This window comes from Peromyscus leucopus, chromosome 15 (assembly GCF_004664715.2).
Source record: "Peromyscus leucopus breed LL Stock chromosome 15, UCI_PerLeu_2.1, whole genome shotgun sequence".
NCBI classification, from domain to species: Eukaryota; Metazoa; Chordata; class Mammalia; order Rodentia; family Cricetidae; genus Peromyscus; species Peromyscus leucopus.
The window spans coordinates 40403090-40475178 of NC_051076.1; positions in this window are offsets into that span (position 1 = coordinate 40403090).

Consider the following 72089-nt stretch of genomic DNA (forward strand, 5'->3'; position numbering starts at 1 on the left):
GCATTATATGAATCCTCTCATAAGATTAATGAATCACTATGAATCTTTAGTCACGGTTGCAAATGACTTGTCTATAAAGGTTCTATCAAAAACACACTTTAAGCTTATATATTTTAATAAATTTATCTTACTTCATTTTGCCTCTTTAAGACAGATAATTCAGTATTCAGATTTACCTTTTATTAGGCAGATTTTTTTTCATGAAAGAGTCATTATTAAAACAATTTCACAAGTTTAGAGCAATTAGGCTTGTTAATTTGGAACTAGATAAAATAGAAGCTTGGGAAAAGGATTTAAACACCTATTGAACATTTATATTAAAAGATGAATAAGGAATAGGAAAAATCAAAAAATAGCTTATATCTGGTGGCCAAAGGCTAAAGCCAATTATTCATCTATATTTAGTTATTCATGATACTTAGGAAAATAAGATGCTCTTTGAGGGAAAAAATAGATGTTTTTATTTCTTTTTCTTTTAATCTTACAGGAAAAAAATATGCCCCACAGTGAAAGGCTTTCCTATAATGTAATATTTTCCTATTTAGTTCTTCAAACCATAAATTAAAGAGATATCTAACATATTTTGGAAAGACTTCTAGATAAAATGACCTTCCTGTAAAACACAAAACATAAATTTCAAGAAAGCAAGATCCCTACTTATAGAGGTTAATCTTATAGTAGAAAGAACCACAGAGATGTCCTTCCTTCTGTTTTCAGTATTGGAGAATGAAAGCATGGCCTGGCACCCTCATCAAGTGTAGTGATAATGAGTTCTAACGTAAGCCCTCTTGCCCTTTTTTAGCTTTCACAGAGTCTTACTAAGTTGTTCACAGTAGTCTTGGATTTATTTTTTTAGCACCGAAGGATCTTGAACTTGTGATCCCTCTGCCTCAATCTCCTGAGTAACAGATTGCAAGCCAGCACTAACAGGCTAGGTTTGGACACATTTCCATGAAGGATCAGGGTGTTTTAATTATAAGCTGTCTGGTTACTTGAGTAATTACTGCAAGAACATATTCACAAAATATGAGGCAAGAAGCAGATTAATTTTGTCAAACCTCCTTAGAGACAGTGTTGTATCCTCAAAGAACACAATATAATCAAAACAAGAAGAAATAAGAGGTTGCTTCTATTAAGATAAGGAAACAAATTTTTGCCTAATATTTAATACAGGAATCTGAAAGCTTTGTATGGTAATAAGCTTGTCCTTTCTTGTCCATGCTTCTCCCCACCCCTTTCACAGAAGGGCTATATATATATAAAGTTTAACCATCTTATTGATTTTTTTACTTCATCAGTTTTGTGGCATCCTCGGCTTTCACATTAGTATGTAATTATTGCCATCCATGTCTATAACACTTGTATCCTCTTTATGTGATAGTCTGTGTTAATCATACATCAACTTCTCTCTCCTCCCATACTCATTCTCTACTGTATACTATTCTTTTTTTTAAATGACTTTTATAGGAAACTTCTAAGAGCTAGCATACATATGTGACTTCCTGTGGTTGGCTTATTTTACTTAGCACATGTTTTTAAGGTTCATTCATGTGGTCACAATGTTTCAGAATGTCTTTATCCAGGCTGAATTATATTCTGTAGAATTCTTTGACCTGTGTTTTTTGTCTCTTTCACTACCAGTGGTCCCTTGAGTTTCCTCTGCCACTTAGTTGTTATAATAAATCTACATTGAACATTGGAATAAAAACATCAGTTCTATGCCTCTGCATTCAGGGAAATATATATCCTCAAGATCTGAAAATGGAACAGTGATAACTGCACAATAATCTGAAAGTTATTATTTCCACTGAACTCTACCCCTAATGATGACTAAAATGATAAATTGTGAGTCTTGTATTTTTTTTATCCACATAATTGGTAACTGTTTTCTAATGTAGATGCATCATGTTATATGTTTCTCCTAACATTATACAAGGTCTCATGTCAGACAGTTTCACTCATACTTGCTAATTTATTTTTACTTGTAATAGATATCTTAAAAATGTGAACTCTGTATTGCACAGTGGTTGCTTTTCTCCTTGTTATTGTTTTTTTGAGGTCCATAACAGCTATCAAGAAAGATTAGAACAGAACCAAATTTCTAACATTTTGGTACTCTATCTCAGTTTAAATTTTGTATATGTCAACATTTATTCCTAGAGTTACAATTCCAATGTGTATGTGAATGAGTGTGTGTGTGCATGTGCATATGTGTGTGTATGTTTTGTTTTAGATTTTGTTTTATAGTAGACAATTTCTAATACTGAGGACTAAGCATAGTTAACATTATGCAGATTTTATTTGGATGTTGACTTTGAATGTTGTCATTACAAAGAAATTAAAAATGTCTGACAAACTACATATTCATTCTCTTAGTTGATATGACTGTTACATAACACCTAAGTGCATTGAAACAACACATAAATACATACAATTTTCACACACCTATTAAAATACATTATGTTAAGTTACATCATGGGTATTTTGGAAATTATTATTGATAATAAATAAATGATTAACATATTCTTTCTCAACAGGCACCCTTCAAAGTGCAATGTCAATATTTTCATTGTTAAATTATGAACCAGAAATATTTGTATTTGAATGGCTTTGGACATTAGAAAAGCACTTGGTATATTTTATGTAAAAAGAGCCCTTTATGAGTCCATCTGTTTTATGACCAAATTAGTGAAAAGATGAATGACTTAATTTGGTGTCTTTCTTGCCTCAGGCTTTTTGAACTACCTCAAGTTTTCTAAAACAGCTGAGAAATAGTATGACACTGGCCTGGATGATTTTTTGTTAGTTGCCCTGAGCACTCTAAGTGACATAAGGCTTAAAGGTACATAGTAGGAATTACCTCTATTGCATTTGCCTTTCCCCCATGTTAATTTAAAGGGCATATTAATATTAATTTTATATTTTACTTACTTTTGTAGGTATATATGTGCATAGCCATCCGGGAGATTGCAAGGTTGTGTGTGTGTGTGTGTGTGTGTGTGTGTGTGTGTGTGTGTGTGTATGTGTGTAAGCCACGGGCTTTGAGTATACTTCCATAAGTGCCTAATAATTTGTTTGTGGGGATTGGGTATCTCACTGGGGTTGGACCCAGCAGATTCAGGTATACTGTCTATTCAGGGAGACCCAAGTATCCTCCTCACCCTGGGATTCCAATCACAAATCCACATCACAAATTACACCCAGCTGTTTCTATGGGGCCTGAGGACTGAACTCGAGTCTGTGTTTGCAAGGCAAGCATTTTACACACTGAACTGTTCCAAGCCTTTGATTTTCATTTTATAATTATAATTTAAATTAATAAATTTGTTAACAAGTACCACATTCTTTTGCTTTCGGGTTTATTTATTTGTAACTTGAGTCTTTTCTTTGACATTTTTCAAAATATGTATGTTTTACATAAAATATATAAATGTTTAAGAGTTTGAAAATAAAAATGCATTTGCTCAAAGTATTTTACACCAATTTTTTTTTACATAATTCAACTGTATCATGTTTGTCCTTTAAATTACATAAGTTTGTATTTATGTTATAAAAACATTAGCTCTGCATGATGTGTGTGTGTGTGTGTGTGTGTGTGTGTGTGTGTGTGTGTGTGTAATATGCATTAAGTTTGGAGAGAAGTTAATTGATTCCTAGATAAAGCAGGCATATTGACTCCAGAAAGAAAGCTCCTGTCTACATATAAACTTGTTTTGATCATCTGACTCATCAGGTGTTACTGGTCAATTGCTTCCTTAACATCCATTTCCAGGTTTCTGCCCCAAACAAGGAAGAGTTCACAGGGTATGCAACCAGGTAAATGATACTCAATTATCACTTCATTTTGTAATGTCTAACTATGCTTGTTAAAAAAATTCTAAAACATATTTAATATTTTTGGACTTCTTAATCAGACAAATAAAATGAGAACACCACAAGCACTCTGCTGTCTCAGATAGATTGGTCAGTAGTGTTACACGGTGTTATTATCTCTTAGAATAACATTACTATTGCAAGAAACACATTTATAAAACCTGCATTCTTTTGGTCTAATACAAAGACAAATTTTGTTTAAGACCAATCATGAAGAAACTGTAATCCTCTAAAGTGAATGATTTTTGAAATCATAATGGAATAAAGTTACTATCAGATTTATACAGATAAATTATGAGAATTTGCCCACAATTCATATTGAAGATTCTTTGAAACCAAGATTAGGAAATGGCTTTCTTCCATTAACAACATTGGCTTGTTAATATTAGTGTTTTGCAGACATTTCCTTCATCTACTTTGCTTTTCATGGATTGGTTTGACAGTCCTTTAACTATATCAATACTCTAGTACTATTGGAATGATTTATATCTCTAACCACACACTTAGGGCGTTATTAATAGTTCATAGTCTTACATTTCTTTATAGTCAGCTGCCTCCTGGTTTTTGAAGAATTTATTTTAGACACTGATTTTATACATTCAGATGATTTTTTCTCACTCCCAAAATGAACTAATGTGCAACCAGTAATCCAACAAAGAATGAGTATCATGATTTGTAAGATAGAAGTACATCATCTTTTATAAAATTTTCTGTTCCTAAGCTGTAACATTTGATTTCTGCAAACTGTTCTACAGACATAATTTTTAAGCATAGGGACACAGATGGCCCTGGAAATTATGTTTTACAATGTGCTTCCTGATCTCAGTGGGAGCTTTCCATGTGCTTCTTCTAGGACATTCCTTTTCTTGCTTCTCCTTATCCTTGGGCATTTTTGATTCTCCCATATCAGCTGGAGGTTCTCTGTCCCTCCTCTGCTCATGGTGGTGCTCTATGAGGCTGAACAGTGTTTTGTCAGATCACACATTTAATTATCATCCTCAAAGGCCCAATAGAGATGATCGACTACTATGTTAGTCTTTTGAATTACTGTTCAATATTAGACACAGTGTTTGTTCTACTTCCTTAAAAGGCAGATAAGGCTGGAGATATGGTTACTTGGGTAGCAGTGGTTGCTTCATAAAAGTGAAGACTTAAGTTCAAATCCTACCTTCTACATAAAAGCCAGGCATGACTCCTATAACTCAAGCACCTGGAGAGATTAAAATAGAAGCATCACCAGAGTTTTATGGCTACAAATACAGAACTGAGTTCAGTGAAAAACCTTATCTAAAAGATAGAAGAATGATATAACATGTCATTTGATGTCCTTCACTGGTCTCTGTGCACATGCATGTACACCTTTTTAAACATGCATATACACCACACACACTCACGTACACAAGTACACCATACAAATATAAACACACTACATGACCATTAAAAATTCAGCAAGTATGAAAGTTAAATGAATAAGAAATAATACAGTGTATATTCTATTTAATTTTATTAAGAAATTTTTATTCATTTTACATACCAACCACAGATCCCCCTTTCTTCGTTCCTCCCAGCTCCCAAGCTTTCCCCCTCAACCACCCCTCCTGCAACAAGGTAAGGCATACCATGGAGAGTCAGGAGAGCCTTTTCTTATGAAGAATAATAGGACACAGTTCTCAAAATGTTTACACTCACAAAGTTATGAATCCTAATCCTGTGAAAATAATTAATTTAATATTCCATCCTAGCCATGACTCTGGAGCTCACTACATTAATCTTCATTGTAGTGGCAATAACTGGGAATTCAGAAATACCTAGGGGAAATAAATGAGTCTTTAAATGAAAACTATTTAAATTATCCTACAAGTCTATTATTAAATAGAGATAATTGTGTTTTACTTTTTACCTGCAATTTAACAGCAAGTTTCTCTCAAATCCTAAAATAGACACATTGAATAATTTAAATTTCATATGTACAATGTTAAATAAAATAAGGAGTTCTAATTCATGAAGGAATTTATGGAAATTAACATATAATATACCAACCAAATAAATATAAGTATTTATATTGAATTTAAACACTAAATATTAACAGTTAGTCAAAGCAGAAGTATTTTTATGGCTCTTAAATATTTTTATTAATGACATGGATAAATACACAATATGACTATGAAAGAAAGCTTTTTGCTGCCAGCATATCCATTCACATGAAGGCAGACTATCATGTACAATTGTTTGGAGGGAGAGACACAAGTCTGAGATAATGAAATAGAGAGAGAACCATACTTGAGGCCATAACTTGACAGAATCATCTGATTGAATATGTTAAAACATGATTGATCTACACATTTTTATATAGCACAGTAACTTTTGAAGTCCATTCTTAGGTGCTCATGAGTCACATATCAATTAAGAATTTTCATTTTAATCTTACTCCCTGAATCCATTTAGCCCACAGTGAAGATGGATATTTAAACAGTGCTGTTCACATTCTCCTTTGACTCATTTTTATCTACTTTGGATATTTTTAGAATTTATTTTTAAAGATCTGTACTGATGCACTTTATGTGTGTCTGAGGATGGTTTATGTGTATCTGAGTGCACATAACCTACCTGGAGATCACAGAGGTTTTTGCATCCACATAGAGCTGGAGTTGGAGGCAGTTGGGAACTACCAGATGTATATGCTGGGATACAAACTCATGTGGGTCATCTGCAAAAGTAGTACAAGATCTTAATCTTAAATGCTGAGACATCTCTGTTTCTGATTTATGTTTAAAACATAAATGAAAATAATAGAGATTATGAATAAAAATTCAATACACAACATTGATGTATACATTTGATGTTTTTCTCCAGTCATTAAGTTTATTTAAAATGTATTTGTGGTTTATCTTTTTGTGCTAGGTAACGTTTAATAATACATAGTGCCATATTAAATATGTAAGATTAATAATCCTTCTCCAATAAAACCTTGTTAATAGTAGATATGAGATGCAGACAATAATAATAAATATCATAGTCTATAACAAGATAATACAGGAAGCAGGGCAGATGATGATGAATGTAAGTGGTCATTAACTCAAATAAAAGCCTTCTTTTTTTTTTCTTTTGGTTTTTCGAGACAGGGTTTCTCTGTGTAGCTTTGTGCCTTTCCTTGATCTCGCTCTGAAGACCAGGCTGGTCTCGAACTCACAAAGTTCCACCTGCTTCTGCCTCCCGAGTGCTGGGATTAAAGGCGTGTGCCACCACCGCCTGGCAAAAAAAGCCTTCTTGATAGGCTGGCTAATCTTTGATTCAAAACCTGAAAGCAGGGAATGAATGCACCATATAGACATTGAAAGCAGGAAGCAAGCAAGTGCAAAGGTCTGGGAGGACTCATCCATAAAGCACTCAGGGAACGGAAAGAAGTTCAGATTTGCTGACAGTGTGATAGACGGAAATGACAGAGAGGAGGCTGCAAAGGAACTTCGTGCCACAGACCAGAAGTCAGGCAGAAAACTGACGCTTGGGCTCTGGAATGACACTTACTAGCCAGGACTTTGAGCAGGACACTTAACACTTGAATGTGGTTCCCCGTGTGACACAGACGGAAAGCATGGTTTGTCAGTGTGTGGCTGCTGAAATATATAGGACATGAGAAGCAATTTCGTCCCTTTAACTCACAGCATGCCTTTTTCAGATTGAATCAGATTTTTCTTATTAAGAAATTTTTTTCATTCATTTTTCATACACGAATCAAAGATCCCCCTCTTCCCTCCTCCCTCTCCCCAGCCTCTCCCCCAACCTACCCCCACTCCCCCCTGTAAGAAGGCAAGGCCTCCCTTGGGGAGGCATATCCAGTAGAGGCAAGTCCTGTCCCTTCCCCCTGCTTCAAGACTGCAGGAGGGTCCCATCCTAGGTAGTGGGCTCCAAAAAGCCCCCTCATGCACCAGGGATGGATTCTGATTCTACCACCAGGGGGCCCCCAAGCAGATCAAGCTACACAACTGTAGCCCCATTCAGAGGGCCTAATCCAGTTTCCATGCAGGCTCCACAGCCATTGGTCCAACTTTTGTAAGTTCCCACTAGTTTGGTTTGGTCGTCTCTGCAGGCCATCTTAATGATGATCTTAATGATTAATGATCATCATGATCTTAATGAACTTGCGCATAGAGTCTCTCTTCTTTCACTCCGACTAGACTCCTGGAGCTCTGCCTGGTGTTTGGCTGTGGATCTCTGCATCTGCTTCCATCAGTCATTGGATAAAAGCTCTATGATGATAGTTAGGGTATTCACCGACCTGATCACCAGGGCAAGACAGTTCAGTTCAGGCACCCTCTCCACTATTTATAGTAGTCCAGGCTGGGGTCATCCTTGAGGATTCCTGGAAACTTCCCTAGCAATTTGTTTCTCTCTAACTCCATATCTCCCTCCATCATGGTATCTCTCTCATTGCTTTCCCACTCCATCCCTGTTCCAGCTCAACCATCCAATTCCCTGACCGACGTTGCCCACCCCTCACTCCCTGTTCACTCATGGAGATCTCATCATTCCAGAGCAATCCATGCATCCCTCTTTGGGTCTTCCTTGTTAGCTAGCTTCTCTGGAGTTGTGGGTTGTGGTCTGGTTATCCTTTGCTTTCCTTCTATTATCCACTTATGAGTGGGTACATATCATGTTTGTCCTTCTGAGTCTCGGTTACCTCACTCAGGTTGATATTTTCTAGTTCCATCTATTGGCCTGCAAATTTCATGATGTCATTGTTTTTCTCTGCTGAGTAGTATATATATATATATATATACATATATATATATATATATATATCACTTTTTTATCCATTCTTCAGTTGAGGGGTGTCTAGGTTGTTTACATGTTCTAGTTATTGTGAATAATGCTGCTATGAACATAATTGAGCATGTGTCTCCGTGGTATGATTGAGCATTCCTTAGGAATATGCCCAAGAGTGGTATAGCTGGGTTTTGAGGAAGATTGATTCCCAATTTTCTGAGAAACTACCCCACATTGTAGCTGTTTCAGCTCAACTATCCAATTCCCTGACCGACGTTGCCCACCCCTCACCCTCTGTTCACTCATGGAGATCTCATCTTTCCAGAGCAATCCAGAGTGTCTGTACAATTTTGCACTCCCACCAACAGTGGAGGAGTGTTCCCCTGGCTCCACATCCTCTCCAACATAAGCTGTCCTCAGTGATTTTTATTTTAGCCATTCTGACAGGTGTAAAATGGTATCTCAGAATCATTTTGATTTGCATTTCCCTGATAACTAAGGATGCTAAGCAATTTCTTAAATGTCTTTTGGCCATCTGAAATTCTTCCTTTATAATTCTCTGTTTAGCTCTAAAGCCCATTTTTTAAATTGGATTGTTTGGTATTTTGCTCTCTAGTTTCTTGAGTTCTTTATGTATTTTGGAGATCAGCCCTCTGTCAGATGTGGGGTTGGTGAAAATCTTTTCCCATTCTGTAGACTGTTGTTTTGTTTTATTTACTGTGTACTTTGCCTTACAGAAGCTTCTCAGTTTCAGGAGGTACCATTTATTAATTTTTTGCTATCAGTGTCTGTGCTACTGGTGTTATATTTAGGAAGTGGTCTCCTGTGCCAATGTTTTCAAGACTACTTCCAACTTCTGTCAGATTCATTGTAACTGGTCTTATACTGATATCTTTGATCCACTTGAACTTGAGTTTTGTGCTTGGCAATAGATATGGATCTATTTGCAATCTCCTACATGTTGACATCCAGTTATGCTAGCACCATTTGTTGAAGATGCTTTCTTTTTTCCATTGTACAATTTTGACTTCTTTGTCAAAAATCAGGTGTTCATAGGTGAGTGGTTTAATGTCAGGGTGTTCAATTCAATTCCATTGGTCCACATGTCAGTTTTTATGCCAATACCAAGCTGTTTTTATTACTATAGCTCTATAGTAGAGCTTGATGTCAGGGATGGTGATGCCTCCAGAGGTGGCCTTGTTGTACAGGATTCTTTTAGCTATCGTGGGTTTTCTGTTTTTTCAAATGAAGTTGAGTATTATTCTTTCCAGGTCTGTGAAGAATTGTGTTGGAATTTTGATGGGGATTGCATGGAATCTATTGATTGCTTTTGGTAAGTTTGGCATTTTTACTATGTTAATGCTACCTATACATGAGCATGGGAGATCTTTCCATCTTCTAATATCTTCTTCAATTTCTTTCATCAGGGACTTAAATTTCATGTCATACAGGTCTTTCACCTGCTTAGTTAGAGTTATACCAAGGTATTTTATATTATTTGTGGGTCAGGGAGCCACTCTTGGTCTTATCAGGGCTCTTGGTCCAGCCAGAGCTGATGTGTTCTGTGTCTCAGGAAGCCTCTCTTGGTCCAATGAGAGCTGGCAGTTTCTATGTCTCTGGAAGTTACTGGGGTCACAGGCAGATGGGTATTGGGGTATGGCATGGGTCTTGTAGATTGCAGGGTCTGATGGGGGGTTTTGGTTGGGGGGCTGCCTGCAGGAGTTTTCCCTGCTGGTTGGCAACTGGGGCAGATTTAGGTAGGGGTTCCTGGGCACTGGCTATATCCCAGGGCCTGGGTCCTAGAGGCAGGACTCTCCCGGTGGGAGAAGAGTCACTCACCTCTTGGTCCAATGAGAGCTGGTGGATTATGTGTCTCAGGAATTTACTGGGGTCACAGACAGATGGGTATTAGGGTATGGTATGGGTATTGTAGATTGCAAGGTCTGCTGGGGTGGTTGGTGGGAGGGAGCTGCCTGCAGGAGTTTTCCCTGCTGGCTGGCAACAGGGGCAGAGCAGTCCTGGTGACTGGCTGTGTCCCAGAGCCTCTTTAATCAGATTTTAAAACTTCAAAGCACTCAGAAACTCTTCAATTCACTTCAATTTTTTTTTCTCTAAACATGATCTCCTCTCATAAGTGATATTTCCCTGTCTCTCAGTCAATGAGTTTGGAAAGATGTCAATGCTAGATGTTTCCATCTCTTTTTCCTGTCTAGTCAACACTTCTACTCACCTTCACATGACTTTTCCTCCCAAGATAATTCCTTTCTTCCACATAGCTAGATTTTACTTTACATAGACTCTTTCTAGCATTTAACATATATGGAAACTTTATTATTGAAACATGTGCTACAGAGCAGATGATGCACCAACAAATATCATATATTGAGGTTTTAACCACAGGTGGTAATTTGGTAAAGGTGCTTCAGCAAGTCAGTTTGGATAATGTTATGAAGTCAGAGTACTCCTGATAGGATTAGTGGCTTTATAAGAGGATATGAGAGGACAGATCATCTCATGACCTACAGTGGATAGCTCATCAATCCTCACACCCTTGTATGGTGTCCTTATCAGAGACTCCAAACTCTGGAACTCTGAGATATTGTTTGTGTTGAATCACCCCAGCCTGTGGTGCTTTATCATGGCATCCCAGATAACCTACACCTGCTTTTTCTTGTATCTCATATCAGGCTTTCAGAGCTATTCTGGATATTTACATTTGACTGTTGATGCTTTGCCTCATGTTTAGATTGTTTGTTTTTCCTTAACTAGATTAATGTCCATAATTTTTCTCTGATATCCAGAACCATCTTCTTATATGTATTTCTTAACTATATCATCAACTGGAATGTCTATTACTGAACTTATATTCAGAATGGTATAAGTAAATATTCTGTATATACATGTAATTACTCATGACACTTGTCTAACAACTCACCATCAAGTTCACAACTAAATCTTCCACATTTATTGTGCATGAATTTCTTTTTTTACCAATATATCATCTTTTTTATCTTTAGTGTCTACTGTGTAGTCCAGTTATAGCACATGGTTTATCCAGGATCAAATTATCTGCTTTTCTTCTCTGCCATTCTCCACATCATTCCACATAATCTGTTAATATTGCACACAAAAGATGCTCCCTTGGATCAGAAGCACTTGTGTATACCTTACAAGCTTCTTCATGATTGACCACACTTATATCTTCTGCCTATTATGCCCTTCCTTCCTTTCTGATTTCTGGTCATGCTGGTGGTATTAACTTCTTTGTAATTGTCTTGAACTATTTTACCAGAATATTTTAAGTACTTTTTTCCTTCCTCAGGATCTTTTTTCTTTGTACTTCACTTTAGTAACCCTGCTGTTAAAAAACAACTGATTCTTCATTTTCAAAATGACTTTCCCTAGTGGACTCAATGCATGAGAAATTCATTCTTTCTGGCTGCAGTCACTTCTTCATTCCCTCAAGGGAGTTGCCCTAAGGATATTTGACTTTTCACACATCAAGTTGTCTTATTTATTTTCACAAGTTGGTGATCTAAGTTTCCTTTTGGAAGAAAAGAAATCTAAATTTCAGAGGGAAAATATGGGATTGAGGTAGCTCAGTTGGAAAAGCACTTGATAGCAAAGATGAATCCGAGTTCCAATCGTGGCTCTTCATAAACCAGACATACTGGCATTCTTGGCTATGTAGATAGTTTGAGGCCAGAATAGCATATATAAAACCTTAGAAGCATAATAATAATAATAATAATAATAATAATAATAATAATAATAGTTATTTCAAAGAACCAGTGGTAATTTTTAAATAATGAGGAAATATTCACATATCTATACGCTCCCTAGAACGTCTTCTCCCCTAACCCCATCCACTATGGTCACCTTTTACTTTCCTCATTTCTGAGATTACTCCAGTACTCCAAATAATATAATCATATGCAAAGATTCAGAGCTATGGTCCACAAAATAAGAGAGAACATATCTGATTCTAGGTTGTCTCAGTCAGTTAATATTTTCTAGCTCCATATACTTGTCAGCAAATTTCATTTTATTTACAGGTGAATGTTATTTTGTTGTGTTATATGCCATTTTTCATCATCTATTCCACAGCCCATGGACATTTAGGTAGCTTCAGTTTTTTAGCTATTGCGTGTAGAGCAGTAATGAATATGGCTGAGCAAGACCATGGTGTAGGATGTCAAGTCCATTGGACATATGCCAAGGAGTGGTACAGCTGGGTCAGCTAGTATATCCACTTTTAGATCTTTTGGAATTCTCCAAAATTTCAGCAAATTGGCAGGATACAAAATTGACTTACCAAAATTTGCAGACTTTCCACATACAAACATGTTGGTAAAGAGCATATAAACACTCCCATTCAAAATATCCTGAAAAAAAATACCTAGAAATAATTTAACCAAAGATGAAAAAGACCTTTATAAATGATAACTTTCAATCTTTGAGACAAAGGATTGATAAAGATACTTAAAAATGGAAAGACCCCAGACTTATATGATATTAATCATTATAATAATTTGTTGAATTAAAAGTATGAAAATGATCATCCTACTAAAAGTATTTTATAGATTCCATGCAATCTTACTCAAAACCCCCAAAATATTCTTCACAAAGAGAAAAATGATTCTAAAATTCTTAAACAACAAAATACTCCAATGTCCAAAACAATCTTGAAAAATAATACTGCTGGAAGGATTACCATACTGGATTTCAAGATAAGTTATAAAGCCACAGTAATAAAAACATCATGGTCCTAGCATAAAGCAGTCATATAGATCAATGGAAGAAAACAGAACAGCCAAGCATTGGTGAACATAACTACAGCCACACAACTACAATGAGGTAAAATATATGTACAGGTGAAAACAACGCAGCATCTATAATAAATGATACTGGCAATACTAGATGTCCATATGTAGGAGAATGTAATTAGACCACTGTTAATCACTCTGCACAAAAAAAAATCAACTCCAAAGAGACCAAATATCTTAAGGTGAAACCTGAAACACTGAAGGTGCTAGAAGAAACCATGGGCAATACCTTACAGGACACAGACTTAGGAAAGTACTTTCTAACTAGATCTCAATTTGCTCAGGAATCATGGTCCACAACTGATAAATGAGACCTCATAAAACTAAAAGGCCTTTGTACAGTAAATAAAATAATCAAGAGTAAAGGAACCCCACAGAGTGGAATAGAATCTTTAACAGGCACATAGTTAATGTGCAATTAATATTCAGAATGTATAAGGGAATCAAAAAACAGAGATCAAAAACAAAGAAATAACCTAATTAAAAATGGACCATGGATAGTAACAGTTATTAGAAGAAGAAACAACAGTAGCTAAGAAATACTTTAAAAAGTATTCAACATCTTTAGCAGTTAGCGAAATTCATAACAAATCTCCTTTGAGATTTCATCTTACCCCAGTCAGAATGGCTGAGATCAAGAAAGTCACTGAAAGCAAAATCTGGCAAGGATGGGAGGAAAGGGGAACTGCACACAGTGCAGGCACTGTGGAAATCAGTATGTCAGGCTTTCAAGAATCTCTTGTTTTTACAGTGCCCTTTAATTTCTTAAAGTGTTAGGATAATGTCTAAGTAATGATGCCATTCTTCATTGGTGAAGTTACAGACACTATTTTGTTGCTTGATCTCTGTATTAAACTAAGAGATCCTTAAGGAAGGTAATAGATCTTGATCTAATTCTTCTGTGACCATGAACTATGGTGTGTTAGAAATCTTATTTGTCTTGATCTGGATCTGACTACCACTGCATGATATATGTTGCATTTTAAACTAAGTTTGGTCTTATCATTGTGTTAATGAATGCAAGTTCATGTCAGATAATCATACGTTTTAGTTGAAATACCATCTGAAAAACTGATTCATTCCACTTTTGGGTACAAGTGCTCCTGAAAACGGTAATACCTTAACCTTTGAAAAGTTTCATGAATCTTTTCCGGCAGTTGATTTCATAGCAAATTGCCCCTTAGGAAATTCTCCTTGTCTAGCAGTTCAGATTCTATTTGAAACAAGAACACTCAGAATCTAGTTAGATGAAAGTATTTGATAACAGAAAATATCAGATGATACATATGAAGAATTATGTATAAGAATTTGTTGTGGAAAACTCTGTTTTCTTGTCAACTTCTGTTTTAAGATTCTTTCTTGTTGGAATCAGGTTAGTGGCTTAGTCATTTATCTAACCTTCAGGAAGACAGGAAGCAGTAAGCAGCTCTTGTGAGTAAATATAACCACTCTACACTCAGCCTTCCTTCAAAGCCTTCCTCTCTGAAGTGATCTGTCAGTTCACCAGAAGAGTTGGGACTGAAATTTGGAAATTGGAACCTGGCAGAAAGATTTCCTCACCTACCTCTCAACTCACCCAACTTTCAAGGGTACACAAGAATACATGAGGCCTTGCTTTGCTTGCTGACTGTTTCTCTTATTTTCTCCATAAAAAAACTATTTGATGACACTAGTTAGTAATATTCTGATAGTTCACGTGGTCATCTCTGAAACATTTTATTGCAATGGTTACCATTCTATAAATTAGAACAAAGATCTTCTTTGCTTTAGTAATGGATTATTTATCAATTAATCTATCACATATCTATCATCTATTTATCTATCAATCCATATAGTTATCTATGTATATCTTTCTATCATCTATGTACCTATCAATCGATGTATCTGTGATCTATCTATACATCTATTTTTACTATTTCCATTTGTCTTCCCTGCAAATAAATTTATGTTGCTGTGATGATTATATACTAGTAGTATAAGTATCTAGTATAAAAGAAATTCTAGCTACAAAGGAAATTGTAAGATGAAACTGTCATAGTCAATCTTTCTAAGAAAATTCAATCTCCATGTTAAAATATTTTCCATTTTTCATGATAAAGTATAATTATATGTTAAGTGAATATTATTTAATTTAGTTGCTATTATATAGTAAAAATGGTTGCTGATTTGAGGTCATGAAATATCATCTGCCATCTTTTGTGAAAACTACCAGAGGCCCACCTGCAAGGAGAGGAATAGAAATGATAAATCAGCACTGTATAAATTATTATAGCCTGGTTGTTATTTTTCAAATGATAAAAAATATTCAGTAAAGTTACTGTGAGTTCTGCTTAGTCGTAGAATCACCTACCTATAAATTATGGAAGGTGAGAGATTCAAAAGTATCTTTTGACTATTAATGACTCATATGTGAAAGTAGTAATTTTTAAAAATAATGTCTTTTCATTAATTGTTTCACTTAACAAATATTCACTGTGTTCCATAATTTGTCAAGATGTAATTATTATAGGTTCTGGGAACCTATTCAAGCGAGGAGAGATCTGTATGGCTGTTTAAAACCAATCTACTAGTTTAGGTTAGATTAAAAACAAATAAGCATGTAGTAGAATCTTATAAATGTGCAGATTAGAGGAAGCAAGATGAGCGAGGGGAAGGAAACAGGGACCTAGACTGCTAGTTTGAAAAGGCAGTCAGAAATTTGGAGAGCACTTGGATGAAATAAGGAAATAATCCACGTAGATATTCTGAAAAGGGATCCTGTCAGAAGAAGACTATAAGAAAGGATTCCCAAAAGAATTTCTGAGTTTGGAATTTGGGTCTGTAGCAAGAAAAGTTACAGCCATGAAACAAGGTGCTAGATATAGAGAGGGACCAGAGCTGCTAGGAACTACATTGGAACCTATACAGAGAGATGGGAAAATAAAGATGGCTGGAGCCAAAGAGAGACAAAAACCCTCATGATATGAAGGTACCTCATTGATTCGTATGAGAAGCTATCACTAATGGAAAATAAGTAAGCGGCTGTAAACATGTTTAATTGTATGTTAGTGTACATTTATTTCTAAATGGAAATTGATAGATATTAAAGTATGAGGATGTTAACCGATGAAGAGGACATTGAATGTGGGTTCTACTGGGGAAAGAATATGAAAATTTTTTGATTAGGATACTAGTGACATCATCAAATGTGCACTACGTAAATAAATAAAGTAAAAATATTTTGAAGTATGAACTCATACTATTTACTTTCTTTCTGTGGATCTTAAGCAAAATATGCAAGTTCCACCACCAATTTAACTCTTTATAAAAAACCTTCATGTAAGTTTTCAATTGAGAGAGAATGGAAAGCAAAGGACAATAAGGAAGTTGTTGCCTGTCCTGGTGCTTAATGGGACTCAGAGTGAAGGTTGCTATGAGGCTGCTAAATAATTAAAACAACCACAGCAACAACAACAACAACAACAACAAAAAAAAACTAGACAATATTTCAAAGTGATACGTAACCAACTATTTGCAATTTCTGTGTGGAACATAACAAGTTAAGAATGACTCATATCCATGGCTGAGCATGTGGTAGACAATGGTAGCATTATTGAGATGAGCTGAGTAATAGTGATTTGTCTTTTAGGAAAATATTCAGAAAAAAAAATACTTCAGGTATGTTGTGTTGAGTGAATATGTGATTTATACAACAGATAGTGAAATATATATGGTGCATAGGAGCAATATATAGGGTAAAATGAGGAAGCCATCAGGATACACATTATTCTCAAGTTTTGAAGTCAGTTCGAGGATTTCTAGAGCAGCCCCATGACCCTACTTATTTAGGAGGATGCAGAAAGGGAACCACATGTTAGAAACGGACTATAGAGCAAGTTCAAGGGCAGTTTAAGCAATTTAGGGAGAGCTGCTCTCCAAATATAAATTTTAACAAGTTTGCAGATCTGACTCAGTGGTTGGGTGTTTGTGTTGCCTACATGAACCCCTGGATTCAACTCCCAGAGAGACGGACCAGGGTAACAGAGTAACATTTCTTTTCCTTCCGTGTGATAACAAAAATCGTATTTCTGGACATTTGAAAGTATTTTTAGACAGAAAAATAATAATGTCTTTTGCTGACTGGGAATGCTAGACACAAATAGAAGCAAGAAAGGACCAGAAGGTCCTTGACATAAACCCTGAGCTGCCCTGAATGCAGATGCTAAGAAAGGATGTGCAACAAAGGAGAAAACAGAGAACTCCCAGTGGTGAATAGAAATCCTGAAGGGACCATTAACTGAAAATTATAGATTGATATCTCACTGTTAGGGAGGCAGTGATTGGTGTTCTATTGGCACACTTGGGAGCAAGAGTAGCATCTCTGTGTCTGGTAAGAACAATGGTTCTTTAAAACAAGAACCTGCTGCCACTGTAGTCCAGTGTTGCCCATCTCTAGAGGCACGCCCACCGAGCTTCCGTTACTCTAACAAAGTACCTAGATAATCAACTTAAAAGATGAAAGGACTGTGTCAGCTCATAGTTTCAGTCATTAATTAGTTAATGCCATTAATTTGCACCTGGAAGGCCAGAATCTCATGGTAGGAAGGACAAATGGTGCAAGATGCTAAACTCATGAAGGCAAGAGAGACACGGGAGGGATGGAGGTGGGAGTAGGAGAGAGACAGGGAGAGAGATACAGAGAGAGACAGACACAGAGAGAGACAGAGAGACAGAGACAGAGAAAGACTCAATAAGTCTTGTTTCTTGAAGGTTTCCATCACCTTCAGATAGTGTCAGCATGAGGACCAAGCCTCCCGCTGTGGGCCTTCTAAGGGAATTCTAGGTTGATTCAGCAGTATTATTTAAAAATCAAATTTCTTAAAATGGTCCAACAGTTTGAGCTCACTTCCATCTTGTTCATCCATCTCACTCTATCATCTACTTGTTTTTCCTCTGTCTAAGGTTTTAGGATTAAACAAGTATTTTCCTTTGATTTTATTCAGAACATCAATTAAGAGCCACAGTTCTAGATGCCAAAATGTTTTCCAAACATTGAGGCACAGAGAAATTAATAAGGTGATTCAATAACAATTTAGAATCTATAAATACATATTTTTGTTTGGTTTGGTTTTCAGTATAGTATAATTTGAATTTAGATTTTTTACAAGAAAGCATATTAGATATGGAGAACACTGACAGATTTATTATCTCTTAAATAAGATCCCCCTGGCTCTGATTTGATAAAATGCTTTTCTGTTGGTTCATATAAATGTTGCACTTTGAGGTGATTTAGACATTATCAGCTTAAGGCACACAGCCCAGAGATTATGGAAGGCTGAGAACCAGATGTCTGTTGTCAAGGCTGAAAACCCAATTAAAACGGAGGCCATGAGGTGACAGGAGAGAAGGGTCAACTAATACCGGTGGAAGCAGGGTCAGCCTGGCAGAAATCAGACTGTATGCGGCACTGACATATCTGTTAAGGGAGTTAATCCACAGACCATTTTTATCAAATACTCTACAATTCCAGAATCATCTGGAGTTTAGTAAGAACATTTAGGAATAATGTGCCCTGAATGTCTGATTATTGATTTAAAAAAATAAAACAGTATTTTTTAATTGATTAAGTTATGGAAAGCCGAAGTAACAAATTTTAAAGCATATGCTTCTTCCTCTGCATATTGATCAAATCCATCCCTTACTCCTTCCCAGTCAGCTCCTACCATATTTTTCCCATCGCTTTCCCTCCAAAATTCATGTATTTTTTCCTAAACCTACTGAGTCCACTTGGTGCTGTCAGTGTATACATGGCTTAGGAAGATGCACTGGAATATGAGCATCTTCTTAGGAATCACATCCCTGAAGAAAAATTGGCACAGAGATTCCTTTCAAGAGTCTTTCTCCTTCCTTCCTTCCTTCCTTCCTTCCTTCCTTCCTTCCTTCCTTCCTTCCTTCCTTCCTTCCTTCTTTCCTTTTTTCCTTCCCTCCCTCTCTCCCTTCATGCCCCTTTCTCTTTTTAATTAAAACATACAAGTCAGGGATGATGTGCCTGTGCATAGCTTCAATACTTTGGAGGCTGAGGCAGGAGAATCATGAGCTCCAGTTCAGCTTGAAATTCAAATTGAGATTCTTTGAAAAATAAATGAATGAATGAATAAATCAATAATAATGAAATACTTAAGTACTTACTAGTTGTTGGAAAAGAGTCAGGAAGCATATCTGAATGAAGTAAAGAAAATTAACAAGAAGTCTGCATATGACTACAACAAAGCTGTAGCGTGAACTGGGAAATTTAATGGACCACAGCTTCCAACCTGGGACTTCCAAAGAGAAAAGTGGAAGGCTTTGGAGGAAACAGTGTGATCAAGTCTATGATACTCCCATGTCTACTGGAGCAAAGAACAATGAGAAGAAAGTCACTGATGATTGAGAGGATTATAAAAGGATTTATAGAGGATTATAAAAGGTCATCAAAGATGAACCAAGTATTCAAAACAATTGAGTATTCACAGAGGGGATGAAAATTCCAAGAAATTTGTATAAATATGATCCATCAGTGTTAGAGGTCACAGTAAAGGATTTTGAGATCAAATGTCTGAGGTTGCAGGTGACCCAGAAGAATATTTCCATTGTTAGTAAGGACTGATAGAGTCAGGAGTTTATTCAGGTTTGACACAAGAAGCACTCAGGATTTTAATTCAGTAGAATTAAAGAGGCTGTGGGCACTTGTGGGAGGACATATAGCAGTAAATGTCCATTATCCATGAGCATGAGCAGAAGCTGACAGGATCATTTAATTTCCTCCATTGTGTGTCATTAGGTATATCAACCACACTCCAAGGAATGTTTCATGCCACAGAGTGATTGGCCAACACAAAATAGACTCAATTTTTTTGAGGGGGGATTGCACTTTTTATTTTGTTTTGATATTTTCTGTTTTTCTTGTTTTTTTTGACTTTTATATTTATTTTATGAAATGGAGAGAAAAAGAATTCATATTGGGTGGGTAGTGAGGTGGGGAGGATCTTAGAGGACATGGAAAGAGAAGAGAATATGGTCAAAATCAATTACGTGTTAACTTTTAAAATTTATATGTGAATTTTCTTTTCATTTATGAAGGCATGATGTTTGGAGTCAATCTTGGGGTCCTACTTTGATTTCATTCCTTTTTATATGTTAATTTTATATCCCAACTGTCATTTTCCCTCTATTCTCTCCTCCCATTTCCTCCTCCTCACCTCCCATGGAAATTGAGAAAACATGACATATCAAATTGTAGTAAGACTAAGCACCTTACCTTGTACTAAGGCTGGGCAAGGCAACCCAGTATGGGAAATAGAGTCCCAAAAACAAGCAAAAGAATCAGAGAAAGTTCTTGCTCCCACTGTTAAGAGTCCCCCCAAAAAAGACAAAAGTACATAACTGCAACATATATGCAGTCCCATTCAGGACCCCTGGTTGTTGGTTCAGTCTCTGTGAACCACTATGCCTCCAGGTTAGTTGATTCTGTAGGTTTCCTTGTGGTGTCCTTGACCCCTCTGGCTCCTACAATTCTCCCTCCCCCACTTCCCTAGGACTCGCCCAATTCTTACTGTTAGGAGTTTCACAAAAACACCAAGCTATCAAACAATATATATGCAGAGGACTTAGTACAGACCATGCAGACTCTGTGATTGCTGCTTCAGGCTCTGTGAACCCTTATGAGTACTGCTTATGTGATTTTATGGGCCTTGTTCTCCTACCGCCTTGACCCTTGTGGTTCCTACAATCCTTCCTCTTCTCTGACATTCCTTAGGAGCTCTGCCTAAGGTTTGATTATGGGTCTGCCCCTATCTGCTGCTGGAGGAACTCTTTGTTGATGATTGGGCAAGGCACTTGCCCAATCTGTGAGTATAGCAGAATATTGTTGGGAATACTTTCATTGTCTTATTTTTTTTTGTCAGTCATGTTTTAGTCTACTTTACATGAGCCATACTTTTTGTTTTCTTATCCAATTGGTAATTAATTACATTGTGCACATAAGGCATAGTTGAGATTTATCAGTTAGCAGATATATGCACACTGTTGCGTATTGTCTAGGGAGCATTTTTCACCCTGAAACAGCATGTTGTGTTTTCAAAAGAGGCAATTTTCAGAACTGAAATGTTGCTCACCTCCATTATAATGGAGCCCCATGTCCTCAGAGGCAAAACAGAAGAGACATCAGAACTGGGACTGCAGTCTTGTTTATACATCAGTGCAACTTAAGGGCAGGATACACGGCTGTCACTAAATAAGTACTTTTAATGACTTACTGAATGAATTACTGTGGTGGGAACTTTTTCTGAGGAGCCTTGAGTAAACACCTACTCATTCTAGACAGAGAACCATGAATAAAATTAATGATTTCACCCATGTCTATGTTGCTTAAGTTTGACTATAGTTACTTAGAGGGCTCAGGTTAAGGGTTATTTGCAATATCATGGGTACCGATATGTGACTATAACACTAAAGAAAATCTCTCTCTCTCCTAGCAACTGTTAGTGGTTTATAAATCACTAGGAAGTGGGGTGGGTTCTCTCGTGACAAAAAAATTAATTGGCCAAACCTTATGTAGTTGTCTAGTGAGAGTTCAAGAGAGCAAAAGCATGTTTGCCCAAAGAGCAGTGTTCCATAACAATGAAAACTTTTTGTTTTAAAAATATTGCCAAATGAGTTAAAGAATAATTCAGTTATGACATAAGTAAAATAGATACATATGGGGAATTTTTTCGGATCAAATATTTAAAAAACAACAACTTAAAATTAGAAAAAAAAAAAAAAAGCAAAAATCCCCAAAAGATAAACCAGAAAAGTGTTGAGATAGAGCAACAGGCTAATAGGTATCCCAGAGAGAAAAAAACAAACAAACAAGAGAACTGAGTGGAATAAATAGTCAAACATAAGTGTTAAGTTTCAAAGGACTTGTGAATTCTTGAATAGGGAAGATCTCATAAAAAATGCTCATTTATATGTGATGAAACTTCTGAATATTGATTACTGGCAATAGCATTTAATGTTTAGTGAGTGTATGGGACCATGCATGTCAACAATTCCAAAACAAATAACCCATTTCTAACTCTGGGCTCTTTAATGTGTTGGCTTGTAATGTCTAGTAGGGTACTGTCACCTTGTTATTGGGTAATTCCATTTTAACTCTCTCTCTCTCTCTCTCTCTCTCTCTCTCTCTCTCTCTCTCTCTCTCTCTCCTCTCTCTCTCTCTCTCTCTCTCTCTCTCTCTCTCTCTCTCTCTCTCTCTCTCTCACACACACACACACACACACACACTGATATTTAAAAGTTTACATCTTGCTTAATGTTCACAAAGTTTAAAACAATGTGAAACCACCATCAATATTAAAGACTTTCACCTGAAGCACAGAATTCTCCTTTTACCTGACCTAGTCCAGATATGTCCTTATAACTGACATAAATTTATTATCTATCCTTCCATAGTGCCTCTGGTTTTTGTCATTACCTATCAAGTATTCTTTCCCTTAGATTTTAACATAATTTTTATTTAAAAATGTTTTGATGATCGGATTGATCCAGGGTCTTAAACATGATAGGAAGCACTCTATCATTGAGCTACAGCCAAACCCCTAATCTGATTAATATTATGTGTTTCAATTCTGTATATAGAACTACAGAGCAGAGAATACCCTGCTAATTGGCAACAAAAGAAAACAGTATAACAAGTTCAGCAAGTGATGCACTCAAATAGAAGTTTTGTAGATCTTTTTAGTAAGATTTAAAGATGGACAAAAGGAGAGATTGACTATAAATTTAAGATGACGGAGAAAAAATTAGGATAAATTAAATTTGTTGCCCTTAATTGCATCCAAAAAGGGAACAGACTAGTCAAAAAAAGATTATTTTTAAGTTTGTTAGTTGTGAAAATTGTGACTAAGGAGGATAATATACTTTTCTTTTTTAATTACTTACTGAAATATATATATAGAATAAATATTATATCTGTAATATATATAAAGTATTGTGGAAAAAAGGGAAGTGAGTTGACATACTACCCTCAAATTCCCAATCCATATCCTATTATATGGATGAGTGTTTTGTTGTTTTCTTTTCTTTTAAACATAATTAAAATTTATTAGAGTATTAATTTAATAAAACCTAACCATACAGGACACTATTATACAAGTAGAAGAGTTCTATTATGCAAAGTGTAGGTAACTGAAGCCATTATCACAAGTTAGCTACATTATACATTTAAATGCATTTAATCACAATTTCCTTTTCACAAAAGTCTATGCTTTTAGCCTATTCTTTCATGTTGTTGTTAACAATCTAACCTTTCACAGATTCCCTCCAAATCCTTTACAAAGGATTTCACACCAATAGATACATTTGAACTTGCTTCAATTTCAGGATTACTGGAACTTACTTAAAAGGCTTTTTCTTCAAGCTTCCATTTTCTTTTGCTGTGCAGAAAATCAATATGAAGTTAAGAAGTGACTGTTATCTCGAATTACAAGAGGTTAACTCATCCCCGTCTACAGATAAATCTATTTTATAATGATATTAAGTAGATATATCTTCAAGTGAAAGTTATTCAAAAGTTTATTATTTAAAAAGAGTGTTTAAATAGTTGAATAGGTATTTCCTTTGACAAATTTATCTAACACAAAACATGACTGAATAGAAATTCTAAGAATAGAAAATAGGAAAGTAAAATCAGAAAAGTCCAGAAATGGACAGATTAGCGTTCACTATGCTTTCAAAGGCCCAGTGTGAAATGTTATGGAAGAGAGTGTGAGATGATTCCTTGATGCCTGTGTTTTCAGGTTGTTAGCCATTTCTGAACTATACATGGCAGAAATGCTAATTATTAGTTGCTGTCTTAAAATGTAAGCACACTTGGGGCTTTATTATCCTGACAGTCAGTGTCACATCTGTGCTTGTGGGCCTTCTGTTCTACACTGGGGTTTAATAGAATCTTGATGATATTTTTGAAGTTCAATGGTAAGTATGACACACGCTGGGTTTTCTGTTATAAAAATAATACAAAGATTTTACGTAGATCTGCAGCTCAGTTTGAAGTAGAGAAATACAATGCTTTGAACCCTACTGTTAAGCTTCTCTGATATCTTAGATCACTTCAGCTCAGTTAGAACCATTTCAGACTCACAAAATAAGTACCATTGATTGATTTGTTTATTTACAGATACACACAGTTCCACTGAAATTTCAACCATCTTAATTGCACCTATGGAGTTTTATTTGGTCTCCTGTTACCAAGAGGTCTCATGGACTGGCTGCATATTCTTTTTAGAGTGGTGAAATTCAATTTAGTCTTCTGCTGCAAGAAAGGATAAAATTGGTTTCTTTGCACTTGTGTACCTAGGATCAGAAAAGAGACCCTGACACTCATAAACCTCACTTTCAAAATTATGTTTTATTTAAACTTATCTTTCACTCAAAACTTATATTCATTGTTTTCTTTAAATACAAGAAGCAAATTTACATAAAAATGATCTAGAATATTCGATTGCAAAAATGTGTATGCACTCTGAAAATTTATTCAAAGGAAGAGCAACATGGCAGTGAATACTCTATGCACAATGCTGTGACTGTACAGACTGCTGTTGTCTCCAAATAACACTTATCACAGTTTGTTACAATGGTTTTTCTTATTTGATACATTTTTCATTTAGAATTGTTAGATATGGGGCTGGGGAGATGGCTAAACAGATGGAGTGAAGCGTCTGACACATGATAAGAAAGACCTGAGTTCATATCAATAGCATCTAATAAAAGTAAATAAAACTAACAGCCAAGTATGGTGGCATAAGCCTGTAATCTCTGAGCTGGGAGTCAGAAATAAGAATTGTAGGTGCTCCCTGTCTAATCAGCCTAACCAGTAGGTGATCTCCAGGTTCAGTGAAAGCCTTCACAATATCCCTATATCTAAAGCCTATATTTCTCAAACTTCACCAACACTTTTATGACTTACTTATATTACAACTTTAGACCAAACTTAGTAGATAGAGAGAAAGAGAGATACTTGCTGTAGCCTAACTTTAGCTCCTCTGGCTATTTTTTAAATAGCTGTCTACTATTACTCTGTTCAATATTTACAATTTTACTCCCCCCAAAAAGAAAATCACCACACTCCAATTAATTATCCTAGCATTCCCACTTAACCTGAGATGTTGCTTCTCTTTATCCTCTGTACCCAAGTTCTACATTCAAGTGCCATGTGTAAAAGTACAGCTCTGACCTGTCGAAGGGTTCTAGGAGGGAGGAGATGGGAATGAGGACGTATTAGATAGAAATATATATGAAGACACGGGATAGCTTCGGGAGGGCCCTGGGTCAATGCCCAGTCGCCTTAAGTTTAATCATAAGGGGCTATTATACATCAGCAAGGGAGGAGTAAAACACCTCCCCCACTCAAGGTTGATGTATAAAGTACCAACAAGTGTAGACCCTTCAAAACACCTAGTAACTACACCCCTGGCCAAATCATCCTATTATGCAGGCCTGCTGGGCAAGCAAGCTCAGACTTCCTGACTTTGAGTAAGGATTTACTAGGGAACCTCTGTGGGCCCCCACAAGGCACTAGGTATTAGATATCAACTTCTGACCTCCACAGTCAGATGTCTCAGCATGCATGCCTACACATACATGGGCACACATAGGTATAGAATATACACAGCATCATATGGTATTTGCTACTGATAAGCTTACATTTTATTTGGATGTATTAAAATTATACTGAGAGGAAGAAAATCACAGATTTTTGAATGAAAGGAATGGGCTGGAGAGAGAGTTCAGTAGAGAAGACCATGGCTTGGTCTTTCAGAGGCCCTAGTTCAACTCCCAACATCCACATCAAGTGGCTCATAGCCAGCTATATGTCCATCACCAGGAGAATCTAACACTTCCGGCACATGCACATACACACAAACAAACATAATTAAAATGATATAAATGAATTTTAACAAAGAAATATTGAAGTAATTATGTGCTACTTTTATTAACACCATGAGATAGTAAACTCTATCTTCTAGAATTTATTGAAAGATATCCATCTCCTGAAAGGAAGTCCATGGTATTACTGGAATATTGGAGGAAGACCAAAATTTACAAAGTCATGCTGCAAATCTGAACACACCAAGCCCTCCAGACATATGAATATATATTTTGTCTAACAAGGGAAATACACACTATTTTGCTAGACCAGAATACATATGTTTATAGTGAGCCTGTAGAGGCCCTATGGTGACAAGATTACATTGAGAAGCACTTCAGCATACCTCAGAATTTTAATTAAGATTAGCATTTAAAAACAAAGGCAATAAAAATAAGTGACAACAAAAGAATTTGTACCTGAAAGTGTTGGATTGTTATAATAATTCAAAAACAATTCTTACCAAGACATTAATTTATATGAATTCCAATGAATTATCTTAACACATTTGAAAACTAGGGCTGTAAATAGTTGTGCCTCCTAACAGCCATGCATTGCCAAATGGCAAGAGACCAATGTAATGTCCAGCTGAAAGACACACCCTGCCTCGAGAGGGTCTATTTATTTTCCTATGCAAGGGTGCAAGTCAGTATTTCCTAAAGTACCACTTTAACAGTTGTTAATTTGGCTGATCTTTGGATGCTATATGTCTGATAAATATAATTAGCATACTTATCATGTGTACAAGTGAAATATAACAGGATGCCACTGTGATTCACATACTTAGTAAGTCCTGTATGGAAATGAGTTGTCTAAAATAAATCTGTAAGAGCATCATAAGTGTCTATGATTAGAAAACAAGCATCAGAACTATGACCTTGGGGCTGGCCTCAGAACTGGTTTTAGACTATTTTCTCAGGGGCCTGGACCAAGAGTGAATTGTATCTTGATGAGGTTGATGTCTTAACAGTGTAAAGTTAGACATCCTATGACCCAGGAATGGATATTCTTTCATTTTATATCACTTGGTTCCCGTATTTTAAGTTGTTTTTTTATGTACTTATGGTATAGAATTGTTGGCCAGGAAATGTCTAGCTAGGAAGATTTACTCAATTTGAGTTTCTGCTCTCCTGAAGAACACCTACATTGTAATAACTTTAGTTTAGTATTTACTTATTTGTTTGTTTGTTTATCTTTTGTTTTGCTGATGATGATGACATTTGTTGTTAGCTAAGTTCAGGGAAGGCATTACTATAGTTATTCATACTTTTTCTAAGTGTGAACAAAGAAAGAGTAGGCCCTTTTCGACTTTTCAAGCTGAAACCTGTGTGTACGTGTGATGTACTCCACCAGAACAATTGACCTCACTCTTGAAGTGAAGACATTTCCTCACACTTGATGAGCAAATTCTTATGTGTTTGCCAAGTGTCTTCGGTATGATTTCTATTGCTGTGATTAAACACCATGACCGCAAAGCAAGTTGGGGAGGAAAGGATTTATCTGGCTTCTATATCACTGTTCATCATTGAAGAAAGTCAGGACAGAAACTCAAGCAGGACAGGGAACTGGAGACAGAAGCTGATGATGTAGAGGTCCTGGAGGAGTGTGACTTACTAGCTTGTCTCCTGGCTTATTCAGCCTTTTTTATTATAGAACCCAGGACAAGGAGCCCAGGAATGGCATCATTCACAATGAACTGGGCCCTCACCTATTAATCACCAATTAAGAAAATACCCCACAGTCTTGCCTGCAGTCCAATTTTTGGAGGCATTTTAACTGATATTCCATCCTCTCAGATGACTTCAGCTTTTGTCAAATTTACCTAAAACACCAAGGTTTACTGCATAAATTAAGTTTTTAATAAAAAAGATATATATCAATGCATAGGCAACAGAGAATCACTCTAACACTAAGATCCTACATGAATTTATTCACTAAGTCACACATCTACTCATTTTTTTGTTTTCCATATATCTGTGAATGTTTATAGAATGCTTTATAAGTTTTGGCCCTGTCTTAGGTGGAGGTGTTACAATACTGAGGAAAAATTCATTGACCTCATATACTATTGTGGCTTAGGAGCTTTGTGAAATGAATAAAGTTTATTGAATTAATAATATTTACTATGGTATGATTACTATATAAAATTAAAGAAATCAATTTATTTAAAAATATGATCAGTGATAGAGAATTCTATTTATTGGATCATGAGATTTAACTAGTTTCTTAAACACAGGAGAAAAAGAAGACTGCAAAGTCAAACTGTTGAATCCTTTTATTTGTGCACACACATTTCAATGGATTAACCTGATTAGAGGCTCAAGAGAACTGTTTCATTCAAGAACTGAGTTTCTATCTGCCAATAGCCTGTCAAGAATTCAGATGGTGCTTCTGGAAGAACACAGTGTTCTTGCAACTTGGTATCATTCAAACCCATCTTCACTGAATGGGAAAAAAAGCTTCATCAGTTGAGTGGACTGTATTATACAAAAAGAATGATACATTCATTGAAACAATAAAAAAAAATTGGCTATACATAATTTAGGTGGAAGAACTTTATTTTTTAGGAAGTTAGTATTTTATTTATAGAATAATATTGATGGAATTTTATTATTTAAAAGACCTTTGGTGAAATTATTTTCAATGAAGATAGTAAAGTAAAATTAAATCATATTTGGAATATGGTATTTTATATATATTTAAAAATTTGCATTTAGTAATGATCATTTGAAACGCATAAGGAACTGAAAAGGTATATAATATAATTTGGGTGTAGATGGAACTCATGTTGGCAGCTCATTTTGTTTCAACAGACCAGTACGACGATATGCAATCTATGTAGTATAGACATTAGAACCGTGTGTCAATGTTGCAAGGGCATCATCTTTTAATTTACTGTCTTCAACATTAAGTGCAGTGCTTAATTAATATTTGAATCAAAGAATGTTTGTTAAATAAGTTAAGGAGCTATATTGTTGACATATTTACTATGAAAACTTCTTAATTTAAAAATATTTACTTTCTTTAAAAAAATCCCAAATTAAATATGTAATATTTGGCTTGTCGTTATGCATAGAAGACTACGTTATTTTCAAAACATTACTTCTTACTGATCAAAATACATAAATATCTTGTGGAAATGAATTAATATTAATTATGGCTCACATAAAAGACTATTTTCCTCAGTTATATAAATTGTGAAAAGTTAAGTTTCTTTTCCAACCTTTTAAATGCATTGTAGTTCTTTTGTATAAAAAATATTGTGTTGTATGTTAAAGGACACAACATAATGTCATTGACAATGTTCTTCATAATTCTTTTTAAAATGTGCTAAATGATAGTCTATCTGCATCATTAGGTTACCATACAACAATCTCCTCTGAGAATATGGTTTTGCTATCATTTCTAGTTGTAATTACTTCTCACAAAAATGGTATGGGCTTATTGAAATGACTTGGTGTGTGAAGGTTGAGAAGACAATGCCTGTGCTTGCTGTAAATAACCACAGCTTGATAGCATGGCATGTTTATTTCACAGGCGCTCACCCTTCCAAGGTGCCATATTTTTTAGCATTTTAAACCTCTCTAAAGGTGTTCTTTCTCCATAAAAACTTGAGTTGTATATATTGTGTGACTTACATTTTCTTCATCTTGACATTTCTGACATTATGATACAGATAATACTCAGCACCGGGTAGTGCTGGGGGTTAGAAATATCTCTCTGCACACCTAAGAGAAGATAATCTCACACTCTCACCCAGATATGAAAATAGAATACTTAGAACTAAGTGGAGTGTCTCCATAAAATCCCCTCAGAGCTCAGGGAATTGCATGGAATAGGAGGCAGAAATTTTAAGAACCAGAGGGGATAAAGGGCACCAAGAAAACTAGGCCTTCTACACATAGCAGGGCTGATGTACATATGGAATCACAGATACTGAGACAGCATATTCAGGGCCTGCATGAGTCTCCCCCACATGAGGTCTTAGAGCTGACATCACTAATCCAGAAGCTATCTCCAATTGATAACCATGTGAAAATGAAAAATCAGTTTTATCCAAAGAAGTCTCGCTGGAGACACAGATCACTCTTGATCACTCTTAAGACCAGATCCCATGACCAGCAGTAGATGGTCAACACACACACACACACACACACACACACACACACACACACACACACACACGCGCGCACACACACACACACACAAACACACACACACACAAAACCTCAGATGCATCTTTGATCATTGGAGGTTCTTTATCTGATAAAGTTCTGACAGAATCTGTTCTTTTGCTTTCTTTCTTTTTTTTAAACCTTATAGATCATTTTCATATATTTTAAGACTTCCAGGTTCTGGAATATGAACACACACACACACACACACACACACACACACACACACACACACGTCTTCATGTATATTTTATGCTTTTGCTTTGACTCTTTTGCTATTTTTTGTTGTTGTCTTAGTTCAGTTTATTGTTTTGTTTTGTTTTATTTTATTTAAAATTATTACTTGGATGCCTGTTTGTTTTCTAATAAGAGACAGAAGGGGTGTTGATTCCAAAGATAGAGAATGTGGGGAGAATCTAGGAAGAGGTGGAGAGGGGAAACTATAATCAGAATATATTGTATAAAAACATCTATTTCCAATAAAAGAAGGAAACATTGTATGTAGACACTGGCAATTGTCGTGTAGGACAAAATTCCACCTTGGTGTATATCAGCGTTTCTCAATCTTCCTAGTGCTGTGACCCTTAAATACAGTTTTTCATATTGTGGTGACTTCCAACCATAAACTTATGTATCATTTCTATTTCATAACTGTAGTTTTGCTAATGTTATGGGTCATAATGTAAATATCTGATATACAGGCTCTGGTGATATGTGACCTCTGTGAAAGGTTCCTTCAACCCACAAAACTGGTTGCAACTCACAGATAGAGAACCACTGGTATAAATCATTATTTAATATAGCTTCCTTTTTCTTGCATATATGTGTGTATAATAACATTTTCAAGGGAATATTAGTGCTAATAACTATACCTGGCTAAAAGTGAAAAGGAAGTGCTAAGAATGGCATCAAAGAACAGGAGGTTTAAGTTGAGCTCACACTGTCTCGGCTCTCCTACCCATTACCCTAGCTGCATCCCACCCACTGTCTGGAAGTGAAGTCAGAAAGACGATATCTCCACTTGGAGGGTGTGGTCTGTGGTGACTTTCTCACATTCAGAAATTATTGAGGGAAGATGTCAGAACCTTCAGAAACACCCATATATATGCTGTAAAAGAGTTCAAATACTTCAGATTAACATACAATGGACAAATGGTTTAACTAGTTCCCTGCCTCTGGGTGTGTGAATAAAGGTTATATATAAGTGATCTTGGAATGTTCTTGTCCTGTCATGTGTATGTCTATGTGTGTATATATTTCTATGGCTTTTGTAGAAGCACAAATATGTGAATAGGTGTATACTTTAAGTGACGTTTTCTGAAACAGCATAAAACTGTCTTATCTAAAGACTTTTTGAAAATCCAAGAAGCCAAAGAGAAATTGTAGGTCAGGAAGTAACAATTCCCTTTACAGGAGGCTGGCAGTCCAGAAGCCACCAAATCAAGTGTGTGTTTTGTTCCAGTTTGATTCCATTAGAATCTTCTCTGAGAGATTACAACCCTTCAAATGACTGAGTCAAATTCATCTGCCAAAATTTACCAGAAGTTAATGGAAATTGCCACAAATAATATTAGGATACAAGAAACGAAGCTATCACAAACCATGCTTAGAATAAACACCTCCTGCATTAATGGTTAAATTGCTAGATAAAATTGAATAAATTTATTTTAGGAACCCAAATTGTACCTGCTAATTTAATGGAAATAGTTCTAATATGCATTAGAAGTTGAGAAATCTAGAAACAAAATGTGTTTTGAAAAGATCGCTTTACCTTTTTAAAAGTTATACTTTAATTTTTCCTTTGAATTATCCTGTATCTATGTATACAATATATCTTGATCATACGTACTCTCCAATCTATTCCTCTAACTTCTTCACAATATGCCATCACATCTCGCTCCCAAGTTCATATCCCCTTTATGCATATATGCATGTGTGTATTTACACTATAAGTATAATTAGTGCTGCTTTTATGTTTACAAATATGCCACACCCTGAAATAAAACTGACTCTTCCTCTTTTACAGTCACCAGTTATTCAGTGCTACTCAGCTAGAAGTGGACTTTAGGGGATCTTTAATCTTCTTTGCTGGGATTTTTAACTGGCTTGGTCTTTTGTAAGAAATGGCAAGTTCTGTGAGTTCTTGTGTTCAAGAGCTGTGTTATGTCCATCAGATAACCTTTTCTTGCATTCCACCCATCTTTTGGAAACTTAACATTTGTTTCATACACAACCCCTTTTCTAGGATAGTCTATGAGCTTTTGTTTGCTTTATAAATACAATTTCTCAGAAACCCCAATGTGACTGAAGTTGTTTTGTTGGCTACAAATAATTTAAATTCAACATTGAACCTCATACAAATTTAGCCATTTGTGTCTTTGATATCTCCCATCTTTCTGGTCAGAGTAAGGAACAAAAGTGCAGGGTTGAACCATATCCCTGATATCAAGGAAGGATCTGTGATACTGAGACATGATAAGTTACACTTGATTGCATAGTTATGCTCCTGGTTTCAAATCATCCTCTTTCCTCACAGTGTATATGCTGCCCTTGTCTCCTAAACTAGTATAACAGAAGTTACTAATTTAAGTGCAAGACTTATGGGAATGACCTATCACCAGCATTGCTCCATTTTACTAATTAGAACCACTTCAGAACTGGTACACTAAAAGGCAGGGAATCACCTAGCTTGTTACTAGGTGATGAGGTTGTCAGAAGTGAGTACAGCCACTATTTCAAAACAATTTTGTTACCTATACTGATTTCAAGGATAAGGTTTTATATATTTTTAAAGTAACTTTATACAATGTGGTTATGCCACAGATAGCTACAAATTCGAGGGAACAAAATTCTTAAATATTCAGTCACAAACAGAGGATATATTCTGTAAATAACTCCATATATAAGAATATTAACTTTCCACTTAACATACATAGTGAATTGTTTGGGGAGGAGAAAAGAAGAATTTGTTTTGAACAATGACTATTTGTCATGTATGGGTGGAGGTATCTTAATTTTATTTAATTGGCAAGGGTTCAGTAAAACTATATTTAACATGAACAGTGAAGATTATTTTATTGAACAAAAGGTTAGTTCAGTACATTAAGTATCTGTTGGATGAAATGTTGGATTGATGCAATAGACTAGAAGAAAGCAAGCGCTCATGCATAGATATGTGTAGAAGTAAACAAATGAAGATAGCATTGCTGTTAAAGAAATTAAAAATCTTGGATAAAGTGAAAGATAAAATAGTTACAAAGAAGCTACTAAAATAGGCGACAGTAACAAAATACCTAACTGTAGGGAACAAATTCAGAAATTAGGCTGTCGTGTGTTCAATAGAATTATATACATTACAATCAAATTATAAAACATTATAGTATATTTATCATCAGCTCTGTTAAATGTTTTGGCTCTCTCTCTCTCTCTCTCTCTCTATATATATATATATATATGTATATATATGTATGTATTCCTTCTCTCATTTATATATATTAACATATTAGATATTAAAAATAAACTTACATAAAATGTGTTTATAAAATCAGAATTTAGAGCACCATTTGTGAAATCAAATGAAACAATTTAATAATTCAGGAAAAATGTTGCATAAATGTGAACTGGCATGTGGAGAATAATTAAATTGTAATTATAAAAGGTTAATGTAGCAATTTACTTGTCCTGATTTTTAAAATTTAGATAAGAGTGCAGATTTTTGCAATATGGCATGCAAATTTGAGTTGTTTTCAGTGGGAATTGAGCATCTGTGAAGTTTTATGTCATACTACAAAAACATATTTGATAATGATTATTTTATATATGTATAGCAGCTTGCATTAACCTTCAGGGTTTAATAGTTTAGATATAATATGAATACAATAGCAAATATAATCAATTTGCATGTACATTTACTAATGAATGTCCTTCCCAAATAATAAATATTAAATTTATTCTTTGTAACAATATAATATATGTTTAATTTACCTTGTGTATAATTTTTAACATTCCTTTTATTCTGAGAGCATTTAATATCACAGCAAAATTTAATACATTATTTATATATTGCTTACTCAAAATGCTGCCTAATAGAATTTATTTTTATTGAAAAAGATTATTATTTTTAAACTTTCAAATGATGAAATATGTGTAAAGTATTGGTTTATCCACTAAGTAAACAAAAATTACTGTTTCTAAACTTTAATTATTTTATGTATTTTTATTCTTTATTTATCTTTGTATGAATGCATTTATGTGTGTGGATACACATGCCATAGTATGAAAGTGCATCCCAGGGGAGCTGTCTTTCTCCTTCCCTGATGGGAGTCTTGAGACTAAATACAGGATGCAGGCTTTGTGGCAAGTGTGGTCATCGCTGAGCCATCTTTCCAGCCTTGTAGTGTGCATTTCAATTCTTGTGCTATTGCTATTGCCTTAAAATTGAGACTATTTCTCTCAATATGTTTTAGGGTTTTTTGTGAGGCATGTATATAACATTGTGTTTATTGATTATTTATATTTTATACTGATATAGCCTATATAAGCACACTGTGACTTAGAAATCAATTTACATTTGAAGGTATCAATTAAAAATTAGAAAATTTTAACTATAAGATTTATATTTCTTTAAGAAATTTATTGTTAAATATTTTTATTGAAGTGTTTATTGGATAAAGTTTATTTTATAATAAGGCATCTTTAGGACTTGTAGTATACTAGTGTAGAATATTTAGCACCATGGTTTCTAAGCATATTTGCAAAATCTCTGTTAATTTAATGATTTAAATATGTAATATAATGTCTAATGATAGTCACATTTGAAAGGGTTTACAAATGGACTCAGAAATAGACATAATTTCTGCACAATGTGCTGATAGTTGCTTCTTCTAAGTTATTTATTTTAGTACATTAAACTTTACAGATGCTGCATAATTTTACTAAAGAGCTTCTCAAAATATGAAAGGTAAAGATATAAATCTCTGAGAAGAGTCCTATAATTGTGAGATGGTAATGAGCTCGCGGAACAGCAACAGGAAGAAATGTGAGAGTCAGGATTTTTCTTTTCTTTAAATCTCCATATTTTCATTTCATCTTTTTTTTTCCAAACAGAGAAAAGCAAACTTAAAGTTTTGCCAGTAAGACAGAATTTAATGATTAAAGGTTCAAAAGTAAACACATCAATTTAATCAGGTAATAAACAGGGATTTTAATATTGACAAAGGTGGATGGATTGCTCCTTCAATTCTGCTCTACACAGAAGAGAAGCTCTTCTGAGAATCATGAGATGGCTTCAAATGTAAAAGCATTTGCTGTCAAGACTGATGACCTGAGTTTGCATACAGGGAGCCACATTTTGGAAGGGGAGAACTGATTCATATAAGTTATTCTCTGGCCTTCACGTGCACATCATGACATATGGATGCGTGCATGTGCGTGCACACATACACACAGACACACAGACACACACACAAACGCACACACACACACACACACACACACACACACACAAGCACACACATACATGCACACACTCACACCAAACAAATGTTTAAAACAAAGAAAGAAGAGGTGATGGAGAGATCGCTCAGTGATTAAGAGCAGTGATTAAGATGTTCTTCCAGAGGACCTGAGTTCAATTCATGAAGTGGCTCAGTAACTTCATTTCCAGGGGAACTGAGACTCTTCTGCAGTTCTTTTGGCATCAGTAACACAGCCATCCATTCAAGGAAAACACCCATACACAAAATTAAAATGTTTATTTAATATAGAAAACAGAGTGTTTCTTGGAAATAGTATAATACTTTCTTATTTGGTATATGGTATTCAATATAATTTGTATCATTTATACTTTGCAGATACACTTATATATACAGATGTAAGTAATGATAGTTTACTTCTTTCTTAGCTTTTTTAAAGAAATTTGTAGTGTTTATATCTTTAATTCTTTTATTATTATTTATTTTATATTTCCAGAGCCTCTCCCCCTCCCTACTTACTCAACTTTAAGTTCTTAAGCAAACAAACCAACAAACCCCCATACAACAAAATCAGGAATATAAATAAAACCACCCAAACTTAAAAAAGAAACAAACAAAAACCAACCACAACAATAAAAAAATGAACTAAATGAAAGCACACTAAAATACTGTGGAGTACTATTACGTGTTGTTCATCTAATCCTGAACATCAGGCCTGTCTTGGAGTGATGGATATACCTAGTGTCACTCTAGAAAAAAAAGTCCCTCTCCCAGTTAGAGTTAGTTCAATTTTTAACCTTTATCCTTGTTGGTAGGTTTATATTCATTCATCCATCCATTAATTTATTAAAATATGACAAAATGAAATATAATAGTATATAAAACAGAAATGTGTTGGGTGGCCCTGCTGGTCAGAAGTTATAATCTATCATAGCCTGTCAGCTTTCTCTAAACTTAACAATGTGAAGGACTCACTCTCCAGCAAGACTTCCTGCACTCTACCTGCCCTTATTTGGAGGATGTTTCTAGGCCAGGATGCCTGACTTATCTGAAGTATGACCCTTGACATAGTTCCCTGAAAATGCTCTTCCTCTGATGCTCACATGATAATTAGGTTAATGCTCTAGCCATTTAGATAGAGGCATGCTTCCACTAATCCAGCTATATGATAGGAGCATGCCACTTAATGCAAATTACAGTTTGTCTCCAGGGTTCCTAGTCCTACATATTTCCTATACTCTGGAATAAATTTGAGTTGTCTCACTGAAGTCTTCTCTCAGAAGGCTATCTCCATCAAATCCATGGTTGTTTGAACCCTGTTTCCCACTTCTGCTCCTTCTACTCCTGTGGACCATTAGCTAGCCAGTGATCCCTGAGGAAGGAGAACCACAAAACTATCACACTGAAGTTGGCAAGATCAACTAACAGAAAGAAAGAGCCCAACGAAGGCACAAAAATCAGAGACTCACTCTTTTTACATGCAGGAATCCCACAAAACACTAAACTAGAAGCCATAATATAAATACAGAGGACCTGTTGCAGACCCATGCAGCCTTGTGCTTGATACTTCAGTCTTTTTTAATTCATATGAGCTTTACACATGTTGATTGAGATTGCCTTACTCTCTTAGTGTCCTCCATCTTCTCTCCCTCTTACACTCTTTCACCACTTTTCCTTGGGCTCCTTAAACTTGGAGGGGAGGGATTAGATGGAGAAACCCCATTTAGGGCTGAGTGTCCCAAGGTCTCTCACTCTTAACATGTCTGGCTCTGGATCTCATATTTGTTCCCATGTGCTGCAGAAGGAAGCTTCCTGGATAGTGGCTGAATAAGGCAGTGGTCTATGAGTATCACAGAATATTGTTAAGAGTCTCTCTCTCTCTCTCTCTCTCTCTCTCTCTCTCTCTCTCTCTCTCTCTCTCTCTCTCCACACACACACACACACACACACACACACACACACACACACATACACACACACACAATTAGACCAGTATTATTTGTTTTATCCTAGGTCCCTGGGCTACCTAGTTGCAGGTTCTTGATCACCCAAGCAGTTTGAGCATGTGTCCCATCTGCTCATGGAGCAGGCCTTAAGCCAAATCAGTAACTGGTTGGCTACTCCCATGAGCCTTGTGTCACCATTGCCCTAGCATATCATGCAGGCAGGACACCACTGTAGATAAAGGGTTTGTGGCTGGCTTGGTGTTTACCTTTCTGTAACAAAGATGCTAGAAAATAGTGGTGAAGGCTCTATATAGGCACCAGCTTGACATTTCCTCCTCCAATGAGTTGTTTAGGTGTTTGTCTTCAACAGTGAGGCATTTCTGTTAGTTTTTGGGGAGCTACGTACAGTCTTGGCCACAGCCTAGGTTGTTTGGGGATTCCCATGAAGCCTCTTTGGGCAGGAACTCAATTATATGTAACCCAATGCTGGTATTGTAAGCTTGATTTGGCAACAAGAGATGACATCTTTACTTCCTTTATGAACTTTCCATGCAGTTATGAAAGAGCTTTACATTCATAGGTTCTTTCAAAAACAATCCAGTTGTTTTTATTTGACATGAAAGTATTTTTGTTTGAAATAGAATGAGTAGCAATATTAAATGTGCCAGAGAGGTGATGAAAAACTTGGTAATAGAACATAAACATTAATTTTGCAATCAAACAGGAATATTATATATGTGATAAAATTAGATAATTTATCATAATTAATTGTAATCAGAAGTTTTCCTGTATCCTACCTGGTCCCACTGCTGCTCAGACCCAAGTAAACACATAGAGGCTTATATTATTTTTAAACTATGGCCATGGCCTATTTCTTATATTAACCCATTTCTATAAATCCATACTTTGCCATGTGGCTTGTGGCTTACTGGTACTTTACATCTTACTTCTCCTGGCAGAAGCTAGCAGCGTCTCCTCTGCTCTCTTTCTCCTTCCTTTCTCATTGGTTGGAAGGTCCTGTCTAACTTTATTATACCTCACTATTGACCAAACAGCTTTATTTATCAACAAATCAGAGCAACACATATTCACAGCATACAGAAAAATATCACCCATCATTTCCCCTTTTCTTTCTATTCAAAAGGAAGGTTTTTATCTTCACCAGAGTAAAATTATATATAACAAAACAGTTATCAAGTAAGAATTACAGTTACAATATGTAGTTTATTTGTATTTGGCAAAATTAAAGAAGATATCCTATCTATCTTATATTTGTGAGTCTAAGGCTTTATATCTACTTATCTCTTATCATAACCAAGGAGAACCATAATTGTGGTATTGTATTCCCCCAAATATTGTGCATGCTAATAAACTTATCTGGGGTCAGAGACAGAGCAGCCACAATATTAAACATAAAGGATAGGCAGTGGTAGCACACGCCTTTAATCCTAGCATTCCAGAGGCAGAAATCCATGTGTTCAGGGATACAGACAGGCATGGTGACTCATGCCTTTAATCCCAGAAAGCAAGACTTTAATCCCAGAGAGTGGTAGTAGAAAGCAGAAAGGTATATAAGGTATATAAGGACCAGAAACTAGCAGCATTTGGCTGGTTAAGCATTTGGCCTGGTTAAGCATTCAGGATTTTGAGCAGCAGTTCAGCTGAGACCCATTCTGGATGAGGACTCAGAGGCCTCCAGTCTGAGGAAACAAGACCAGCTGAGGATCCGGCAAGAACTTTTAAGATTCATGCTACACATAATTGTAATTATCTAGTCTTCAACTACATCAAAGACCTCAGAAGGATACAATATTATCTAAGTAAACAGGAAGAGCATTATAAGCAGCTTCCAAAAATCTAGAATGACAGAGACAGCTGCCTGCCTAGACAGTTAACCAAAGTTCCTCTGCAATGTTGGGGCATACATCTTCAGTGAAGCAGGAACCTGAAGGACCATCTCACCTTGCAAAGTTTAGTGGTCACCTTCCTATGGGTCCTGCATGTCCAGACCAAAGGGCTATTTTTTCCAAGGAGATAAACTCCATATGGAGTCTCTTTGATGCCCATCATTCTTCTTGAAGTAAATTGGTGCTGCCAGGAACAGACATGTCTCATTGTTCAGAAAGTCTAAGTTTTTAAAACATATTAAATGCCATATTCTGTAGGTCTTTCAAGTGTTTGAAGATTACCTACCTAATTGAATTATATCTATGTACACCTAGAAAATTTAACATGATTGTAAGTTTGACTATCATAGAAGACTAATTATTAATCTGCATTTCTTAATTATTCATTACAATTTAAATGAGTTATATAAACATAATACCTTAAACAAGAGTAGAAATATATATTATATATATAATAACAAAATCAACTCTAAATTTGTATCAATAAACTAAAATCTATAGCAATATAAAACATTTTAAACAAGTTGTTGCTCTTTAAAAGTAGGTTTATTAACCTACCCTTTCATCCTCTCATATCTATACTATCCCCCTTTTTTCTTTAGAAAGAGATTGCACTCATCATCAACCTGTTTTAAATAAAAAAAAAAAAACATTTATGAACAATATTTTTGGAATTTGGGCATAACTTCTTATACTATTTCCTGTTGGATGGGGCACTGGCAATCTTATGGGAATCCTGAAAAATTTTGAGATAATGGTCAAGTCCTGGGAAGACCGGCTATAACCTTCATTGATAGGTAACATCTGTTAAGGTTCAGGAGGTCTGCCTTGATCAAATCTGATCCATTGTAACCAGGAATTAATCCATAGCCTCTTGCATTCTGTGGAAACAAAAGCAGAGCCTCTTTTCTAAAGCAACATATACTTAGATCCAAAGTTTGAAGTCAAGATATTTTTAAAATATACATATTGGTTTAACTAACCAGCCTTATAATTAGATGTCTTTTTGCAGTTAAAAATCCCAAAGACAATATAATCCAGACTCTCTGTGTGATTTCCATCTTTACCTGTCTTATTTATTACTTTTACTTTCTTTTTAAAGTCTTTATTTTTTAAAACTTTCTATTCCTTTATATTACTGTCTATATTCCATTTCCTCTCTCTTCCAAGCCAACATATATTTTTACACACACTATCTACTGTTTAGGGTTTATCTCATCTGAATCTGTTTTATGGGAGCCATATTGGGCACCAAATGTAGACAAAAGATTTCCTATGTCCTGGCCCGTCAGCAATCGGGACAAATCTCTCCCACTCACAGCCCCCAAGTAAGTACACAGAGGCTTATATTAATTATAACTGCTTGGTCATTAGGTCAGGCTTATTACTGACTAGCTCTTGCAATTAAATTAACCCATAATTCTTATCTATATTTAGCAAGATGGCTTGGTACATTTTCTCAGTTCTGCCTTGTCATCTTGTTTCCTCTGTGTCTGGCTGGTGACTCCTGACTCAGCCTTCCTCTTTCCAGAATTCTCCTTGTCTGCTTGCCCCACCTATACTTCCTGTCTGGCTATTGGCCAATCAACATTTTATTTATCAAACAATGTACAAAGGCATTATCTCACAGTAATTAATAGCACAGATTGCAATTCAGTATGTTCTATGTACTTTTAAAAGATATGTTTTTATTTCTAAAATTCAATATTTCAATCCAGGTAGCTGCTTAGAGATTAACTTTTCAGGTTGTCATCAGCTATAATCTCCTTTGCTGTGGGATGTCTTTCTATATATTGCGAATATGTGTTACTCTGATTGGTTGATTGATAAAGCTGTTTTTCCAGTGCTGATGCAGAATAAGGTTAGGCTGTACATTCCAAATGGAGAGAGAGGGAGAGGAGAGGAGACGCAGAAGAGATGCTGGAAGCCGTTGCCAGGAGAAGCAAGATATAAAAGTACTGGTAAGCCATGAAGCCACACAGCAACTTGTAAATAAATAGAAATGGGTTAAGTTATAAGAGCTAGCAAATGAGAAGCTTGAGCCATAGGCCATTTGGTTTGTAAATAATATAAGTATCTTTATGTTTACTTGGGATTAAGCATCTTTGGGACACAAATGGAAGAGTAGAAATGAATACAACTGAGAGATTAAACATAAGAAATTACTGAAGTAGAACATTAATCACTACTGAAGTCTTTAAAACTCTTAAACATTTGTGGGCTAAGTTTAAGATTCTTAGTTCCAGGACAAGCCCCAAAGCTATATAGAGAGAGCATGTCTCAAACAAACAAACAAACAAAAATATTCTTAGTGTATAACTCATTTATATTGAAACATATATGAAATAAAAATACTAATAAACATTGAATATAGCAATGGTAGAATCTCTCCATGCTTCATTTCTGTATGTTATTTTTTAATTTATTATCTTTCAACTATAAATAAATATCATTAACTTTTTTGGCTTTGCTTCATTATGAAAACTTCAATTCTGTTTTTTTCTGACCACTTATTTTCAGCATATAATGAGGATTTTTAATGTTAGTTCTATAATTTAAAATGCTATAAAATTTGAATTTGATTTTAGCACATACGTATACTACATATAGATATACTTAACAGAGGAATCTGTCCATCACTAACATTCCTCATTTTTTCTGATGTACAAAACACTAACTTACTTCATAAGGGAAAATACCTATTGATGGAACACTCCAGTTATTGAGAGGGGAAAGACAGACAGATATACAAAGAAGTTCACATGAGAGGGGGATTCCCAACCATGAAGATTATGATGGGCAATAGTCCTGCCCTCAATAACTCAAAATGTTGACAATTTCCAGGGAGAAATAGCAGAGCTTTTTGACACTTGGTTTCTTTGCCAAGGACTGAGGAATCTGAATGCAGACATCCATGGCTGTGCCCCTGGTGGAGCACTGGGAGTCTAATTAGTGAGAAAGAAGAGGGTTTATATGAGCGAGAATTGTTGAAGCCAAGGTTGGATAAAGCACTGGGACAAATAACCAAATGAATGGGAGCACAGGATCTATGAACCAAAGGCTGAGGGGCCCCCAACTGGATCAGGCCCCCTGAATGTGTGAGACAGTCATTTGGCTTGATCTGTTTGGGAGGCAGCTGTGCATTGGTGCCGGGTCCTGGGCTCGTTTCATGAGTTGGCTGTTTGAATCCTGGGACTTATGCAGGGACACTTGGCTCGGTCTGGGAGGGGGGAATGGACCTGCCTGGACTGAGTCTACCAGGTCGACCCCGGTCCTCGGGGGAGACCTTGATCTGGAGGAGGTGGGAATGGGGGGTGGGCTGGGGGGAGAGTGGGGCGAGAGGGGGAGAACAGGGAAATCTGTGGCTATTATGTTGAACTGAATGGTGTTGTAAAATAATAATAAAAAAATAAAAAATAAAAAAACAAACAAACAAAAAAGAAAAACCTTCCATGAATATTGAAAATTCTTTACATATGGTTTCTAGAGCATCAACACTCTAGAAAAGTTTTTAAAGAAGGCTTTAAACTGTGTAGTCTGGTGATACTTTTATCTTGACCTGGGTGTTTTGTTTACTTGCCTCAGTGTCAGTGTACTTGGGAGAAATATCATGGCTAGAACATCATTAGCCTCACTTGGATAAACTGTAAAGTCTCACCAGGATAGGTGGTCTTGAACAGGGTACAGAATGTAAAATTAAACAAGCTATTTTGTGATCCTTGAAAAAAAGGAGAAAATGGATTAACATGAAAATGACTCTGTCGAATATCTGACATTTGTCTCTTCTGTGTTCTACACTAGTCTAAAAGCTATAATTTTCTCTAACTTCAGCCAATCACAGCTGACTGCCATCACCTCTTATTTTAGAGGATTCTCAAGGACTCAATTTCATCATCTTATATCTCTTGTCCTCTTCATCCTGTTCTGTCTACATCTAACTACATCCTCTACCTACATCTACCTTTCTATCCCTATACTTTTGTTCTTTCAATATTGAAAATATAGTTTTAAATAAAATATATTTTGATAATGGTATCCCCTCCCAAAAGTCCTCTGAGATTTCCTCACTTTCCCTACTATCCAATAAGAAGCAGAACTCTTTCTATATTTTATTAGAAAAACAAATAATATAAAACAAATACAAACAAACAGGAATAGGAAAAAAAGAAAACAGAAGAATCAAAGAAAAAGCATGACATGCGCATGTAAACACCGATACACAGGTTCACACACACACATGAATCCCCTAAAAACACAAAACCAAAAATCATAGTATTTACACAAAGGATCTGTAAGGTTAAAAAAAATTCCCTGTCACAAACTTTTGAGACAAAGAAATTCCAAGGATGCCACAGAGTTTGTTTTTTGAGCATCTACTAGTAGGTGGGACACCTGGCCTTAAGAATAATTTACACCCCCAGAGAGATTCCATTGAAGAGAACTGACTTTTCATTCGTGTATTGAGATTGCTTCTGGATTAGTGATGGGGATTTGTGTTTTCTTCTTTCAGTGCTGGAACTCCATCTGACTCAGACCCATGTAGGCCATGTATATGCTGTTGCTACTCTGTGAGTTCTGATGTGTTTCAGTCCTGTTGTGTTTAAAGGGCATTGTGCCATTAGTATTCTCCATCGTGTCTGGCTCTTGTACTCTTTTTACCTCCTCTTCCTGAGAGTTACCTGATCTCTAAGGTGGGGGGTAGATTTTGAGACATCCCAATTACTACTAACTGTTCCTTGGCTATCCTGGGTGTTTTGTTTTTACATATGAATTTGAGTATTATTCTTTCCAGGTCTGTGAAGAATTGTGTTGGTATTTTGATGCAGATTGCATTGAATCTGTAGATTGCTTTGGGTAAGATTGCCATTTTACTATGTTAATCTTGCCTATCCATGAGCATGGGAGATCTTTCCATTTTCTGACATCTTCTTCAATTTCTTTTTTTCAGGGACTTAAAGTGCTCAACATCCCTAATCATGAGGGAAATGCAAATCAAAATGACTCTGAGATACCACCTTACACCTGTCAGAATGGCTAAGATCAAAAACACTGAAGACAGCTTATGCTGGAGAGGATGTGGAACAAAGGGAACATTCCTCCACTATTGGTGGGAATGCAAACTTGTACAGCTACTCTGGAAATCAATATGGCGCTATCTCAGAAAATTGGGAATCAATCTCCCCGAAGACCGAGCTATACCACTCTTGGGCATATACCCAAGGAATGCTCAATCATACCACAAGGGCACTTGCTCAGCTATGTTCATATCAGCATTGTTTGTAATAGCCAGAACTTGGAAACAACCTAGATGCCCTTCAACTGAAGAACGGATAAAGAAAATATGGTACATATACACAATGGAATACTACTCAGCAGAGAAAAACAATGACATCATGAGATTTGCAGGCAAACAGAGAGCTCACAGGTGGTAATGATGAAAGAAGCTGCTTGACTGACCAACCCTGATACCACTCAGGCCCAGAAACAGCACTATGAGTTGGCCCATCTCAATCTCCACAGAATCTACACACTGTTGGGACATGTGAAGGGGACAAACTAACAGATCCAAAGCAGGAGGATCTCTATGACATAAGACGACAACAGGATATCTAAGAGGATTCCCAATGAGAGTCCATATTGGTGGTATAGGAGAAGCTTGAGGCCTCAAGCCAGACCAATGACTCCTAACATTGAACATTTGCAAGTAAAGGTGAATGGACTGAAGGGTAAACTGTGACTCAATGGGCCACACTACGCATTCCACAACAAGATGACAAGATTCCAAGATATTCTCTCTCTGTCTGTCTCTCTGTCTCTCTCTCCCTGTCTCTGTCTCTCTCTCATTTTGATTTTCGTCTGTTTTGTTTTGTTTGGGTTTGACTCTTTCTTTTAAATTTTGTGTTGTTTTGAGGGGAAGGTTGCTTTAGGGACCTACTGTCCCACTGCTATGAGAACTGTCCCACAGATACACCAAGCTACACAATTGTCACATAGTTGGTTCAGGATCTTCTAGCTCCTGTGAGCCCAGTTTACTTGAGACCCATGCTATTAGAGTGAGTCCACCCCTGTTACTACCTAGACCCAGATGCTGTATGGCCAGAGATCTAAGATAGAACCAAACACAACTGGAGGAAAAATAATGTCAACATAACGATACAGAAGGATATTCTGCTATGCTCATAGATTGATCTCTGCCCCTTTTGTCACCAGCGAGCTTTCATTCAGTAACTGATGGAAAGAGATGCAGAGAGCCACAACCCAACATTAGGCCAAGCACAGGGAATCCTGCTGAAGAGAGGGAAGAAGGACTGTATAAGCAGAGGGGTCAAGGACAGCACAAAGAAATTAAAATCTTAATAAAACTAAAAGTTATAATCTAAGGATAATGTGTTATTAAAGTGTTTGTTTCATAAATTTAGTAGGGCTTAAGACTATAGAGTTCAATTACATATTCATGTCCATGTTCACTTACCTCTCTTCCAGTAAGTCCTTCAAAATTGCCCTGGTCATCAAAGCTGTCATGATACGTGTCTTTTGCCAATGTACATTTTTTGGGGGCTAACCTTTTGTGCTATAAATTTACTATGCTTTTTCTGTTTAAATATGGTTAAATAATACTGACAGGTGTGCTACCATTGCCTGTGTCTTCCAATATTAAATAGTGCATGTAGACCATCAAGTATGGACTAGGTATGAGGAGAATTTTCATCTATGCCTAGATAACATCCAGATTAAGGCCATAATATTTTAAGTTTTTTTTCTTAAATTTCAGTTGGCTTTTTTCAAAGGCTTCTTTTTTTATGTCTACTAAAGAGTTCTGTATAAATGTGAATTTAGATAGCATACAATATTTGGAAATATTCAACACTTGACAGATTACTTGTGACAATTTTATTAGTTCATAATTACTAAGTGAAAAGATACCTCTTTAAAATCTGTCTGGGATAAAGTTTGAATTTTGCACCCAACAGAGTGCAGCTGTATTTAGAACGTAAAAGCAGTAGGAATGCAATGTTTGCATGGTTAAAACAAATCTTTCCATCAACAAATATGAAGATCATAAAATAGAAAGTATTTCGCACTTTGTTAAAGTAGTTTTTCAGAAGTATAAATGAGACTCAGATTTATAATGATAAAACATAAAGTCATTTACACTTGGCTATTCTTTTTCCTTCTTTTTGTTTAATTATATGTATATGTGGAGGTGTACATGAATGTAGGTCTTTGTTTTGTTTTATTTTTATTAACTTTATGTGTATGACAGGATTTGGGGAACCACTACTACTCTTATTCAATTCTAGCAACATATTAAAAGAAACCCTTACTAAGTGACAATTTGTAGAACTTTACTTCTATGATATGGTGGTAGGCACTTCACACACATATCCCGACACTTCTATAGCAATTTGCTTTCATTAATGTATTATACAGTCATAAAATGTAAAAACAAACACCAAACCACATTATTAAATCCCTACATTTCTTCCAAGAAAACAAACAAACCAACTCATATTTTCTGTCCTGAGATCTACAATAAAGATATACAATGCTTTCAGTAGCTTTAGTAATTCATGTTAAAATCTACATTTCCAGATTTTGGAAGTTTTTATAACAGACATCAGGAGGTAAATATTTAACTCACATAAACAGGCTAACAAAATTTCTACGTTCTATGTTCGGAGAACTGTGGTGTTGGTTTGGATATTCTTCTACCAAATGAAAAATGAACAAATTCTGCACAATTCCCTCTCTTACAGAAAGTTTGTTTCCCAGAAACACAAGGTCTACTGATTACAGAGGATGGTCCCTGGTACTCAGTGCCATTTGGGAGAAAAATCTACAGAACATCCAACACAGTAAACCATTGTAAACTCTTGTTGTTTGCATTCAGGTCAATAAAGGTATACAGATATGCAAATATAATTAAATTGGTTTTTAAATTCAAATATCAAGTAAACACTGAAAATACATGAATTAATTCAGCTAACTAGGATTTATTTAGGTGTTACAAAAATTGGAACAAATATGCCATTTTCTCAGTCAGGTGATGGCTACAGAAGGGAATGAGCGAATATGCTCAGTACCAAGAACCATTAAAGACGGGTTTTTAAGAAGTCAAATTGAAGGTCTAGGATAAAGGACCATTTTAATAGGAATTAGATTTAGTCATTTTTGTTTCTTGTTGGATTGTGTTTACAACACATAGTGTGCAGCACAGCTCAAAGATGGTGAAATTAAATGCAGAAGTCCAAACAAAAGCATACAAACAGACACCCCCAAAGCATGTGCTCTGAAGAACACATTATATTCCTGGGGAAACACCTGAGGTATTTTATGTCTTTTCATGTTCTCATAAACAGGTACAGACAGTATTTTGGTACAAGTTCAGAATTTGTAGGGTGAATGAAAAATATCTGGAACATATTGCATGCATTTGTTACCACGTCATTTTTAGGGGGGGATTGCGTTTGGGGTTTTTATTTTGGTTTGGTTTGGTTTGGTTTGTTACAGTGGTTCCTTTTCCAAACTGTCAGTGTCTCATATATCCTTTATGGTATAGAATTCTCATGAATTTTGAAATAATTTGAAATAAATTTATTTTTCATTTTTCTTTATTAAGAAATTTTCTACTCACTCCACATGCCACCCATAGATCCCACCGTCTTCCTCCCACCCCCAACCCTCTCTCCCAAGCCACTCCACATTCCCACATCTCCCATATCAAGGCCTCCCATGGGGAGTCAGCAGAGCCCAACATACTGAGCCTAGGCAGGTCCAAGCCCTTTCTCACTGCACCAAGGCTGCGCAAGGCGTCACACCACAGTTTTCTTTTAGATTGTTGTCACTTCCTCTTTGTCCATAACCATCTTAAATTACATATAATCTCTCCTGTGTTGTCTGTTCTTTCCAGTAACTCATGTAAAATTCAAAAATTAAAGGTCTACACCAAAGACTTAAAAATAGAGATGTTAATGTGTGATCTTTATATTTGATTATTTATAGGTTTAATTTGTGAGATTCCTGTTTAAACAATGGGAAAATAATCTTCACACCTGCATATGATTTAGGAGGCTAGTATTTTAATTATTTAGAATTGCTGTGATTCTATGCTCAAAAGACAAAGGATAATCAAATGTGAGACTATGGGAATCAAATAGAATATATTCTTATCTTTCTTTTACTATATGGAGTTCCTTAATGACCAACTTTATCAAATATCAATAACCACTAACTGAACAGACAAGTGAATGTCTGGCTTAAGAATAGTCAGAAACATTATGGAATAGAAATTCTTTCATGAGAATATTTTTAAAATATTTCTGGCCAAATAGTAGTGGCCCATACTAATGTATACTTCTATTGATACTACTAAATATTGTGTAAGGTAAATTGCTGTGGGATATTTGTACACTGTGTGAAGATGTATTGCTGTGATTGGTGTCATCAAAAGCTGGCTGTTCAATAGCTACACAGGAGAGATAGGGGGGACTTCTCGTCAGAGAGGCAGAAACGCAAGCCAGATTCAGAGGAATCAGGATGGGCACGATAGAGATCCCAGGGTGACACTGCAGATGTCAGACAGGTAATCAAGCCACGTGGTGGAATGTAGATTAATAGAGACAGGTTAATTTAAATTAGAAGAGCTAGTTGGAAAAAAGCCTAAGCTAAGGCCAAGCTTTCATAATTAATAGTAAGTCTCAATGTCATTACTTGCATGTTGGCAGTCCCAGTGAAAAAGTATGCCCACAGTAAATGTTATAATAATATGCCAAAATAGTATGTATGAAAAGAGAGAATTGTGTGTAAGGTCATTGTTCAGATAATTGTATTTTAGTGACATTAATTGTAGGCTTAAAGATGTATTTCAATGTAGCAGAAAAAATGTTTACATGAAGTTCCAGACTCTAGCATAGTAATAGGATGGCATAGATTTTTAAGATGATTTGGACATACATTTTGATTCACAGAATTATAATTACCCTCTTAAACTATTATAATGATAATGTGGCATGACACTATATATATATATATGCTATACTAGTAAAATAAATTGCATCTTCCTTTGATTAAAAACAATTATGTTATGCTAGAGCATAACTTAGCAGTTAGCAGAATAAAAGGAATACATTTTCTATTTTTAAATATATCATAATTTAAATTCATATGCATAATTTTAGGTTTCATAAGACGTGAAAAATATCTATGTACTGGTATTTATGTAATAGTTAAGCTCTTTTACTCAGGAAAATTATTTTCCTCTAATAAAGTATTTGAATGTTCTTATTGTATAATTTTCTACATTATTTCAGAAAAACAATAACTTATTTGGCAAATGCTTTTATATCTTCACTTTCAGAAATTCAAGTGCAAAGGCAAAATACCATAGAGCTTGCTGATAAACACACTTGCTGAAATATTTCTTTACAGTATATTGCACTGATTCTGACAGTATCCAATGCAGAGCATGTATAAACTCGAATGCGCTTAGGGGAATAAAGTCCCATTAATCTTCGTGTATCATATTCACAGATTTAAGAATGAGACAGTCACACAAAGCTCAAGATGAAACTTCCTTGTGCTATTGAGAAACTGGAGATAGCTTGATTATCTTTGGTGATAAATAATTCTGAGATAAGAAATGCAATACAGACTACCTGAGAAAGGGACTAAAAACAAACCCCAGTGGATTCATAAATAATTCAAGTAGGACTTTAAAATCTAAAGATATAAATACACGATCAAATACTGAGATATAAGAAAATGATAAAATATTTTTGACCAGGCGTTGGAGTAATGGCTTAGTTGGTAAAATATATTTTTGTGTAAGTATGAGGAACTATGTTTGGTTGACAGCACCCAAATTGCACCCTGGACATAATGCCATTCGTCTTCAATCCTGGAGCTGGGGAGGAAAGTGGAAACAAAAGGATCCCTGGGACCAGATGGCTAAACAGTTTTGTCCAGTCAGTGAGCCTCTGTTTCACTCAAATAACAGAATATTTCAAGTTTCTTGTATTTCAAGACAAGTCTCAAAAAATGAGATGGAGAGTGATTCAGAAGATAACCAGCACTGAAATCTGGCCTTCACATATATGTACACACCTGTGCATGTGCATCATTACACCATGAATACACATAAATATGAGTACACAAATAGGATATTCTTCTATTTGTAATAATTCAATTTTTGTAAATAGAAAAAAATTGACATAATATAATAAGCAGCATTAAAGAGAAAATGTCTGATGACTGACATGAATACATTTTTATGAAAAACACAAAGCCACTGTGAACAAGTGATTGCTGTATAGGTGAATTAAATGTGAAAAAGACAATGTGTTCATTAGATTTCTATTTATGTGACAGAATACCATGACCAAAAGTAACAGGGATAAAAGGATCTATTTCAGGATACAGTTCCACATGAAGGTACATTATCAAAGGAAGTCAGAGCAGGAACTGAAGAAAAAGCAGTGGAGAAGTGCTCCTTACTGACCTGCTTTCCATGGCAATTAACCTGCTTTCATATATTATCAAAGATACCAGCTACAGTTGGCAAAATCACACAGTGGGCTGGGTCCTTCCATGTAATCACTGATTAAGACAATGCACGACAGATTTGTCCTCAGTTAAATACAGTAGAGACATTTTCTCAGTTGAGGGTCCCTCTTCCCAAAGGACTTAGTTTATGTCAAAATGATATAAAAGTAGCCATCACAGAAAGTGGAACAAGAAACAGTAGAGAGACATATTGTATTCACATACATGTAACCAAATAACTCACAAAATAGCAAAGGTGATTTATTGGAGAAGAGTCTCTTCAACAAATAGATTCAGCACAAATGTAAGTGTAAAAACTTGAATTTACACATACTCTTTACATATTTTACAAATTTACTCAGGAAGTGTAACATATTAGAACTCTTCAACAGAAAACACCAGAAGATCTAGAAGATAATATAAGAGGTAAACTAGGTGACCTAGGTTTTGCTGCTGACTTAGAAATAATATGGAAATCATAGTCAATATAAGACTAAAGAAAAAAATACTAAAGACCTTATAAGCATACCTTTACAATTCAAAACTACTGGTATGTGGAAGTCATTGCAATAGAATAAAAATAAATTCAGAGACTGGATAAATGTTTGCAAAATGTATGTCTTGCAAAAAGTGTTGGTTGGTAAAATATAAAACACATGAACTTCTTTAAAACTCAATATAAAAAAAAACAATTAATACAATAAAATGTGAAGAAAGTTTAAATAGATAACTCCTGAAAGAACATATACAAAGCACAGAATTCTGTGAAAAAAGTGCTTACATACTTGGGGATTTATAAATCAGAATAAAATGGTCCACCACCGTAAACCTATTACAGCTGTAGTGATCCCAAGTGCTGGCAACATCAAATACATAGGACTTTGAACATAGAAACTGTCATTCAATGCTCCTAAGAAAATTGAAAAATGGCATCTTACAAAACTAAGCATTGCAATGTAGTAATTGTGATCCTACCCATTTACTGCAAGTAGCTTAAATCTTACTTCTTACAAAAGTCTACAACAAACCTGGAATAGTGGCTTATACCCATAATTCCAGCACTGAGGTTTAAGCAAGAGAAGCAAGAATTTAAAGATGACTTCCAGGCAAAACTTGGATTCAGAGTGAGGGTCTGTTGCAAAACAAGCAAGGCTAAAACAAAGCAAAATATATTTATAACAGTGTATCAATAATGACTAGAAGCTAGAGTCAACTCAAACATCCTTGTGTATGCCAAATGATAAATGAACTACATCCAGAACACCTTTTAATATTTTCAGCAATAAAAACAAATGAAGTAGTCATATAGTGTGTGTGTGTGTGTGTGTGGTGCGTGTGTGCATGCGTGCGTGTGTGTGTGTGTGTGTGTGTGTAAGTGTAAAATCTTATCTGAAAGGTGTTAGTACCATATGCCTTGGTTAATTCTTCAACACAAGCTAGACTTATTTAGGAAGAGGGAACCTCCATTGAGAAAATGCCCCCATTGGATTCACTTGTGGGCATTGCTTGATTACTTTTGATATGGGAGGGCCCAGCTCACTTTGTGTCATGCCTGCCCTGTATAGGTCTCCTGGGTATATAAGAAAGCAAGCCGTGCATGCCAATAGGAGTAAGCTAATAAGCAGCACTATTTCATGGCATCTTCAGCACTCCTGCCTCCAGGTTCCTGACTTAAGGTCAAACCTTGACATCACTGAGGGTTGGACTGTTACTTAGAAATGTAAGAGGAAGTAAACCCTTTCTTTACACAGTTGATTTTAGTCATGCTGTCTAATAACAGTAATAGAAACCAAATTTAAGACACCATATTATTCCACGTCCATAGCATTCTAGAATGAGCAAACAGTGCTTATAGTAAACCTTCGGTTAGAGTTTTCCAAGGATTAGTTGGTTATCAGGACTAACTCTGTGGTGCTCAGGGGGCCAGACTCATTACTTTATATAATGTATCACGAGTGGCTCTGTGATACATTCTCAAGAGACACAGACTTCTAAAATATGAATAAATGTAATATAAACATGTACTTCATTTAATATTTCAAAAGTTAGTGTTCAACTACTTTAACAATACGTCATTTCAGAGTAAGGTGCAAAAAATTTAACTCCTTGAAGAAAGGAGAAATAGAGGAATTATGATTCTTGCTCAGTTTTTCTGTAAATCTAAGATTTTGCCTTTAGAAGGCAAACAATATAAAAAAGACTCACAAATATTCTCAAAGAAGCAACAAAAAATTCAACATTTTTGAAAACTATTCAATAAAAATTATAGTTTAACATATCAGAGTGATTTCTGAGCAAACATGAGAACAGATACAATCTAGGAAATTTAGTGTGTCAGTGAGCTATTATATCAATGACTAAAATAACCTGACAGAAATAGCTTAAGTGAGGAGGCGATTACTTTGACTCACTGCTCTTCTGACTAATTTAGTCAGTCGAGGTCTTACATATAAACAGCAGAAACTACCTTTAAAATAAAGTTAATGATAGGAACAGAACACTCACAAAGCTCTTGGCACTTTATAGCATCGACAAGAGGCTGGAAAAATGAGCTCAGAGATGAATAGGTTTAAGAGTTATCTGGGCAGAATAGAGCTCCCCTTACTATGTATATATACGTGTGTGTGTGTGTGTGTGTGTGTGTGTGTGTGTGTGTGTGTGTGTGTACAAAGATATGTATATATATTAAGATATGTATATATATTAAGATATAGATATAGATAGATAGTATATATATGATTGATAGAGAGATAGATTGATAGATAGACAGATAGTTATCTAGATGCTAGAGATCTAGCTATTTAAAGCTTTTGTGTTAGGGTTTAAATATGGAAACCTCAACTCATGTAAGTCTACCTCTAGGAGGAAGACAGGATGGATGTGATCTATGTATGTTGTCCTCTGTTAAGTTGGGAGAATGGTGCTCAGAGGAACACGACAACTGGAAAAAGGCAGCTAAAGGCTGGAGGGACAAACAAGTCGAGTAGCTGTTATATCAGGATAGTCTAGATGAAACTCAAATACAAGACTTGAGGGTTTTCCTGTTTATAATATTTCTGTTCTCTCTTGGAAAATTCTGCTTGGTCTCTCAAGACATTTGAGTTATTCCAGAATCACAAACTTGACCATTTGAGATATTACAGAGTCACAAACTTGACCATATTTAGAGCTTTCATGCACAGAGAGGTAATATTCCAAATTCAAGTCTATCCCAAGAGGTCCTGTCCCCTCCACGATCTAGTGAGTGAAGCACTCTCTGGTAAATCTTCTTCCACAATAAAAGTCTCCAAATTCCATAGCCATAGTTGCCCTGCATGACAACAAATTATTTTACAATGGAGATCATTTTACTCTTCGACCAGCAATTCAAGATCCCTTGCCTTGTCTGTGTTAAATGTGACTACATCGGTTTGTTTTTAAATACCCTTTATGACTGTTTCACCCCTCTTATCACATAGTTCCTGAATTCCCATCACTGGTGCTTCAGTAGGAATGGGGGACCGTCTTCACACCAAGTACTGTACAGCAGAAGCTGCCAACCCCTTGAATCATTTGACGGAATTCACTTAATCCCTGTTTCCAACAATTTCAAAGAATTCCTTATGTTTTCTATTTCAGCTTTGCCTTTTTATCCATTTGCATCAGTTCCTTACAAATCTAGTGAAGTACATGTTCAACTTTAATAAACTATTTAATTTTACATAATTTAAGTTTGGGAGATGTGTTGAGCTAATAGAATGGAATATCTTCTTAATATAGTCATTTAATTTGTATGATAACTCGGGATATTTATATGTCTATTATAACGTAAGCTTATTTTGAATTACCCAGCACTTCTTTTTGCTATTCAAACTACCATGCAAAAGATTGGGTTTCCTGTATCCTTCCAATTTGTGGGTCCTTTGAATGCTATAGCTGGTTCTTTGGTATCTTATCAGAAACAGCAGAAGGGGGGATTTCAACATGTAGGATATATTCATAGGTTAAGTTTCTCAGTAGAGACACTCCATCCTGTTCATTCTCCCAGCTACAACCCAAGCTACATTGCCACACCTACCTGAAAGAGAGTATGGGGAATATAGTCTGGCTGTGTAATTCTTTTTCCAGGAAGAGAAAAAGAAAGTGACTTTGATAAATAAGGAGCCAGTTTATACTTAAGTCATCTTAGACAGACAAGCACTTTGGAGGATTCCGGTTACTGCTCCTGCAAAGTTTAATCAAAACCTATTATACTATCTCAACAACAAGGGCCTCCAGATAATTAATTTTTAAAACTATCCTTTTAAACACTGCTGTGAATTATCAAGTGATCTGTTTCCAAGCAGATAAAGCACCTCATGATAAATATATACTGTCTCTTCTCTGACCCTTTAGCTCTGGGGGTCTTAAAATACCAAGTCCTCAGATGAAAAGCTACAAGTCCTGGCTCCCCTGACAACAATTCAGAATGACATGAATGAACACCATTTTAATGCATTTCCCCAAAATGTGATGGTTCATCTATGTGTAACTAGGATCTGATTTATTTTACTCTATCACTGTAGAGGAAGAATTTACTAAATGGCCACAAAGCTATTTGTGCTAATCATTAATTATTTGTGTCACCTGTTATTTCTTTAAGACACTGCACATTCCAGGACTGCTCCTAAATAATCTGGATATTTTATGTGATTTCCAATATAAAACAATTTTACATTCAGGATGGAGGGAGTCACAGATCCCAGAGGCAAATCATACTTTTCAGCAAAGAAAGATAACCCTAATAAATATGCTGTGATTTAAATTGATAATGTTTATTGAGAATTATTGTGTGTGTGAGAGAGAGAGAGACAAAGAGACAGACAGAGAGAGAGAGAGAGAGAGAGAGAGAGAGAGAGAGAGAGAGAGAGAGAGATCTGAAAATGTTGTTGTATGTGTTAATACGACATCTCTCCTGGATTTCTTCAAGTGGTACTAAACCTTTAGTCTCTCTTCTTACCTAGTCTTATGTATTTTCCCATTTTCTCTAAATAGACAGATACTGAAGAGTGGTGTATGCTACATCTATTGGATATTTTTTTTCTTTTCATGTGGTTTTTTGTGTTCAGAAGAATTGTCTCTGGCATATATAATCTTGATGTTTTGCTACCTTAGTTGCTCATTATTTCTCATTGTTTATCTTTTGTTATTTTCCTTGGATAAGCTTATGTTCTTTGCCTTTATATGTGTCAGTTTCCATATCTGAATGGTATCAGACAGAAGCCTCTCGTCCACTGGACTGCTAAATCAGTCTTGCAAGGCTGAATCCAATATGTTTACATCTGTTCTCCTTTACTTATTTTCCTGATGTCTCTGTAAAGTCATTAATTTTTATCTTAAAAAGAGAAAATACTCTATAATCCTTGTCTATAACCTGATAGGTTCAATTTTTCTTACAATAGTAACTATGTAGATGAAAGAACAGTAACAATATAGCTAGCAAAACAGTGTTGTCAAATTTGGTGCATATTTACTGATCTTCAATTCTGAAATACCTATTTCTCAGTGTCATAATATTAAGGTATGAAGTGCATAAAACTCCTTATTTTACAGAGCTTTTATTTGAGGCAAGAGGAATGGTGAAGATAATTAATAGGACATGTCATTGCATGTGAACTAAAGAAACTACATGTCACTTCTTCAGAATCTTTGCTTGACATTTTCCCAACATAAAGCACTTTCATTTGTAAATATCTTGCCAGAGAACAGTGATTTACTTATCCAAGGATTTCTGTCAGTTTAAAGGGATGCCTGTATCACATTAGAACCTTTTTGCCTACTGTTTCTCGTTTCTGTCACAATTTAAATTTTTTTTCGTAAAATTTATACCAACTAGTTATTTTTGGTAACTCATAGCAATTATCTACTTTTCTGTAGCTGTGATAAAACACTATGGCCAAGCACATTTATGTCAGAAAGAGTTTATTTTGGCTTGTGGTTCCAGGGAGGTAAGAGTCCATTATGGAACAGAAACATGGCAGCAAGCAGGTAGCATGGTGACCAGAAACAGGAAGATGAGAGCTTATATCCTTAGCTGAAAGCATAAAGCAGACAGAGGAAACTGGAACTATGTGAATAGTTAAATCTATCACCTAGTTAATATCTGCCACCTAGACCTTCCCAAACAGGATCAGCATCTGAGAAATCAGGTGTACTAATGTCAGATCCTATGGAGGACATTTCTAAATCAAACCACTGCACAAGAGTTATGGAGTTAGCTACAGTTTATTCATTTATTTATAGAACAAATGTGTTCTGATCATTTAATTTTGTTCACACACTTCAGTTGCTGTAAGCCCCACCATGGTGGTATGTTCTCTGTATTCATGGCAATACAGAATCAACAAGTACTTTAATAAAAAGGAACAACACAGGGAATAAGCAAGATAATAAGAAGTATTTATCAATTTTAAGTATAGACTTGACTGGATTAGGGATACTTAAGACAGTTTGGTAAACCACTACAGTAGCCATACCTGTGGATGTCTTTCCAGGGAAGATTGGTATATAAGACAATGCAATGAGGTGGGGGAATACATCTTCATTAATGGCAGCTACATTGTAAAAGGCTTGGTTTTATGTTGTTTCAGGTAAAACAATTAAAGAAAGAGAAGGATTGCCATCCCACCCCAACTTGATCTAAGGCCAACGACTCTTACTAGATTGGATGTTAGAACTCCATGGTCTGCCTCTTCCTGGATAGGATGTTAGCACTTCAAGATCCAGTCTTACATATTCAGACACTATACCAATTGTCCTGGATCCTTAGACTTTCACTCTCAGAAGAAGAATAGTGACAATGTTTCCTTGGCTTCCTACTTCTTAGGCTTTTGAAGAGCATCCCTTACCAGACTGTGTTGACCTTCTCAGCCTCCACAGTTTTTAAATTTGAGACTCTAAATTTCTTTCCATATTTCTCTTTATTCATCCCATTAGTTCTGTTTTACTAGAGAAAACTAACTAGTATAGAAAGAACTCTTAAGGGATCTGGGAGTTTTTAAGAGGCCTTCCAGAACTGATTTAATTGAAATGTTGTCATTTAATACAGATATGGATAGAAGGGTTGGGGCAGAATAAGTGTGGGATGAGCAGTACTCAGTGAAGTAAAAGAGATAATTAATATAAACTCATTAGTGTATTTTAAGAATCTTAGCTTTTATTCAAGGTGAAATGGAAATCTATTATGAGGTTTAAGCAAAGAATGTCAGTATAAACAGACAAAATTAGCACAAGATTAAGCTAGATAAGTGATGTATATTCTAAAGAAGGACCTGAACTCTACTCTTTTGGCTTGCTTAACTTAGATTCCAAGACTGTTGAAAAGTATGGTGGGATTGACATGTTCAATTTTCTTTCCTGGTCTGACCACTATCCTGTGGTCTTCTTGTCTTATATCTACTGCTTGTAGTCCTACATTAATGATATTTGGATTTTATAACTGGATTAGACATTCCACTTGTAAGTTACCCATCACAAGCAAGAGTAAATCTCAACATCTGACATTGTTGATACATTTAGCTGTGCAATTCTGATATATTAATTTTAAGTGAACAAGAAACTGTGTAGCATATTTTATACTTTGCTTGCTCATTTACTTGTATTTCATTGTCCCTGACTTCAATATATATACATATATATTTATCAGAAGGCTCTGTTTGAGCAGTTCAGAATTTTATAGTGTACCAAATATCATGAACTCTGACCAGTAGGTCATACAAAATGGTCTTTATCACAGGAAGCTCCTTTCCATGTTCTACTCCTCTATGCTTCTCCAGTGCAATGGTTGTTGAAGCTCTGAGAATGTTAAAAGTTAAAACATTCTAGTTATGGCTAGGTTTCATGTGCATTCCAACTTATAACATGAACGTATAAGAACACTTAAGATGTGTTTAACACTACTTCTGACCAATCTATATTATACAACATTACTTGTTTTAATAATAAAGACACTGCTCTAAAGAGGGATGAATCACTTTTGAATATATTGGCTAGGCTTTGAATATTGTTTAGGAATGTTGTATGTAAAATATCTGACTGATTACATAGAAAGGTTACTACCAAAATATACTTAGAATACCTGAGCTATTATGATACAGGGAACATAAATGTGAGAAAATGTGACAAAGGTAAACAAGCATTAAGGAAGTAAAACTGAAGCAATTCTAATTTGGTATTTTCTCATTTAGAAATTAAGGGCTGCATTCTATCTATAGTGAAGCCAGATCTCAGGAAGTCAGGATCTCAAAGACTTTCTGAGGGAGACATATACCAGAGTTCCTGGTAAAAAGGAATCTCAATGAGAACCTAACTATGTGGTACCAAGTTAGAAAGCTGCTCTGTTGATACCGTTCTCCATTTCAGTATCTTCTCATTCACTCTGTCTTTTAAGAGGGACTTGATATTCCTACTTAGAACTGAATATAGAAATAGGCAATTGCACGAACAATTTGAATGTAATAGAGGCAAAATTGAGGTGAATTATGCTTATTTTCAGTTATGGATTCTAAGTACACACACATATACACACACATACTCACACACATACTCACACACACACTCTACACTTCCACATTTGTTAAAGGGAACTAAGTAGCATACTTCAATTGAAAGACCTCTATAATATAAAAATACTTTGTATAAATTTACATGATTAGTATTTTGAGCTTCATTGTTTTGAGAACTCTTTCAAACTATATCTACATTGGCACCATTAGGTGTCAACATGTACATGTATGGGTTACAAAAAGACTTGGTAAGACACTGGTATTTATGTCATTATTAAAACATTTCAAGAGATTTGTCTAAAGTTATTGTGACATAGAATTAAACCCAGCAGTGTTTTAATCCTGAGCCATGAAGGAAAGGCATTGGAAGCCAGAGTATGATTGAAATTTGTATTCTGTTTACAGGGTAGCTATTATTTTAACTTCTTTTCTTGATGATAAAAGGGCACATAAACTTATCTGCGGGAGACAGACTGCTCATTTCAGAATTCCTTCTCACGTCCCACAGTGCAATCATCTAAAACCGAGATGCAGTTATGCAGAACACAGATGAAGTTTCATTCCATATTACAAATGCATTGACTTAAACATGTTCTGCAGGAGACCACTGCAAGATAAAGCTAATATTCTTTCTACAAGAACATTGAAATTTTATTATTTTTAATTTAACTCCTCAGAGAATAATATAAAATTCTATTGTGGTAGAGATTGCTATTAAAATTTTTAACTATTTTTTTTGATTTATTGAGAATTCACAGCAGATACCTTGAAAAGTTAATTCCAGGTCCCAACACTGGGTATAGGGAAATCAAGAAATGAGAAGAGGTGTGATTCAACATAATGTCTGGCAAAAACAAACTTGGTTAAGCCATAAGTAAAAAAAAAAAAAATCTAATACGCACTCTTCTTTGAAAGATTTTTTAGGATGATTTTAAGCAAAATACATGGAATACTGAAAACTTGAAAATCCAAGGGAAAAAAATGTTCCCTATGGGACCAAACCATAGTTCTTATCTGGTTTGTGTCTCTCCTGATGACCTAAAGTTAAGCTATTGAGGTGAACTCATATTGATTTATTTACCTTTTGGGAGTTAACATCTGGGCAGAAGACCAAAACTGAAATTAAAGTTGTTGTACTTATAGTCCTCAGGCAAAACCAGAGGGGAAATTTAGCTTGAGTTGTTCTGTATGGTTTAAAAAACTTTCCAGTAAAAGACATATAAAAAAGATGACTTTTAATGAACAGTGTATTATGATTCATACCTATTTACTATCTCAATGTTTGTCTTTATTTTTCTACTCAAAGATCACATTATCCATATTCACATGAGCAGATTTTAGGAAGTAATTGTTGAAAAAATATTGCTTCCAAAATTTCCGAATTTATTTTTGGAAAATATTAAATAAATAAGCACAATTTAAAAAGAAATTTATAAGAATAGGGAAATTGCTATATATGTTTCAGAAATATATTTGATATTAAAATGTTATATTCCATGGCTTATATAAAAATAAATAAATAAATTGATAAGTTATTGAGATTATAGAAATAAAAAATATAATTATTGCATATGTAAATTTATTCTCATGAATGTGGGTGTGCACACACTCATTTTTCAAACATGTATTTCTGTGTGAACTATAATATTCACATTATGTGTGATTATGCATAGGGTGAATGGATCTGGGAATTTGGAAAGTTTACAGAACTAATTTTCTCATAACTAGAAAATATTTGACATATAAATATGTACTAACTTGCATTTCCTTCTGTTTTTAGATAAAAAAAAATTAAGCTAAGATGTCAAACACTGAATACACTCTTTATTGACTTGTGGGAATCTGCACCTTGTCCTCTCAACAGTGTCCCAGTATAACTACAGTGGTCTCCTAGCCAGACTTGACTAATAAGTTTGTGTCCAATTCTTTCTGACTGACCTTTTTGAACTAGACATTGTTCTCAGGTTTGGAGTTAATCTTTTCCTAGGAAGCCACTGGATTTCTGGTCTTCATATCCCTCATATTTTATTTACTATTCTCTATCCTAAAATTTATGTTCTGCTTTGAAACCAACTTTCCAGAATCATCAATAATCACATCTTAACAAGCCACTAAAATACTGAAGGTTAAAACTATATTTATAAATGTATAATATTTAATTATCAGATAAGAATTTCTATAAGTTATCTCTATGTCACTTTTTATTAAAGCGTAAAACTCAACTATTGTCTCTTTCTGTTTGAAATAGTGGCCACACCTTTCAATGATTTACCATATCATTGATATATCTAAATCCTTCTTAACCAACACCACTTCCCATTAAAGTCAAATGCTTACTCTAGGTGGGTCCCCAGGACCTCATCTTAGTGAGCTCAGCAGCTCTCTCCCACTTGAAATTTTGCCAGTCTCCCTACTAGTCTGGGTCTTCCATCCATATCAAATTGGCACTTAGTACATACACCATGATCTTAGAGCTTATAATAATTCAAACTAAGTCATGCTTCAGTTTTATATACTTTAATAGCTCTAATTTCATTTTAATTATAGGATAAAATTCAAGCTTCTCAGTAAAATATGTAAAACTATGTTAACTGGAAATATTTTGTTATACTTTCCAATAAGTACTTACTTTAAATATTATGTTCCAGGAACATGAAGCCACATATAGTTCAATATAGCATCGGTTATCACACTTAAGCATTATACTTCATCTACCTATAGAAATATACCAAATCCTTTTGTAAATTTTTACTAAATTGTTAAACTTTCATGCAAGTATACAGTATATACTGTATTGGGAACATGTCAGCATATTATCCTCTCTTATTTATTCCTACAGTTCCTACTGATCATATCCATTATTTCTGACATGGAGTTTTCCTTATTTTCTTTCTAATGTTTAGATTGGATATATCATGTGTGAATTATTTACAAACTCCAGTGTGACTTCTGTAATAATCCTTCACTAAGGGTTTGTCAATAGCATTTGTTCATACTTTTGTACATAATTCTACTTTTTAGATTATATATAATTGTACTATTTTTCCCATTCATTTCTTCCCTCCAAATACTCTCATACACTCTCCCTCTCATAAAGCATGGGAGGCCTCAACCCTAGACAAACAACTACAGGTAACTAAGAAATACTAAGTGCAGGAGAAATAGTCTTTCCCATGGAAAGCCTACCAACTGCTTATCTGAACCAAAGTGATCAGTCCTGAAAACATATATTTGTACATCTTTAAAGGCTCAGTGGTTAAAGATGCTTGTTGTATGAGCCTGATGGTCTGAGATTGACAAACTCACCCTGGAAAGTTCTCCTCTGACCTGTATATGCAAGCCCTGCTATGTACAGGACCTCTAACACACACTAATAAAAAACAATAGAAGAGTATCATGTTCTTCACAACTTCATAGATAGACATGTCCTTGCTCTATGTCTTCATACTCTCAGCATGCCACATTTTATCATATCAAGAACTTGCATCTTTTTACATAAAGGAACAGTTGAAGGTTTCTCCTTCCCTCATTATATCACTAATTCTTGCCTTTGGGATTTTTGTGTTGTTATTAAGAAAAATATATGTTACTCAGACAAACATACTGTAGTTTGATGACAATGGATCTGGTAACTGAGACAGATGCTACAATCCTAAGAGGTAACATTCGTGGGTGAATAATCAAGACATACAACAGAGTTTTTAAAAATGAACCACCTTATTGACCTTAGTAGTGTTTTCCTTAGTGTTTCATTTAGAAAAAATGTTATTTCTTTTTTTTTTTATTTTATTTTACAATACTATTCAGTTCTACATAACAGCCACAGATTCCCTTGTTCTCCCCCTTCCTGCCCCCCTCCCCTTCCCCCCAGCCCACCCCCCATTCCCACCAGCTCCAGATCAAGGCCACCCCCGAGGACTGAGATCGACCTGATAGACTCAGTCCAGGCAGGTCCAGTCCCCTCCTCCCAGATTGAGCCAAGCGTCCCTGTATAAATCCCAGCTTTCAAACAGCTATCTCATGCAGCGAGCCCAGGACCTGGTACCACTGCCTAGATGCCTCCCAAACAGATCAAGCCAATCAACTGTCTCACCTATTCAGAGGGACTGATACAGTTAGGGGCCCCTCAGCCTTTGGTTCATAAAAAAATGTTATTTCTTAAAATAAGTAGTGATCTTTGATAGTTTCCCTAAGACACCCAGAAGTTAATTTTGCTTTTCTTCTTGAATGGCTTATTAAAAATTTTGTTAATGTTTTTTATTTGTCTTCAAATCCAAGTATCATTAGTTTGGTAATTGTATAACTATTTTGATATGACAAATGCAGCTGATCTTAAGCAAAGGAGATAGCTCAGCTCCTAACAATGCTCGCTGCCTCTTGTGATGACTTAGGTTTTATTTCCTGGGAGTCATACTCTGAAAGAACTCACTTTTACAAGTTACCCTCTGACCTCCACACATAGACTATGGCATAAGCACCACTACACCCCAGACACAAATAAATATAGTGTGTGTGTGTGTGTGTGTGTGTGTGTGTGTGTGTGTGTGTGTGTGTAGCTAGAGTTTTCCCAGTCCTGCCTGGCCCATGGTCAGGACAAATCTCTCTCATCTGCCAGTCCCGCAACTGCTCAAACCCAACCAAGTTTCTATTAATCTATAAGTTGCCACGTGGCTCGTGGCTTACCAGTATCTTAACATCTTCTCATGGCAGCTGGCACCGTCTCCTTGCCTCAACCTTCCACTTCCCAGAATTCTTTTCTCTCCTTGTCCTGCCTATACTTCCTGCCTGGCTACTGGCCAATCAGTGGTTTACTTATTGACCAATCAGAGCAACACATACATTTAAGATACAGAACATCCCACAGCATATATCTGTATCCATTTTTTATACAATCTGTGAGATTGGAAATATTTTCCAAAGACAATTTCATTTTATATATTTTGTTGTGGATTGAATGTGAAATATCTCTCAAAGCCTTGTGTTTGAATATTTGGTCTTTAGCTGGTGACTGTTGTTGGAGAGAGTTGTTGTTTGTTTGTTTGTTTTCCATTTAATCTTTGAAGAATTTTTTGTAAAGGTGGATAGCTTCCATGCCCAACTAGGAAGAGTAAGGTTTCTATTAGGAAGAATAAGATTTCTATACATGTAAGATGAAAACTGATGAGTGACCACACAGATTTCCCATCCTTTCAGATCTATCTGCAAGCATTTAGAAGTTCACTTCTCTTGTCCTTAAATACATTGCCACGGTGTATTTGCCTTATTCATTTTATGGCTGGGGAAAGTATTAAGATTTATAATCAGGGTGGGAGTTTCTCTCATTGCCTTGTTTTCATTGTGGATTATATTTGTAACTCCCTTTGTTGTTAAATAATTTTTGCCTTCTCTTTTTATAGTTCTGTGTTCTGACACTGTGTTGAAATCTGTCCTCAATTATATTTTTAGATTCTACATTAAATACATTTATTTTCCAATCCACAAGCACCAGACTTTAGGTAGGAGAGGGTAAAATGATAAATAGGTTTTTTTGCAGTATTTTGAGACAAGATCTAAGTTTAAGTAGCCTAGGCTAATCTAAACCTTAATCCTCAACCTTGGTCTCACAAATTCAGGGATTATAGGCAAAAACACCACATGTAGTTGATTAATTGCTTTTATAAAGAAAATGCCAAATAAACTAATGTTTTTATATGTACACCCTTGTCCTACTGAGGAGTTTTCTTAAAAGATGCAAAAAATTTCATGCATTTACACATATTTGGGGGAGGGGGTTACAAGGAACATATTGAATCAGACAGAAGATTCAATTCTCTAAGCATTTCTAAGACTATTTATTCAATTGAAAATCCTCCCTTTCCATAGGCTGTCATTTCTATCTAGAAGCAGAAACTCTATACATTTAAAGTGGCCAGATGGCAATTTTTCTCTTCATTACTAAAATGAAATAGTGAACCCATGAGTTCCCTGGAGAGAGCAGGCTGAGGTATTCTGTTTTAAAACATATAGTTTTCTAGTGAGAACAAGCATGCCCTCCCTTTTGTGTAATGCTTTTCCCCTTCAGAGCTTCACTGACAAGAGACACAGACTGAAATGAGGAACTGGCTTTCTAAAGTGAAACGTGAAAAGCCAAATAATATTAGCATAAACATTTGCAACTGCTACCTAAGAGAATTCTGATGGCTGCCTTGATTCTCTGTGTGAAATTATTCTTGCATGGCATTTGTAATTGTTTCTGTCAGGAAAATGGAAACCTTGCAGATATTTACTAATGTGCCTTGGAGAGCACAGAACCTTGGAGATTTGTGTAATGTACCTTTGGAAATGAAAATTCTACAGATAGTTCATAAACGAACTCCTCAGCTCATGATAGCGGAATTCTTCCTGCGGCAGTATTTGTCCTTGGGAAAACCTGCATTGTTACTCTCTGATTTATAAACAACAGAAGAAACAGGGTAGTTGAAGACAATCTAACTTGTCTATTAGAAAGCTGGGTATGGATCATAAAAGCTAATATTTTTATGCTTGTCCTTTGGAGCTCTGTATCTACAATCTCAATGCAGCCAACATGAGATGTGACTCATTTTATCGTTATCTATGAGCAGTATTGCAATTAGAACATAAGACAATGAAGATGTGTCATCTGGGGAAACTGGCCTTAGCACTGTAAGAAAACCCCATAACGGATCTCTCTACACTGCCTATTTTATTTGAAATATGTCGATGGTGCTGCATAGTCATAACGGATTTTACTCTCACTTTGATTCATGGAAACTGAAAGCACTAAAAAAAAAAAATAATTAGTTTTTTTCAGCACTTGAGTTATAAGAAATTTGGCAGTAGGAAAATATAAATAATGAGAAAGACTAGTTCTATGAAATATATATGCTATTTATACATGTTCTAATGCTTCAGGAATTATTATATTTTATATTTGCTAAATAAATTCTTAAAATGCAAGTGTTATTCTATATTTGTAATGTTACTCTCAGAAATTCAGTGCCTAAATGTACATAATCCCAAGTTTACCGAGAATGTGACATGAGAAATAAAGAGGTGAAAGTTATGTTACTTTTCCCAAAGGGTGTCAGGAAATAAAAGACACAGGAACAGTCATGCAGAAAGTCCTGCTGAGAACACAGCGCTGCTCTCCTGTCAGATCATTGTGTTCTTTCTAAGCTAAACAGAGTTGCTCATTTTTATAACCCAAATTCAATATAATAAAATTAGAATAACCTTATCACACACTTCTATTTAGGAATTTACTTAGGGTCTCTGAATATTAATCGATATCAGACTTTTGTTTATTGTGACAGGAAAGAATATAATTGTAGTTGCCAAAGGAATCTCATTGTGATATTTATCTTGCCAAAGGTTGGTTTCAATTCCAGTGCTTTATACAGTAGAGGCTTTAGAAGAATATGGAAGGACAACCAAGATCAATATATAACTTTTTCAAGCTGAGAGGCTAAAGGCACAGTACTGTATAATACCTTTCTCTTTAAATTTCAATTTTCCTTGACTCCTTATGAATATAAATATGAAAGTAAATACTGACTCAATGCAGAAGAATTATATTTATATCCTCTGAATGAGTTTTTCTCTGTCCCACCAACCAGATCAAAATTATCTTTTTACAGCTCAAAACATTTTTTAAGAGAAACAATTTAAGCTTTTTTGTCTTTCAGTCTTATACACTTTATAACTCTTTTGTGACTTTGTTTTCTGAACTTGATAACAAATTAAAAACTGTAACTATAACTATCTGGTCTTCGACAGCAACAGAGCCATGAGAAGGATAAAATATTACCTGAGTGAACAGGAAGTGCAAAGCAAGCAACTTCCAAAAATATAGAAATGACATCTGGCTACCTAGACAGTCACCCAAGTTTCCTCTGTAATGTTGGTGCAATCCATCTTCGGCCTACAGACCTAGAATGTCTGAAAGAATTTCTGTAGCACAGGAGTTTTCAAGGCCTCTCCCACCTGTCTTGGCAAATTTCAGTAGTCACTTTCATCTGTGTCATGCTTGTTCAGTTTGGACAGCATACTGTCAGCAGTCAAGGGAGAAAATTTTCTTGCCCAGTGGCTAGCTTTTGCTGCAAAGAAAGCAAACTCCATATGGAGGTTCTTTGAGGTCTATCATCTTTTCTGAATAGATTGGTTGCTCTCAGGAGCAGACATGTCTCATTGTTATGAAAAGTCTTATGTTATTAAAACATCTTAAATGTCATATTCTGTAGATCTCAGAAGTGTTTGAAGACCACATGTCTATCTAAAACATATCTGTTTGACCTTGAAAACATACTTAGCATGACTACAGATTTGTCATATATGACTAACTACAAACTTCCATTTTTTTTAGTATCCTAACTAGCTTTTAAGAACTATATAGTTACAATATCTTAAACAAGAATAGAAACATATATACACAGCATAACAAAATAACCTTAAATTTGTATTATCTTTGTTTAGTCACTATGTAATGGGAAAGTGTAGAACTTACCTGAAATCTTGGCTGGATGGTCTGTGAGGCTGGATCATCTTACCTAGCAGCTTTGAAGTTGTTCTGGATGCAGAATTTTGAGGAAATTGCAACATAGGCATTCTGAGAGGCTAGATCACTAGGGCTACTTATCTTTATTTGTGACTGATCCTTTTTTTTTCTAAAAAAACACATAACCTTTTAAAGGTAACATGTATATCTGCATTAACACAAGGATGGAATGTGTAGTATGCACAAGTCAGTTAAAGATGATGTTTCTGTTGTTTGTTTGATCTGGTAAAAGGCATCTGTTAACTTTAAAAGTCCATTTGTATTGTAGAACCAAATCATAATACATGCCATATGAAAGGATGACATGTAATAATGTCACAAGGAATCTACAGCCATTCAGATTCATCATGTCTCATCCAGTCTCAGAGCTGTTCCCATTGCAAAGGATCGGCATATATGTTATCTGTCCTACAATCTTTCTTGGCTTTTTCCCTCATGTCTGCAGCCAAGATCCTCAGGAAGTCTATCCCAATCAAATTCAATCTTTATTAGAACTAACATTTTGTTTCCTGTGGAAACAAAGGCATCAAATCTCTCCCAATGCAACACATTTTCTGACTTCCATTGTGAAGTTAAGACATTCTTTTTTTTTTTAAGACATTCTTAAAATATGTAGGTTGGTTTAATTTAGATGTTCCCATAATCTAACTTCTCTCAGTAGCTATTGCTTTCTGTACATTAGCATTTAAAAAAATCTAATGTCAAGAAAATACCACATATAATCAGGACACCCATATATTTCCCATCTTTACATGGCTTATTCTTTTTCTATTATTTTTTTCTTTCTTTAAAGACTTTACTATTATTATTTTGGGTGGTTTTGTGAAGGCAGGGTTTCTCTGTGTAGTTTTGGTATCTGTCCTGGATCTCACTCTTTAGAGCAGGCTGGCCTCGAACTCACAGAGATCTGCCTGGCTCTGCCTCCTGAGTGCTAGGATTAAAGGTGGCTTTTTACTATTATTTTCAAGCTATTTATTTTTCTATGACAGTCTATACCTATTTTCTTTCCTTTCTTCACCTTTGAGCACATATTTTAAACATATTGTACCTTTTTAGAGGTTTTTTGTCTTTGGACCTGGCTTTTCTATGTGCCTGCAATATTCTTTGACCATGTGACATAAATCTTTTTTTTTTCATTTAAGAATCTTTTTTTAATTAATTTTGTATATCAATGACAGATTCCCCTCTCATCTCTCCTCCCACTTTCCCCCAGCCTTCTCACTCTGGCTCTACCATCCCCTCCTCTGAAAGCATAAGGCCTCCCATGGAAAGTCAGCAAAGCTTGGTACATTCATTTGAGACAGGATCAGGCCCCTCCACACTGTATTAAGTCAGAGCAAGGTATCCCACCATAAGTAATGTGCTCCAAAGAGCCAACTAATGCAGCAGGGATAGAGATCCTGATCCCACTGCGAGGGGCACCTCAAACAGACAATCTTTAACTGCTTCATCAGCTACTATGTGTAGCTCATCATTCTGGCAACTGGCCCCGTCCTACAGGCAGTGTCCAGTAGCTGTGTCTCTCTATGCTGAGTCCTCGGTGCCCAGGAAGCTGCATTGGACTCCATGTTCTTCACTTTTATTTAGCTTTCTCAAGCCTTACATTGATATATGTGTGCAGCTGTTGTGAGCTATGTGTAATGCGACTTTCTCTGTCCTGCCAACCATATTCCAAATAACAACATAGGAATATAGTAATTATGAAAGCTAGGTCTTAGCTTAGGCTTGTTTCTAACTAGCTCTCATATCTTAAATTAACCTATTTCTATTCATCTACATGTTGACATGTGGCTGGTGGCTTTCACCTCTTCTCCTGCATGTCCTGCTTCCTCTGCATCTGGCTGGCAACTCTATCTTTCCTCTTCCTGGAGCTCTCTCTGTCCAGAAGTTCCCTGCTGAGCTATTGGACATTTAACTTTTATGAAAACAATCACAGTGACATTTCTTTACACAATATAATCAAATATATCACATCACTCTATCATTTTCCATGTTACCAATGATTCAAAGTTTCAAACTCTGATTTTGGAAATAACCTCATGCCAACGGCAGCAATAGTTGACTGACTTTTAAGATCAAAACTACAACCACAATTTGGATGTAGAGTATAGAAGACAATAGATGATCTTGGGGATTAAGGGAGCATTAGTATCTTTGAAAGAAAGCAGAGATAAGTTTAACCAGAAAAAGTACCATTCGAAAAGATAACTTCAAGTTTGTTCTAGATATCCCACTTTTGCATTATCTTATCCCTATGGGGACTCTGTGTTTCTCTGACTGCACAATCCATTCCTTCTCCCTAATAGTCCTGATGGAAGGTTATGCAAGTAACGAGGAACACTGTAAAGAAACATCTATAATTATCAAAATACTAGATTAAAATGAATCTGCTAATCATGCCAGTTTCTTGTATACATCACTAAAACTTGACAGGTGGCCTGAGCATGTGTATCAGAAGAGGAAAAAGTGCTGGACATACTTGAGAACATCCTTAGCAGCAGTACCAAAAAAAGTAATAAAAAAAAGAGCAAAATATAGACAGACAATAGGTAAATATAGATTACATGTGTTTTAATGTGTCAATGTTTCAGTATTTTTTCTCTTATTGAAAATAGATATTTTCTCACATAACACAATCTGATTATGCTTTCTGTTCCCTCTACTGCTCCCTTTTCTTCCTCATCTCCTCTCCCATCCAGATATACCACCATTCTCTCTTTCCTTGGAAAACAAAGAGGCTTCTAAGAGATTATAATATAATATAAAAGATTAAACAAACACTAACACATCAGGTTAGGACAAAACAAACAAATGGAGGGAAAGGAACCCAGGACAAGGCACAAGACACAGATATAGACATAGAGACCCATTCATTTGCACACTCAGGAATCCCACAAAAAACACTAAATTGGAAGCCAGGTATCAAATATACTGTCCTAATAAGATTCCAATTTCTATTATGTTGGATTTAAGTGTTGGTATGATACTAAAAGAAGGAAGAAGCAATACAACTCTCTTGTGAGAATATTGTCCCCTACCCTATGCTCAACTGTGGTACCTGAACTCCTTCATTGTTGCTCTACAAAGGCCTTTCCAAAACAGCCACACAGATATCAACTCCATTTTGTTCTAACCTTTCATTGGTAGTAATTTCTTCCACTCTAAGCCTCTATCCCTTAACCAGCCTTTCCACAGTGACTTACACTGAACGCATTCAAACTCACAAACAGATAAACAAGTAAACCATCAAACCTTTTGTTCATGTCCCCAGTCAGTTACAACACCACTTAAACAAAGCTCAGCGTACTCTCCTAGAGAGTGCAGTTGGGTAAAGAAGGAATATTTTATTTGAAATTACATATGGACGTTTGTATTTTGGAGAATAAAAGGAATACAATTAATGGATTTAAGTACTGAATTGATTTGCAAGTAAGTTTATAGCAAATTTTAGTAATACACATGCCACTATAATTACTAAATTTAAGTCTACCATAATTAGTTTATGGCAGTAAAATAAGATTCAATTCTATACTCATGGCAGTGATAGTACCTTTTGTTTTTATATAATCTTTTATGAAC